Here is a 51,811-nt window from a genome sequence, read left to right as displayed (position 1 = left end):
TAGACATCGATGTGGGAGACAAACCAGTGATGAGTCATACCCAGAGTCTCAGACTGGGAGCACCAAGGCTATCATACCAAGGAAATAGGCTAATTTCAGGGCCTATAACAAGAAGTTTCTCTCATTCCTATGAGAGAAGGGCGATCCAGGAAACACCAGTCCCAGACATGAAGGTCAAATTCAAATGCCCCGAAGGATGGAGACAGGTTTCCACAAGATGTGATACAACAAGCATGGAAAACAAATTTCATTGTAGTATGTTGTATTATTTGGTGAATCCAGGTGACAACCGATACATCGGAACTCTGGAGGTTGGAGGTTTTGAAATCCAAACCGAAGGCCAAGCCGGACAAGAAGCAGATGTCCTAATCTTAGGACGAAATTTCCTTGACAAATATAAACCATGGTCATGGAAATCAGGAGGAATGGAGATCACAATTGGACGCCAAAGAGTGATGATCCAATGACAAGCCCATTCTCGATATACATCTCGGTAGGGATGTTATATGAGAAATACAAAGCAGAATATTTTGCTGCTTATGTGGATTCGGGAGCAGGAATCTGTACAGCAAAACGAGGAGTCTTTCCAGCAGAAGTGGAAGAAGATCTACCTCGAATTGCAGGAAGGGATTTCTCCAAGAAAATTTTACTTCTATCAAAGGGAGTAAAACAAACGGAAATATTGATCGGCGGAGCAGGACAGACACCTTGGTACAAGGTCAAGACTCCACCAATTTATTTCCATGATACCGGAGCAGATATATTATTCGGAAATAATTTTCTGCAAAGCTTCAAGAGGTACATACAGGACAATGAAGCCAGGAGGCTAGTGTTCACAACCAATTGTGATCACAAGATCATTGTGCAAAGGCTCAATGGAGCCTTACATCGCTCAATGCCAATCAAATTCCGCAGCAAGCGTGGTGATGATGGCAAACTCCGGAGACCCCAAATGAAGGATCAAAGGAGATTCGGAGAAGTTTTGCTCAAATGCAGAACTGAGGGATTCCCAAAACTCTCTGAGGAAGAAACTCAAATCCTCAAAGTATCCCTGATATCACACAAAGATATCAAGGAAGAAGAACAGGTGTCCATTGTCGACGTCAAAAGGAGAATCCAGAAGTGTTACCACGAGGATCCTTTGGCATGGTGGGACAAGAACCAGCTTAAAGCAACCTTGAAAGTCAAAACTGGAAAGGAGCATGAGTTCGTAAGGTTCAAACCTATCCTGATGAACCCTCGAGATCAACAAGATATGATGAGTATAATCAAGGAACATCTTGATTTAAAGCTGATCGAACAAGGAAGATCACCCTACAGCAGTCCTGGATTTCTGGTAAGAAATCATGGGGAGATCAAGCGAGGAAAACCAAGATTGGTCATTAATTATAAAGGGATTAATGACATTCTTGAGTTCGATGGATATTTCATCCCAAGCAGAGAACACCTTATCAACTGCATCAGAAGTGCAAGGGTATTCTCAAAGTTCGATTGCAAATCAGGTTTCTACCAGATTCGCATGGAGGAAGGGAGTAAGAAGTTCACAGCCTTCTCAACCCCTCAAGGACATTATGTCTGGAATGTCATGCCAATGGGGCTAGCCAACGCGCCTCAGATATTCCAAAGGAAAATGGATAATCTCTTCAAAGATTATTCTTCGTTTATGTTTGTTTATATTGATGACATTCTTATTGCATCAAAGAACATTCATGAACATGTCAGGCATCTGGAGATCTTTGCGGATGTTTGTCAACAAGAAGGATTAGTGCTGTCCGAAAAGAAGGCAGTCATAGCTACCCAGAAGATGGAGTTTCTGGGGATCGAGATCGATGAATCTGGGATAATTCTGCAAGATCATATTGTGGAAAAAGTCCAGGGATTCCCGGAGGATCTCAAAGAAAAGAAGCAGCTCCAAAGTTTTCTAGGGGTTGTCAATTTTGCAGGGATGTTTATCAAAAACCTTGCAGAACACAGAAAGGTTTTCAGTCCACTACTGAAGAAAGATGTTCCATTCATATGGAAGGAGGAACATCGAGAGGGTATGAAAAAGTTGAAAGAGATTTGCAAAAATCTTCCGAAACTTTCAATACCACAAGACGAGGATGACCTGGTCCTCTACACCGACGCGAGTGATTCATGGTGGGCAGCAGTGCTCACAAAGATCACCCCTTATGGAGAAGAACCTTGCAGATACTGTAGCGGTCTTTTCTCCAACGACGAGGCTGTGCGATGGCACATAAACGAGAAAGAGTTTTTTGCAGTCAGGAAGGCGTTCAAAAAATGGCCGCTATTCTTACTGGCTAAAAAATTTGTTTTGAAAGTAGATAACACTAATGTTAAAGCTTTCTTAACTAAAAAGATTGAATCTAAACCTGAAAAGGCTAGATTAATTAGATGGCAAGCAGAATGCCAATATTATGATTATGATATTGTCGTTTTGAAATCTGATTAGAATGTTCTTGCAGATTTCCTGACAAGGGATGGAGCTCCCTGAAGTGGAGGCCATCGAGGCAATACAAGGGCAGCTCTTTGAAAGTCTAGAGCTGCTACAACAAGAGTGGCACAAGTGTGTGCTACATACCAAACAAGCGGGAAAGATACAAGCGGCTGACGAAGCCAAAGTATCTAGCCAAATCGATGTCTGTTTCATGAAGATGTTCAATCTTCAGGAAGCAACCAACAAGCCGCTCTTGCGCGCTGTCCGTGAAAATCGGGCTAAAGCAATGCTTTCCGTACAGGGCGGATTACCTGTAGCAGGGGATTCAAGTACCCCTAGCACAAGTCCTGAGACAACGGTTTCACAGCCAGACTCTCAAGGAAAAGATGTTGTTAAGGGGTCATACCCTGAATCAACATGTCAACCCTCCACCTCTGGGGTAAAAGAGGGAGAGATCAATCTTAGGCCCATGACAGGCCAAGTTAAGGTTGATACTGACTTTATTGAAATTTCTCCTTCTTGGCAGATGTACCAGGACAGGTGGGAGAAACTTCTCACAAGGAAGGGTATTAATCCGGGAAATTGCCGGGTTGATGTTGCCGGAAAATATCCAAGGGTTTGGACGACTCCAGGAGCCAATCCAAACGATGTCAAAGAATGGTATGAGTTTGGGGCTTTGGCCTCAGTTTATACCACTGCCCCAGCCTTCACCGAAATCAAAGGTCTACCAAAATGGATCCAGAAAACGGTGTTTGACACATGGGAAAACAACGAGTCCCTCAAAAGGGGAGATGTTCTGGAATTGTACTGTTTCAGTGCAGCACCAGAGCCAGTAGGAAAAGGAATCCGTGAAGCTTTCCAATTCATTAAGCTTCGGAGACCTGATACGGGGGCCCTTAACAGGATCAAAGTTCCCGACTTCCAGGCCGCAATCGTCTCAACATTCACGGAGGATCAAATCTCCACTAGACGAGCATGGGGTCTATGGGTCTGTCTTACAGAGATGGACAAAATGAAGTCCAGATTCAAGTTCTATCAAAGCTCGGATCTAGGAACGTTCCTAGTTAATACAATGACAGGAACAACCACTCCTTTTGCCGAAGAATCCTTCGAGAAGAAACGGCAAATGATTTGGAAGAACAGGATTGCGGGGAGCCAGGAGACTCGTCGCAAGTTCTGCAATATGGCTCATTTGGGCCAATGGAACGATAAAATCTGCGATCAATGCTCATCGCAGAAGGAGCCAGAATTCGGCAAGGGATTCTTTCCAAAGCCGGATAAAAGGAGGTTTCGGTCTGATGAACATGACAAGCATCAGACTCCAAAGGGAAGGACACCTCGGGCACCAAAAAAGTAAGGTGGCCGACAAAACTTAGTGAATCATGTGATTCACAGCACGGATCGCACCCACAAAAGAAACGACAAAAGTGGGTGGACGAACAGGAGGACCACTCACCAAAAGCTCCAGGACAAAAGTGAGTGGAAAAGAAAAGTAGCCGGCTCCTACCAGCATTATCACAAAGCGATAAAGCAAGGGGTCCAGCACCATGTGATACCACTAACAAGTGTCGGCAATCAAGGCCGACAAAAGAAGGTGGATGTCATATTCAAACAAGCTGGCCACGAGGATGGAATCCGAGGCCAACAACCAAGCAATTATAGAGGGGATCAAACCTCTATATAAACACAAGTGCTGGAGAGAAGAGATCATCCGAAAATTGGAATACATTCTCACACACCACTTCCTCTCTCTAAAAAAAATTTTTATCCTTGTAATTTATTTTTGTTTTCAAAGTTTTTCAGTTTTTAGTTTTAGTTATTTAAATTTTATGTACACAAGTATTAGCTACTATGAGTAGCTAAACAAGTAGTCTCCTCCCTTGGGGAGTATTTTATGAAATAAATTAAATTTTATATAATTCCTCTATAAACGCTTAAGTTTCTGTCCAACTATTCCGGGTTGAGTAAAAATATTTTCTTTATTTTTCCAACATAATATTTAGTCGGCACTTAGTGAAGGAGAAGGGTTGCAACCATCTCTCGCGAGTGTGTGGTTGGTGCGTGCCGGGTGGGCAGACGAGCCGTAAAACGCAACAAGACCGACTCCTGAAGAAGACCAGTCGACAAAGGTATAATGTTGGTTTAAATTTAAGATTTATTTTGAAGTGTTACGGAAGCATGTTGGGCCTATCTTATGTTTTACTGTTGTTTTAATTATAAGAATACTCATTGGGGTATTTTAATTGAAAAAAGAATAAGTTGTGGGGGTTGCTGCAATATTTTGCATAACTGTGGGGTGATTTTGATATTATCATAAAGTAGGATATGGGAAAAATGGATGACTTTTTTGTTTTATGGTAAAAAATGGAATTTTGAGAAATTATGGGAAAAATGGAATTTTATTATAGTTGATGATATTACATGCAATTATCCCTTTTTTTTTAAATGTTGCTATAATTTTATTATATTACTCATTTTTTGCCATTTTCATCCATCCACAATAATTATCATCTTTTCATTTTAAAATATATATACCCTTATATTTTACCTCATTCACATATAATTTTTACAAAAAATTTATCTCACAAATCATTTATTAATTACCATGTCTTAAATTTTGATGAGTCCCGTTAATTTCTGCTGCACATCCATGAATAGTTTGTCAATCTCATTAAATGTTTTCGGCCAAATTCATCTTAATCCTTTCTTGTTATTTTGGTGTTGTAATCCTTTTTTAATGTGTTGTTATTGGGATTGAGTACCCTTATACTCTTTTTTTCAAATAAATTTCTTTTACCTTTCAAAAAACACCATTAAAAGGAAGCCAATCCAGTTTGAATGCTTTCTTAGAATTCAACAAAGCCGAACTTTCTCCCAAAACCAACAAAATTTATTGGCTAAAACTCCAGAAACGAAACCGCCTTTTCCAACAAAATCGAAATTCCAGAAATACAACTATTTCTCTCTCTTTCTTCATCGTGTCACTCTCTGCACACATCCACGTATTTTCATAGCTTCACCAACAATCTCACCTTCATACTTTTCTATAACACTGCCGCTTCGCCAACCTCTTCCAAAATTCAGTTTACGCCTTTTTCTTTTTTTTTCCTTTCATGAAAATAAATGCTGGAGCATTGAGCATTAATTCATAGCTATAGTCATTTTTATTGACAAGAAATTAAAGAAGATGAGGTTGTACGTGAACTTGCTGGAGGGCAGAGGTGGCGCGGTGAGGAACTCTTACGTGAAGCTGCAAGTCGGGAAACAGAAATCGAAGACGAGAATTTTGAAGAACACTGAAAACCCTGTTTGGAATGAGGAATTCGTTTTCAGAGTGCACGATTTGAACGATGAGCTGGTTGTTTCTGTGTACAAATGCGACGATCACGATCACGGGTTTTTTCATGTTTCCGCCGGAGATCTGGCGGGTCGGGTCAGGATTCCGGTTTGGAGGGTCGCGGAGGAGGAGGAGAATCTGAGCTTGCCGCCGACTTGGTTTGCGGTGGAGAAGGCTAAGAATGGGAAATCAGTTGAGAATGATTGTGGTAAGTGTTTTTTCTTGTTTTGTTGCTTGCTTGGATTATAGTAGTTATTATTGAGAGGAAGGTTTATTAAGTATTTGAATTAATTATAGTTTATGTTTTCAACTTTCAGCGTAATATCTTCAAATCACGTTTTCACTTTAAAAAATCTTGATTTGGAACAAGTTGGATTTATGTTCCGCCTTACAAAAATTTTATTATTCAATACAAAAAATAACTTTAATCTCTAATAGTTCACCTAAGAATCCGACGGCGAGTGACTCGTCATTCTATTGCTGAATTTTACAAAGCGGGACATAATAAAACTTTTCCCAAGTTGAATGTTTTTGAAGTGAAAATATAAGTTGATGGTATGTTTTGAAAAATGCTGAAAATTGGTGACACAAATTATGATTTAACCTAACTATTTTGAATAGTTGTGAAATATGGGATTTATTTGAGTAGTTCAATCACTTAGAATGTGTAGCTGTGGATTGATTTGATGTTGCTACCTTTGTTTATTTTTTTTATGGTTATTAAATGAAAGTGGCAAAAAAGGATTGATTTCAATGATGTTTGGTATTTTGGGATGTGAAGAGGGTATAATACATTTTGGAAATATTTACTTCTTTAGTGGAAGAAGAATGACCTTAGGATTTGCTTAATCTTAAATAGCTTGTAAATATTTTCACCCCTTGTTTCCTAATCATTATGATGTAGTGTGTAAACTAGTATATTAGACGGAATGCTTCACTTGATTGCAGGTGTGGATGCAAAAAAAAAATCTTTCATGGGGCTATGTTTTCTAAATTTTTCTTGAAAATGTATTTTTCAGGAGATTCAATTAATTCATGGGAGATTTTGCATAACAATTTCCATAAAATTGGGATAAATTTGAAAGATATTTTTTCTTAGAAAGATTGGTTTGGTGAGGGCTTAAGCCCCTCCTCACCCCATATGTGTCCGCCAATGCTTGATGATAGCTCAAGCTTTTTTGCTGCAATGGATGCAGATGCCTTAAAATATCAGCTAAATGTAAATAATGCTCTTTAACATGTTTGTAGGTAGAGTTATGCTAAAACACATTATTTATGAACAAGTTTTGCAAGTGATTGCAGCTTTGTCTATTTTGAGATGTGGTAATTGCATGAGTTTGAGAAGCTTTTTTGGTGGCTGCTGCCTATTATACTTCTATGTAGGTAAACTCCTTCTCGCTCTGTCCCTGCATGGCAGATATCAGGAGACCTTGACCGAGAGTAATAATCACTTACAATTGGACGATAGAATCATGTCTACTCATAACGGTCATGCATCTCCTCCTTCACACAGAAAGTCGAATGATGGGAAGCATTTGATGAAGGCACTTGCTGGTCGTTTGGAGAGACTCTTCCATAACAAGGATGAGGCACCACGAGACGAGACTTCCTCTGAACTGTCCACGCAGTCGGATAATGATCAAGACTGCGTGATGGAGACTTCTGATGACTCCAGCTTCGAAGAATCAATCGAACAGCTTCAGCATTCAAGGAATGAGAAGGGGGAAATGCCAGAAGATCTGCAGGGGGGCATCCTTCTCGATCAGACTTACAGAGTGTCCCCAAAGGATCTTAACTCGGTTCTCTTTGGTCCAAATTCTGAGTTCCTGAGGAATTTGGCAGAGATGCAGGGAACAACAGATGTGCAAGAGGAGCCTTGGAGGTGGAGATCGGAGGGAGAGAGATCGTGTTTGAGAAGAGTCGTCGTTTACACGAAAGCAGCAACTAAGCTAGTTAAGGCTGTTAAAGCCACCGAAGAGCAAACCTATGTCAAGGTCGACCGTAATGAATTCGCTGTTCGTGTTAGAGTGAGCACTCCAGATGTTCCATATGGGAACACTTTCAACGTTGAGCTACTGTATAAGATAATGCCTGGTGTCATGTCTTCTTCAGAAAGGGAATCTGCTCGTCTCGTTGTATCTTGGGCTGTGACTTTCAGTCAAACCACGATGATGAAGGGGATGATTGAGAGCGGAGCAAGACAAGGTTTGAAGGACAATTTCGAGCAGTTCTCAACTTTACTATCTCAGAAGTTCGAAGTAGTAAAAGCTGTAGATACTTTAGACAAAGATCTTGTTCTGGCAACTATGGAGACTGAGCACCAGGGGGATTTAGATTTGGGGATCCACTACTTTTGGAATTTCACGGTGGTGTCCATGATTTTCATGTTGTTACATGTCGTGGTTCACATTTTCCTCTGCAAACCAAGCATGCTGCAAGGGTTGGAGTTTGAAGGACTTGATTTACCTGATAGTTTCGGTGAACTTATTACCAGTGGCATATTGATCATTCAATTGGAGCGAGTTTATTACATGGTTTCGCATTTTGTGGAGGCTAGGCTACGGAGAGGTGGTGCTACTGAAATATTTAGTTCGACTATTTTATGTTATGTTTCTTACTCTCATTTAGATGCATTGAAATATTGCAGGAAGTGATCATGGAATCAAAGCACAAGGCGATGGATGGGTTCTTACAGTAGCATTAATCGAGGGGTCAAACTTAGCTTCGCCAAATCCAACCGAGGTTGCAGACCCTTATGTCGTGTTCACTTGTAACGGCAAAACAAGAACTAGCTCTGTGAAGCTTCAAACTCTTGATCCTCAATGGAATGGTATGTCAGTCTATCTGCTTCTTCTCGGTCTATTTTCATAATGCCGTTTTCTTATTTGGACTTCGATATCTTTGCAATTTATTTATACAGAGATGCTTGAGTTTGACGCCATAGAGGAACCCCCGTCTGTGCTAGATGTCGAAGTTTTCAACTTTGAAGGCCCGTTCGACCAATCTTACTCACTTGGGCATGCTGAGATCAATTTCTTGAAGCACACGGCTGCGGAGCTTGCTGATATTTGGGTGCCTCTGGACGGAAAACTCGCTCAGTCTTCTCAATCAAAGCTGCACTTGAGAATTTTCTTGGACAATAATAATGGAGTCGGAACACTTAGAGACTATCTAGCTACTTTGGAGAAGGAGATTGGGAAAAAGGTAAATAATCATGCTGTTCTGTGTTGAATTACACCAGTTAACTAACAGAGTTTTTACGAGTGCTTTACGCATATGTTGTTTCAGTTGAGCCTGCGTTCGCCTCACAGGAATTCGACTTTCCAAAAAATCTTTACATTGCCTCCAGATGAGTTTCTCATCAGCGATTTCTCTTGCTCCTTGAAGAGGAAGTTGCCATTACAGGTAAGAAACTTGGATGAATATTTGTTTTGTTTTGCTTTCTTGAATATGCATGGATAGAGTATTCTGCAATCGTAGTTTGAAAACGATCTAATCCTACAGGGACGACTGTTCCTTTCTGCCAGAATTGTCGGATTCTATGCAAACTTGTTTGGGCACAAGACAAGATTCTTCTTCCTCTGGGAGGACATTGAAGATATTCAGGTGCTGCCTCCGTCTCTTGCAACAGTTGGGAGCCCGACACTTGTAATAATTTTGCACAAGGGTCGAGGTCTCGACTCCAGACATGGAGCCAAGATTTTAGACGAGCAAGGGAGGCTGCATTTTTACTTCCATTCATTCGCTTCTTTTAATGTTGCGAGCAGGTATCCATCCGTACCTGTTTCGATCTTTTATTGCAGCAGTTTCTGTATCTGTAATTGATTATAACTGAAAAGAAATGTTTTGTGTGCTGCAAGAACAGGACCATTATGGCCTTGTGGAGAACAAGAACGCTCGATCCTGATCAGAAGGCAAGAATCGCGGAGGAGCAGCTGCACGACGTTGATGATGATGATGCGAAGCCTTTCCTGCTTGAAGACACGACATCCTATTTGGTAGTCGAAGATGTGAAGATGGCCAAAGTTTATACCGTAGAACTGCCTATGAACGTTAGTACATGACCCGTCACTCAATACTCGTTACCTGCAGTCTCACTTGCATATACCTTGCTCAAAACCAATACTACTACAGGATCTGTTGAGCAAAAGGAAACACAACTAGGAAAATTTCGAGTTTTAGCCTTCTTGAACTGCAATTCAAAGCATTAAAAGCAAAATGCAAAATAAGGATAGGGGAATTAGGTTAGTTCTCAACTATTAGGTACTAATATAAGTTGTGCTATTAATTATAGATAAGTTTCACAAAATTCTTGATTTTTTTTAATTTATTTTTTCCATTTCATTTGCAGCCCAAATCACTAATGGAGATGTTTGATGGAGGAGAGATAGAACACAAAGTGATGAGCAAGTCCGGATGCCTCAACTACGCCACGACAGCGTGGGATCAAGTGGCGGCCGATGTGCAAGAGAGACGCGTCAACTACAGGCTGAGCCGTCGCATCTCAAACTTTGGCGGGGAGGTCACTAGCACGCAGCAGAAGTCACCCTTGCCAGACGACAGCGGATGGGTGGTGAATGAGATCATGACCCTCCATAACGTCCCCCTCAGCGATCACTTCAGAGTAAGCAAAGCAGCGGTAAACTGAAATCTCTTGTAACTTGCACCTGTTTGTTCTACTAATGGCTAGTCTTCCTCGTTCATGCAGGTCCAGTTTCGATACCATATCGAGAGATCTTCGTTCACACATAACTCGTGCAGATGTGATGTTTACATTGGGATCATGTGGCTGAGAAACACCATGTTTGAGTCCAGAATTACTAGGAATATTATCGATAAGTTCACTCATCGTTCAGAGGAATTACTGCAGTTGGTAGAGAGAGAGGCTTTGCTGACTAGTAAGTAGTAATATTGTATATGAACTTCTTGTTTCACTCATATTTTGGCATATATTGTATCTATGTTTACAGCCAAAATCTTGGTTCAAGTTAGTGTACCCTTGTTTTTATTCGAAATAGTCATCTCAAATTCCCCTTCCTATTAAAATCGGTGATTTACGGATTTCATCCAAGGATGTGCGAGTCTTGTGCATATTCGGTGTAGAATTTTGTTTAATCCTTTATTAAGGCGTCCTAATTTAGTTCGTAGTTGACAGGGGCGGGATTCATAGGGTTGGATTTGGGTATCGGATCGCTATTTATTTGGCTACGTCGCAAGTGTATGGTGTAGTTACAATATGTGAAAGTAAGATCATATCTCACGAGAATTAGTGATTTAAACTCTTAACAATTATCCTAATTCATTGAATTAGGGCTATTTAGATTAAGTGATAATGTGAGTGGTTTGGTTATCTAAGTGATTATTTAATATATTAAAAGACGATTAAAATCAAACAGACTTCAAACAAGCAATGTGAATTAATGAAGTGATAAGATGATTTAGGGATTAGACATCAATGGATTAGCAACGACTTAGCAATGAACTTAAATCTAAATTAATATTAATTTTGATATGGTCTATTCATCTAAGGCGATCATATTAATTTTAGTCCCCTTTTGGACGACTAAAACAGTATATTATAGGTCATAATAGTCGATCCCGTTTAATTTCTAACCTATAATTCCCAAGAGCGCAAAAGATTAATAAGTTCTTACTCAAACTCTCAATCTCCTAGTTTATTGAGATGACATGTTTCAAATTCTTAATCTATTGTTAATTATCATCTCCTGATTAAAATCACAAATTAAAAATGCATAAAAGGTGGCCAACTATTTGTACAAGAAATGAATTCAGGGCTTGAAAAGATAATAAGCACAATCAAGATATATATCAAACAAAGATGTCAATCCATATAGAAACCGTCTAGTCTAATCCCCAAATCAAATAGGGATTTTAGCCTAACATAATCACAAACCAAATACTTAAATCAAAAGAAAACATAAATGAAAGAGAGAATAACTGATACATTCTATTTAATGATGCAATCTTCAAGTTTTAATCTTCTCTTTTTCAATGCCTTTCAATCTTGGTGGTTGAGTGTACTAATGGAGGTTAGGGTTTGAATTTTGGAGAGTTGGGAGTGTATTGAATGTATGTGAGTGATGAATGATCCTCAAAATGAAGGTTGAAAGAGGTTTTTCAGTTGAAATTTGCGTCTGGGACCCACAATTAGAGGTTTTACGTCTTCTTTTCAGGGATCACAGTACGTGACCGCAACCAAGAACGCGGCGAAAGGGGGCAGGGGCCCACGGTTGGGCCCGCGACCGTGGCCCGGATTGCGGGGGGAGGGGTCCCTGTATCGAGTGCACATGACCGTGGTCACCACCCGCGACTGCGTGTGGGACCGCGGGCTGGTCCCCTGTGCCATGACCAGTTGTTGCAGTCGTGGGGCCTTGCGCAATCGGTTTGCTCGGCTCCATTATCCCTTGTTCGAGCTCCGATTCAATCGTTGTTTGTGCTCACTTCCTCTCGGAATGTGCTTCAACCTTATGCTTTCACAATTCTACAATTATATTTGATTTTCCCTGAAATCACTCCAAAACTATACCAAAACATCAAATCTTTATAAAACACGATATTATGACACAAACAAGCGTTCAGAAGCAAAACATGTAGAGAAATGACAACAAATCATACGAAATTGAGGTATGAAATTGAAAATCATGTTTGTCAGTAGCCAACTGGAAAAAAATGGATACCTGAACCCGAAATTACCCTAAACCCAATACTCGACTTTGAACATGCGCATGAATTTAAAATTAATTTCAAATTGAAATCGTTGCTTTTTTTAATGTAATTCTGATTAAAGAAAAATACATTAAAAAATTATTTTTTTATGCACAAAATTATTTGCTATTTGCACTTTCTTAAATTCAAATGCAATTGCTCGAGGTATTGCACGATAAAAAGCAGTTTTAGTGCATAGTGTTTTAGATGTTGGATTTGCAATTTTAGTTAAGTTAGTTTAATCAATTTTTAAGTATATACAATACGACATTATTTTTTGAAGAAATTATTAAATTGCCATTAAAATCAATTTTAAATTAATTTTAAAATGAAAATTACCTTTTTGATATATTAAACTAGATTCTAACAAATTTTACTAAATTATAGAATTTTTGTACTTCTTCGTATTCTTTTTTCTTATATTTTTTTTCTTTCGCTTTTTCTAAAATCATGTATTTTTTATAATATAAAATATTTAATATACATATCAAATTAAAAGTCATGGCAAAAAATTTACGCGTAAGTAAATTAATATAATCATATATTCCCTCCGTCTCATTTTTTAGTATCCATTTGAAAGTGACACAAGTTTTAATAAAATGATTGAGTGTGTTGTAAGTGGAATAAGAGTCTCATATTTTATGTGAGTGTTAAAGTTAATTAAAGTGGAGTAAAAGTTCCACCTACTTTTACTAAAAATAGAAATTGATACCAAAATGTGGGACGAACTAAAATGAAAATATAGATACTAAATAATGGGATGGAGGGAGTAGTATTTTACTCCCTCTGTCTCACAAAAACATGAACTTTTTGTCATTTGGGTCGTATCACAAAACCAAAAATATTTCTATTTTTGCACACTATTCCACCACCATTTATTTTTTATCTCTACTTTTCATAAAGTGGGACCCTTTTTTCACTTACAATACACTTTTATCTAACACTTCTGAAGACCCGTGTCATTTACAAATGTTCTGTTTTTTGTGAGACGGGGGGATTATTAGATTTTGTTGATTTTGTTTTATGGCAATTGAATTAAATAGTTTACTCTGTTTGAGGTAAGTTTTTTTATAATATTTATAATTTGCAAATTATCAAAAAGATTGGAAGTTGGAACTTGAAAATGTATCTGAAATATAAAATTATGTTGATAATGGTAGTTATTGTAGCGTCAACTGAGAGGAGTTTTTCAAAATTAAAATTATTGAAAATGTATTTGAGATAGTCAATATCTCAATACAGATTAAATGGTTCGGCAATATTATGTACAGAGAAGATAACATAAATTTGAATGATGTGGTAAATGATTTTACAAGTAAAAATGTTACAAGAAGATTTTTTTTTTAAATAATTGATATTTTTTTATCAATACATTGCATACAATAGTATATTGGGCCCATTTTTATAATTTCGCCCATATCTCATTTTTATCATGACCTACCCTAGTCATAAAATTATATAATTAATACATTATGGCTGCATTTACTTTGATGGATAAATTTATCCATTAAAAATGATTAGGGATGTCAATCGGGCCAGCCCATTGGATTTTCGGGCTAGCCCTATCAGGTTCCGGGTTAATTAGGTGCGGGTTAATCGGGTGCGGGCTAATCGGGCTGGAGATTTTTTCGGGTTGTAAATCTTCAACCCTAACCCTAAACATTCGGGTTTCGGGCTAGCCCATCGGGCTAATCAGGCTAAAGGCGTAAAAATAAAATCATTTGTATTTTATTATTCTTAATGATCTAATGTATAATGTATAAAATATACATAGATATTAAAGATATAAATTACATAGCAAAGCATGAAATGCAAAAATATAAAATATTCAAGATTATATATCATATAAAATAAGTTAATAACAATAAAATGTTCAACTTGTTAAAAAATAAAAATAAAATATTCAACAATAATTTAAAATTAAAGAAACAAAGCATCTCAAAAATAAATATAAAGTCTAAACATTTGAGTAACACTTTTCTTCAACATTGATAATATTTGGTGCTTCAACTTGATTCCCCTATTCACACTAAATTATATAGCAACTAGCAAGCATGATATGCAAAAATATAAAATATTGAAGAAGAAAAAAAAATCAAGGTTACATAACATATAAAATAAGTTGGTAACAATAAAATGTTCAACTTTGTTAAAGAAAAAATAATAAAATATTTAACAATAGTTTGAACTCATAAAATCAAAGCATATCAAAAATACAGAAAAACGAAATTATGAGACTTTATAATATTTTATCATTTTTTAATTTTTATATCTAAATAATTTATGTTATGTATTCGGGTTTTCGGGCTAGCCCATCGGGTTAGCCGGGCCAACCGTATCGAGTGCCGGGTTATTCGGTTACGGGCTAGTCGGGTTACAATTTTTATCGGGTTGAAAATTTTCAACCCTAACCCTCTCGAATTGACGGGTTAATCGGGCCAGCCCACGGGTTTCGGACTGGATTGACATCCCTAAAAATGATAGATAACACAAATTTATGCCTTTAAATGTCTCTTTCATTTTCTAACATTTGACATAAAAAGAGATGCTCACTATTTTTCCTTCCTTATTTTCACTTCAAGAATGGATAATATTATCACACCAAAAATGGAGGGATAGTATTATCCATCCTTGAAGTGAAAATAAGAAAGGAAAAATAGTGAGCATCTCTTTTTATGTCAAATGTTGAAAAATGAAGTAGGCATTTAAAGGCATAAATTTGTGTTATCCATCATTTTCCATGAATAAATTTATCCATTAAAGTAAACGCAGGGTATATATATATACATACATATTACGTAAATTTATCTTTTCCCTAAATTTTGATTGATAAAGAAGATCCAAAACACTGCCATGTGAAATCCAAGCTATTTAAATCAATCGAGTCGAAAAGAATAATATTGGGTTAATTACGCCAAAAACCATGAACTATACCCCAATTTTCAATTTTTCCATGAACTTTTTTTTTATCAAAAATTCCCTGAGCTTAATATGTTGAACAATTTTTTCATAACTTTTAAGAATCCTCAAATTCATAGCTGACATGGCATGTTTTAAGTGACCGGATATATGATATGGCATCGTCGGCGGAGAATTGAAACGACGTCGTTTAACATCAGCCCCCCTTTCTGAGCCCTAATTTCGATAGAGGCGAAGGCGGAAGAAATCGACGGAGGCGAAGGCGGAGGATCGCCGGAGATGCAGTGCAGCGGCGTGCTGGTTTGCAGCAACGATCTCGCACGGTGCTGGTTTGCTATTGCCCGTGCGCCTCCTCTGTGCTTCGATTGGACAACAACCTGACCACTACTGTGCAAACAAAGAGAATACATGTGTAACTGTTTCTGACATGGAGGAGGAGTTCGCCGGACATGGAGGAGGGAAGGCGGTGGGCGGTGGAGAGAGAAGGGGCGGCGGATCTGGTGGGGCGGTGGTGTTCGCCGGACATGGAGGGGGGGAGAAGAGAAAGATAATGGTTTTTTGTTTTTTGTTTTTTTTTTTTCAAGTGTCAATTTTTAGTCCAAATAGACGCCACGTCAGCTCGATATTACCACGTAGGCGACAAGTCAGTCCGGAGCTTCACCGGAGAAAAAAGTATGGAAAAATTGTTCAACGCATTAAGTTCAGGAAATTTTTGATAAAAAAAAAGTTCATGAAAAAGTTGAAAATTGAGGTATAGTTCATGATTTTTGGCGTAATTAACCCAATAATATTGTCTAACTTCACATGACATTTTAAAAAAGAATTAATTTTAATTTTATGTATCATAAAAAAGGAATCTATTCGAAAAATCCTTTTCGGATTCTTTTTTTTGAGAACCAAATAAGCCGGCAGTAGGATGTAATTAACAATTAATCAATAATTAAAGATTTAATCACTTGGTTTACTCCACTATCTCTCTCATTTCAACTTCGCAAACATCCACAAAAAAAATCTCAGCTTCTTTTTCCGCAAATCAACCATGGATCCAAACCCTAAGAATTTCCCGATCCTCTCCTACGTCATGACCAAGCTCCCCACCTTCAAGCGCACCTCATCCACCGCTGCCTCCGCCTCCGCCGCCGCCGATTTCGATATCGAGAACCCGCCGGTGCTGGACTTCTCCCCCGACGAGCCTCACTTCGAGATCACAGAGAGGATGCCGTATCTGAGGAACCGCAAGCTCATAGCCGCCATGCGCCACACCGTCAGCGACGTCGCGCAGACCCGATCCGCGCTGCGGATCCTCGGGACTCGGCCCGATCACGAGGCGGTCGACCGGGCGCGGCTGAGGCTGGCTGAGATCGAGGCGAACACTTCGATGAGTCCGGGGAAGAAGAACGAGGATTACGAGATTTATAAGGCGGTCATTGATCTGGACGAGATGCACGAAAAGTATGGGAAGATGCTCAGCGACGCGGAGCGGAGGTTGGAGAAGATTTATGAGGCGGCGGTGGCGGGGGAGGAGCTAAGTGAGGAGGAAGGCGGCGAGGGGAAGGAATTGGAGGAGGGTGAATTGAATGAGGAAGTGATGGGGATTTTGAAGGATGCGGAGTCGGGGAAAGTGATTCAGAATGTTGAATTGTCAGGAAGAAAGCTGAGGATCTTCCCGGAGGCGTTTTGGAGGTTGAATTCATTGGTTTCGCTGGATTTGTCGAATAACCAGATCGAGGTTAGGCAGATGACATATTTGAATTGTTTGATTTAGTTTGATGCTGTGATTGTTATTAAATTGGCATTTAATTGCTGTTAAATTTAGTTCCTGATCGATGCATTTTAACTGTTTGAATGTGGTGAGAGATGGTAAATTGAGCTGTTAGCTAGAAGTAAGTAGTGTGTATTACTTAAATTGTGATATGTGAAGATTGTGAAAATTTAGTCTACGAAGATTGCAGATAATAATTAGAATGTGAAGATTGTGGATACTTATGTTGCTCTAGATTTGTCTAATTCAATGAACTCTGACATGAACTTTAAAGATTTGATCCTCTGTCGAGTGTGCTCCGCAAGTAGGTTTTCTAGTTTAGTAACTTTTAAGAGGAGCAAGTTACTGAGGCTTTGCAATTTGCTATTCATAAGGGGATTTTAGTACAAATACGTGAATAAGATTAGATGCGAGTAGAGTTTATGTGCTTTCTATTTAAAGATCCGTTATTGGAGTATAAATCTCTTTTTGTACTTTTTAAACATTGAGCCTTTGATCTGAAAAGGAACACGATTTTATGAGTTTAGATAGCAAATAGAGGCAAGAAATTTAGATGTTAACATTTGTATTTGACAAAAACAGGCACTTCCTGATTCGATTGCTGGACTGGAAAATCTTGACACTCTCAACCTTTCAGAAAACCTTTTGGAGTTGTTACCTGATACCATTGGCCTGTTGTTTAAGTTGCGAATCTTGAATGTTTCTAGAAACAAGCTGCATGCCCTGCCCGACAGCATTTCTCACTGCAGGTTCGTTTCTTAAGCATAGAAGATGAAAGCTTACTTCCCATAACATGCTACTGACTTTCCGTACTTTTTGCCAGGTCGTTGGAGGAGTTGGATGCGAGTTTCAACAAACTTACGTACCTACCGACCAATATTGGTTTTGAACTTGTTAATCTCAGACGGCTCTCAGTAAACCTGAACAAGATCCGTTCTCTGCCTACATCTATTGGTGAGATGAAGTCTTTGCAGTTTCTGGACTTGCACTTCAACGAGCTTGGTGGTATTCCTCATACAATTGGGAAACTTACAAATCTTGAGATTCTGAATCTCAGTAGCAACTTCAGTGACCTGACTGAACTTCCTGAGACAATTTCTGACCTTATCAGCCTCAAGGAACTTGATCTGAGCAACAACCAGATTCATGCATTGCCCGACAACTTTGGCCGGCTCATAAATTTGGCTAAGCTTAACGTAGAGCACAACCCTCTCACGATACCTCCAAGGGAGATTGTGTCTGGAGGAGTTGTAGCTATCAAGGCTTATATGGCCAGAAGGTGGGCTGATATACTGCTGGAGGAGCAGCATAAGAGCATGAATCAACTGCAGGAGCAACCACAGGCCAGTTTATTTACTCGAAGCACCTCCTGGTTGAGTGATGTCGTTTCAAATGTTTCGGGATACTTTGTAAGCACGGGAAAATCGAACGAGGACCCTTACCTGAACCAGCAGCTGTAGCTTCATATTCCAGATACGCCGTACGCCTCTAATTTCCATAGTCATAAAGACAGAGAAAAACAGAGCATCCCAACTGCTTTCTTTTTTTTAATTTTGAAGACATTGAAAATACATTTGCTATGCTGGCCTTGTTATTAGACTCTGATCTGTTCAAAAGTTGCCTTTTCCAAGTGATTGGTGGATCGATTGTCCATTTCTCAATGTTTATGTTTGCTTCATAAATCCTTACGATGTGGGGTTTTCTAAGTGATTTGGTGGATCATTTGATGTTTGCTTTATAGATTCTTATAATGTGCGGTTGCGCATACATTGTGTATATTATTCATTACATAAATCATCAGGCCCTAAAATATTAAAGGGCAAAGGTGCAGATTGGTTCTTGAACTCGACCTCATTAGAGCGTTTGTCTTCCCATACTCGGTTAAGGCGCGTTGATCTCCTTGAACTCCTGAGAAAAAGGTACAACTAAACCCACGAACCAAATGGCCGATAAACGTTGTTTCAGCGGCGGCGGCGTTCAAATTTTTTAGCGTTTCGAGTGTGTGACCTCTTCAGCAAGAAATTGAATTTCATGCATGCAAATTTTGGCACCTTAATTCTCTACTCTTTGCCATCACAAATTCTTATGAAAACCCTTTCGCTTTGAAAATCGATTCGAAATTGAAACCTAGAAATTCATCGTTAACAAAAATCGAGAGGAAAAGAAAATTTTTAGAATGAGAGGAGGAATGTATAGAAGTATACTGCAATTGAAGGCGTCGGGCACCTCGATTATGAACTCTATTGCAACATCTCAACTGAGAAGAAAAGCTATGGATTCTTTCTCTGTTGCTCACGACACTTATTCTTCCATAAAGATTTGGCTTTTTATGTATGGAGTGAAAATTGTTGGATTACTTTATTAGGGTTTTTTTTTGCTGATGTTTGATTTTGGGGAGTAGGGGTGTGCAGCGGGTCGGATCCAGACCGACCCGTCGGGTATGTTGGACCGAAAATTTTGAAAGGATGGACCGACCTGGACCGTAAAATGTGTGTGGGCCGACCCGGACCCGGACCCAACCCGAACAACGGGTTCGATTCGGTCTTGGTCCAACCCGCCGAGGCCGGAATTGTTTTTTTTCCTGATTAGATGGCACAACTCTTTTGTACTGCAATGTACAATCCATATGTAAAGAAGAGAGATTTCGAATTCATATTACTACCCCTTTCACCCCAACTCTAAGAAAAAGGCTAACAATCTTTCTATCTAAGCCATATCAAACAAAAATTTAAATATGTTAATCTGTACTTATGTTCAAAATAATGAAATGTGTTCAGTCTCTAGACGTAGGGTAAAACTAATTGCCTAAAGCGTTAGAAATTGTAATTTAAGTTTTTATTAATATTATTATAAATATAAAATATATAAATTAAATATTAAATTTAATAAGTGTACAGGTCGGTTTCGGGTTCGATGGGTTCGACCAGATTTCGACCCGAAAAAAATTCGGTTCTAGAAAATGGATCCGATTCGGACCGAACATATATGGTGGGTCGGTTCGGTTCGGACCGAACCCGTCAGTCCGGATGGGTTCAGCGGGTCCGGGTTGGGTTTGCTCACCCCTATTGGGGGGTTTGTTTTGGTTTTGCTGTTTCAGGATTTATTTGAGGGCATAAGGTGGTGTTTACTGTCTCTACTTCCATTGCATCAGTTTTTACAGCTTGGCCAGAAAAAAACATTGAAGAGCGCCGCCGCTGCTGCAGATCTGCTCCGGTTACGCCGCACATTTGGTTGGGGTGGGGCGCTCGTCGGAAGAGAAATGGCGGTGACAAAATTTTCCCTTTCAACAGATGAATGTCGACGAAAAATTAAAGGAATCCAGCCGGAGCAGATGACCTGAATTTTTTTTTAAAAAAAAATCGTTTAACAGCGTTAAACCGCCGTTAAACGCGAGGGGTAAAATGCACCTTTTTTTTCGGGAGTTCAGGGAGGTCAACGCGCCTTGACCGAGTATGGAGGGGGTAAACGCTCTAGGGGGTTGAGTTCAGGGACCAATCTGCGCATTTGCCAATATTAAATTATAGTGTTTACTTTTGAGAATTAGTCTTTATGGATAAAAATAGTAAATGTTAATTCATTGTTTATTGTAATAATTTGGAATTTTGAAATATCTCAAGACCCTTCATAATTTTTGTTATTTGTGTTAATTTTGTTTGGGTTCATATTTCACTGTAAGAGTGTGATTGAAGAGATCCTAATAACGTGGATAACAATATTCAATATGTATCTTATCAATTATGCATAGTAATATGCATAGTAAACGCCTTCATGTAAGAGTGTGATTGAAAATATCCTAATAATGTGAATAACAATATTGAATATGTATCTTATCAATCATGCATAGTAAACGCCTTCATTTACTTTTCATGATCGATAAGATGCGTAATGTTATCATTAAGATTAGTATTTTTCTAGTTACACCATTTAAATGGAATGTGAATCCATTAAAACTAGTTTAAATGGTAGAAATAATAAAAAAAAATCTTGAAATATTTAAAGTTCCACTCCATTTAAATGAATAAGAGATGAAACTTGTTATTTTTATATTTTAAGCTTAACACTAAAAAATAAACGCCCCATAATGTATTTAATCTCGTGTAGCGTTGTGAATTTTTGTTAATGTGTCATCTATATAATTTATTTTATAAGGGTCGCATGTAACATGCATTTTCTAAATCGTAGAAAATGTTCAATATTCTTATAATGAATTTACTTTTCATAATTGATAATATGCATGAATGATTGAATATCATTATTCCCATTACTAAGATTTTTCCAATCCTACATTTTTAATTGGTATAAATCAAATAAAATTAACTCAAATGATAAAATTATCAAGGATTTTGAAATATGAGATATTTCAAAGTTATAATCTATTTCAACTTAAAAAGGATTAGCAAATACAACTTTTTTTTAAAATCTATTTAGACTAATATTTGAAATGGTTAATTGCACCAAATATCATCAACTTTGCCCGAATTTCATTTTCCCCATAATTTTAAAAAAATCTCATTTTGTATCACAGATTGAATTAGTCGTTCATTTTTTCCACAATTTTTAGCTCTGGTGACCGGAAAGTTGACGTGGCGCTGATGTGGATTTAAATTTACACACAACATTGATGTGGAATATATATTAGTTTAAAATTACTCAAATAACAAAATCGCACAAAAAAGCCCTAATATCACTTGAATTAGAAAAAAAATCCCTAAGAATCGGTTGTCTTCTTCAACAAAAATCGACTATCTTCTTCTCCGCCATCCCAATCTCGCTGGCCGCCACCCATCTCGTTGTCGGGGCATTGTGGGCCGTCGGCACCCACCGCCGTCTGTCTTCCATCGCGCCTCCAGTCATGTATCTTCCATCGCGCCGCCAACTGTTGGTCTTCATTCTCGCCACCCACCCGTTGTGGGACGGCCAACTCTGCCGCCAACGGCTGAAATCGTCGAAGCTCCGCCGTCCTCCGCCCCCAAGCTTGAAAATACAGAACCGAATTGTCCCTGCAAATCATCGCAAACCACCATTCAAATCGCCGAAGCTCTGCCGTCCTCCGCCCCCAAGCCGTTGGTCTTCACCCTCACTGTTCTATTCTCTTTCCTGCATGGGTGAAGAATGAAAAGAAAATGAAAAATTATGGAAAAAATGGAATTCGGACAAATTTCGTGATATTTGGTGTAATAAGAAAACACGATTTTTTCAATCGTTGGAGTGGAACGTGTGTGGCGTGTGCCGGCAAGCCACATTAGCGCCACGTCAACTCTGATCTGAGGGGAAGAAAAATCGTGGGAAAAATGAGCGACTAATTCAATCTGTGATAAAAAAATATTTTTTTTAAATTATGAGAAAAATGAAATTCTGGCAAAGTTGATAATATTTGGTGCAATTAACCCTATTTGAAACTAAAAGTCCCTCAATAAATTACTCGAAAGATATAGAGGGTTTGGGTTGGTAAGTCATAAATATTGGCAATGAATTATTCACTCATTATGTGACAATTATGATACATTATTGTTCACAAAAGGTAGAAATCCAATTATTAGAAGGTTGGTATATCTTATGCCAACCTTGCCTGCACATGGCTTCCAATTCCCTCCCAATCCATAGCTCTCACATTACATAGATACTGAAATAAACTCCTAATTCCAGCACCCCTGCTACTGCCAAAGCAAATGAAACCAATCGCCCAAACATCCAAGACTACTACATGTTTGTTCCTCTTCTTGATTTCCTACTACACTTTTCTCTCGTCAGCCGACAGAGCAACCTATTTGTCCGGCTGTTATACGTCGGTCTTGCCACTTCTGGTGGCGTTTCTTCTGGCGGTTCTGATCATTTTTGCCATCCGCACCACCATTCTTGCATGGATAACAGTGGTGGTGATCCTGGCCTTTGCCGGGAAGCGCCGCCGTGTTTTGGCCAAGAAGGGGAATGAAATCACATGGGAAGTTGCAATTTACTTTGCCAAGGTTGTGATCAAGGAAAGAGGCCTCTTGGCTTTCCTCTGTGCCACTACTATAGGCATGACAACAATAGCTTGGTTAAGAATAGGTGATTAAAATTCTCTGACTTGGTAAACTGTATTTTCTTCTTCTTTTTATTAATCTTTGCTTAGCATTTTCCTTTTTTAACTTTAGGTCTCTGCACGCTTTTTTTTGAACATATAAAATGCATTATTGGCCGAAACAGAAACCTTCAAAGAAATGAAAATCCATAATCGTAACAAATCAAGATCATGATAATAATTTTCATACATCACCAGAAATCATGGCAGGAACAAGATCCATCTTTGAAGTGGTGGAAGCGGCTTCTATCTCTAACAACAATCTCTCTGCTGAAAACTTTAGAGATAACTTTTGCAGCATTGTGACAGTCATTACATATCCTAAGATTCTTGGAAACCCTAATTGTAGTTCCTGGAGACGTCCGAATTAGGCCAAAAGCCATAGCCAACTTCTCACTGTGATGAGAAACAGAAGCCTCCTTGTCACCATCTTCCTCTGCTTCCATCCTCGCCTGCATTGCATCGGGCTCGTAGCCAGCCCTCTTGATCCGCTCCATCACCTCGTGCACTGCCTCATACACCTCACGTGACTGTGGATGCCCCTTATCCTCAGCCAGAAACTCGTGCACAATGCCATCCACCTCAATGTAGCTGCACCCGGGGCTCTTCTTGATTCCCATCCTTTTCATCTCATCTCTCAACTTTGTAGCTTCTTCCAATCTGCCTGCAGACGTGTACGCACTCGAAAGAAGTATGTAATCCCCACTATGCGCGGGCTCCAATCTGACGACCTGCTTTAGCGCCTCCTCTGCAATCTCGGGTATTTTGTGTAACCTGCACGATGCAAGCAGAGTTCTCCATATCACTGCATTTGGCTTGATGGGCATGCTTGTTATGAGCTCGTGTGCATCCTCAACCAACCCTGCCCGGCCAAGCATATCAACCACGCAACCATAATGCTCGATCCTTGGCTCAATCCCAAAGTCTCTGCTCATACCAACCAGGTAGCCTCGCCCTTGATCAACCAAACCGGCATGATTGCAAGCACAAAGCACACCGATGAATGTCACATCATTCGGCTCAACTTTCTCTCGAAGCATTAAGTTGAAGTATCTGAGAGCCATCTCTCCCCGTCCATTACTAGCAAGACCTTGAATCAACGCTGTCCACGTCCACGCGTTCTTACAAGGTGCCCCGTGGAACACCTCGAGTGCTGCATCCACACAACCACATTTTGCATAGAAATCAATCAAGCTGGTTGAGAGATTGACACTAAGCTTCAACTTCTTCCTCTTTATATAAGAATGAACCCATTTTCCAGTTTCAAGAGCTCCAAGAACACCACAAGAGGAAAGCACACTAACCATCGTCACCTCATTTGGTGCAACGTTAGCATTCTGCATATCGTGGAACAGGGCGAGGGCCTCTCTGCATTGATCCGAGTGACTATAACCAGAGATCATCGCGCTCCAAGCAACCACGTCTTTATTAGACATGCTATCAAACAAACGCCTTGCAGTTTCCAAACGACCACACTTTGCATACATATCAACAAGAGAAGTGATCAAACTATCATTTTTCAAGAGCCCATTAGCAGCAGCATACTCATCAATCCATTCCCCCAACCCCAAATCACCCAGCCTCCCACAAGCTTTCAAGACACTAATCAAAGTCACTTCATTGAAACGGATACCTAATTTTCTCATTTTTCTAAACAGTCCCACAACTTCTTGCCACTGGCCGCACCTAGCATAACCCGAAAACATCGAGCTCCACGCAACCGGGCTTCTCTCAGACATTTCATCAAACACTTTGCGCGCAGATTGGAGCAGACCGCAGCTAGCATACATGTAAACCAAAGAATTCTCAACAAATTCCGAACGATCAAGCTTGTCCATTGATTTCAAAACGTGGGCGTGAATTTGCTCGCCTTCCTTTAAAGCCACGAGCTTCGAACACGCTTTTAGAATGCCGGAATAAGTGAACGGATCCGGGCGCACAAAATGTTGGATCAGTTGCCTGAATAGAAGAATGGATTTTTCAAAAGATTGCTCTTTGTTGAAACCCCTTATCATAATGTTGTAAGCTGAGGCGTCGGGGTGTTCGAGTGTGCGGAAAATCGAGAAGGCGTAGTCGATGGTGGAGTCGGGGAGGAGGAGCGCCGCCGCCTCGAGGAGGGGCTCCGCCGCTGCGGGGTGGTGGAGGAGGCGGGTTTTGATGAAGCTGGCGTGCACTTGGTTGAGGTCTTTGGTTGTCTTGCATTTTTCGAGAATCAAGGTTTTCGGATTTTCTGGGAATTTGGGGATGGCGGTTTTTGCCGTTGGAAAATGGGAGGGAAAAGTTGAAAGAGCGAACACCATTTCTTTAAACAAGTGTTTCCACTCCAACTCATTTGTTATAAAGGGAAAATTGCCAAAATTACCATTCTATCCTTATGGAATTAAGTATTTCGATTTAATACTAAAAAATGTTACTCCCTTCCTTCAAGTACTAGTGTCTCACTTTTTTTTTGGGCCGTCCCAATAGTAATGTTTCATTCTCATTTTGACAATATATTTTCTCTTTACTTAATATTTAAATAATTTTCACCTACTCACTTTATCTACTTTTTACACACTCCTTAATCTCCGTGTCCAAAAATAATGGGACACTACTAATGAGACGGAGGGAGTAGTACTTTTCTCGAACTGTACTCCTTAAATAGAGTTTATCAATTCCAGCCTCCAACATTCTCTCTTGTTATGTTTGTGTAGTAGAAGTGTAGAACTGTATTAAGATGAGCTTATAAACTCAAAACTCATTTAAGGTTTAAAGTAGTTAGAACCATAACAAATTTTTAAAATTTGGGTTTATTTGTGCGTGTATTTTAATCATTTTTTTTTTTATTTTTCTTTCCAACTTCTTTTTAAATTCAAATACACGAATTTAATGTTTATTTATTTTTTTTATGAATTTTATTGTTTCTTAAATTATTATTAGCATGTCTGTCAAAGTTATTAACGTGACAAAATCGATCAATGATCAAAACAACACAACTCTTACTACTTCTAAATGTCCGTCGTTTAAAAAAAAAAAAAAATGAAAGTGCAATTATTTCAATTTCATAGAAAACGACGTCGTTTTCTACTTAAAGATACAATAATGTTTTATCTTTAGTCCATAATATTGACATGTGTATATCATGTAGGCAATAATATGCCACGTAGACTATATTATGTCATGTGCATAAAAGCTAAGTCAATTTGAATTTGATCTGATTTGCTTGCAATGGGAAAAATCTAATTAGCACCAAATTCATGTATTTGGATTCAAACAAAAAATTCGTGCAAAAATGCTGAAATTTCTTGTATTTGCAAAATTATTGTTTACTTTTTCTAAATGTTATCACTTCCAAATATATATGATTATATGAAGTGTCAACTCATTTGATTTCGACCTATAACCAAGAAAAGCAGAAAGCAAGATTCAGTCTGTTTTTCACAGCAATACCAACAAGATATATGCCTAAACATGATAACCTTCCTTTCCCCTCTCCCCTCTTAATACTAAATATTTCCATGTGAGTGTCATTCGACTCATTTGTCATCATAAATCATTGATTAAAAAAAGTAAATATTTGAAACTGACTTAAAGAGAAGCATCTGATTCATCATAAACCAAAACTAAATATCTCCAAAGGGAATATATATATCTTTCCACAATACTATAAAAATCACAATCTTTGATCACATCTTGTAATTCCTCAATAAGCCCAAAAAAAAAAAAAAAAACTATGAGTAGTGTCTACTATGGAGGGAACTCCATGTCCTCCATGGATGAGTACTTGGATCTCATGAACAAGATGCACAGAGATCCCAGCACCATGATCATCACTGAGGCGCCCTCATCATATCCGGTGAAACACAAGGAGCATCATCGCGTCAAGATCTTCCATGATGAGGACTATCAACAGCAGCAGCAGCAGCAGGCGCACGAGCTTCACAAGAAAGTTCACTTCACTCAGAATGAAGAGCGCGGCAAGAATCAAGTGTGTGAGGAGAGAACCATTGATATGGAAGCTGATGGATTCATCCAAAAAAGGCACAAGAATTTTGAGTCTTGCAATACCTACAAGGGCTACTAAGTTAAATATTTGAAGAATTGGGATATTTATCTGTGTAATATTTGCTTCTATGTTTAAGCTCTATGCATAAATAAACATGCCCTGTAACTAGTATTGTAGTATTAATTTCCTTCTTATTCAGGTGTTGCTCACAAAAATCCCAAAAGGGCTTCTTCAAATTAATACCATATAAGTCAGTTTCTAATTAAGTACTCTGCTCTTTCATATATGCTGAACTCAATTAACTAGATATTCAATCAAGATGTTTGATCACCATATTTGGATGAGTATATATACTTTGCTTAGCCTATGTACCACTATTTAGTATACTTCGAGGCGTTTACTTTTGAGGATTAGTCTTGATAGATAAAAAATAGTATATGCTAATCCATTATATACTAAGATGAATTGGAACTTTGGAATATCCCAATTAAGGCCCTTGATAATTTTTATCATTTAAGCTAATTAATTTTTTGCTTGATCATTTCCCATTAAAAAAGTGGGATTGAAGATATGCTAGTAATAAGGATAAAAAAAACTCAATCATGCATCTTATTAATCATAAAAAGTAAATATGTCCCATTATAAACTTGTTACTAAGCATGATTCTTGGCTGATTAATGAAACTAATTATACAACCGCTGGAGTTTACTTATCCTAATTGATATGATACAATACACGATTGAGTATTTTTATCCTTTTTAATTATTAGAATTTCTCCAATCCTACTTCCAAATGGGATATAACTCAAATGATAGAAATTATCAAGGACCTTGAAATATCCCAAAATTTTCATCTTAATATATAAACAATAGATTAGCATGTACTATTTTTTATCTATGTAGCTAATCCTCAATTAAAAGTCAAAAGTAAACACCCCTAACTTGTTATTGAGCATGCCAGCTAGCTTCTTGACTGATTAATGAAACTAATCAATGTACTTATTACAAACTTCAGGAAACAACTGTTTGGGAGCTTCAAAATATCCAAGAAAAAAAAGGTAATTAAATATCGGTGTTTTAAAACGCACGAGATTCCTTGATGAGATGATGTTGATCAAGGCAGATAGGGGAATCATTCTTTTCGATCTGCAGCATATATATATATGCTGAATAATATACCAAACCCAAATTGCTCAGTGCTCATGTGATATAAACATGTATATATAGAATCCAACTCAAACTAATCTATATATATTTAGAGCCATCCAAAAATGTATACAAATTAAGCTATGATAATTTGAAGATGTATTGATGAGTGAATTGAAGTAATTAAGTAAATCTTGTTGACGACGACATCTTGTTGAACAAATTCCTCAAGCTGTTGTTGCTCTCCTTTCTGGTGGGCGGGTCGGAAAATGGATGTTCCAAGAGCATCCCGGCCTCCAGCTTCTTGGAAACTGATATAATCTCATAAGAATCCCACAACGACTGCGCGAAATCCCAACACTCATCTCTTTTAGTTGCTCTGCGCATTGCTTCCAGCTTGAACCTGCTCGGCTTGCCCTTGAAATACATCCTGCGCGTCTCGAATTCCGACGTGTCCGCCGCCGCCTTTGAGCTGCCGGAGTGGGCGTGCCATGCCTGCGCCACGGCCTTCAGGATCTCACTCTCGTCACGCTTCTCATTCCTCTTCATTTTTATTGGATTAAGGAGGTCTGTGGTTGGGGCCATGTTTATTTTGTTGGGCTGAATTTGAGCCTCATGTTGAGTTTGTGATGATGGAATTCTAAGATTTTGGGAACTCTTTATCTAATTTCTTTCAAAATGTGTCTTTTTTGTTTTTGTTTTTTTATTGCAGGAAGTGTTGTGATTCAAGATGAGTGGCTCATGTCATGGGATAGGGAGGGAATATGGAGAAATAATGGATGGCTTTATCTGTCTCTTTTTTCTTTTTTTTTTCGAAAACTTAATATGTTACATCACATGTTGCACAGTATTATAATGATTCAAAATATTTAGGCATACTAGAAAAATGATTCCCTGTAATACTTTATTCATCTTTTTAAAATGAATGTTCATTTATTTTTTACTTCCTTCATCTCAATATAAATGTCTCACTTTCCATAATGAGTCTCAATATAAATATTCATGCATTCTTTTTTTGGCAATATATTATCTCTATATACTTAATATTCAAATAAACAGAAGATCCGTTCCCCAACAAACAATAAAGATTCAACAATAAGCTTTGGGGACCGGGACCAGCTGTTTGATACCAGCTGTTGAGTGTATTAACTATAAATAAATGTAAATTATAAGGATAAAATATTCAATTTTATGCGGAGTAGTGTTCAAAAATAGAAAATGCATGTATTTGTGAGACTTACCGAAAAAGAAATAAAATTTTAGGGGACAGGGGGAGTATTTGTAAAAGTTCGGGCCATTTTTGGATTTAAAAAACATAAAAAAATTGGGTCTTTCCTAGGCCTGAGCATCGGTCGGTTCGGCCGGCCGGCCGACCAAAAAACCACAAACCGACTGACCGACGGTTTGGAATGTTCATGGGCCGAACCGGCCGAAATTTGAAGACCCAGCTGACCGCACACCGACCCGTCGAAATAGTCGGTTTTCAACCGACCGAACTGAGCCGAACTAATGGAGGTTAGAGGCGGCGTCGCACTCTGAGAGAAGATGGAGGAGAAGGCCGGTGGTGGCAGCAGTATGTTGTAGAAGGGCGGTGGGGCTGTTGCAGGAGGGCGGCGCGGTTGCAGGAGGGGTGGTTGGAGCGAGTGAGGTCTGTTGAAGGAGGGATGGAGATCTGGACAAGGCGATGCAGCAGCAGGGCTTCACCTATTGCGGGCTGCTGCGACTCTGGACGGGGGTGTGGCCGGCTGGAGGTCGTCTGAACGGCGAGGTCAATTGAGGGGAGGGGAGGATTGAAGGCGACGACAAGAAATGGAAGGAGGTGACGCCTTTCTCTTCAGATTTGGGAGATAAAACTTAGGCGGCTGACTAAAGATTTGGGAATAAATATAACTTTGGTGGCTGACATTAGTTTAGGGTTAGGGTTAGGAAAAAAAAAATACTAATAATAAATATAATCGGTCGGTTCGGTTTTCGACCGACTCGGGAAAACCGAACCGGCCGACCAAACCGAAATTTCTGCAAAAATCTGGCCGAACCGACCGCCCAGTACAAAAAAACCGACCGAAAACCGATCGGTTCGGCCATTTTTCGGTCGGTTTTTTCGGTCGGCTCGGTTTTTGCTCACCCCTAGTCTTTCCCCCCACTCACACACTTTGCCTTTAGGCAAGGGGTGCGAGAAAGGGGATTACCCAAAACATCACACAAACAACGCTCAGCCCCCTTGACGAACCCGTCGTTTAGCTTCGCGAGAATAAAAGTGATATACCCACAGCTATACTAGCTAACAGTAAGTTGAGGGTTGAATCCACAGGGAACTGAGTGTAATCTCCTCTGCATGGGTGTCACTAAAAAGGGTTTTGGTTTCCGGTTATCTTGGTCTCAACACTCTTGTGGGCAAAACGTGAAAATAAACTAAATTGAAATAACAAAGTAACTTGATCAAATGAGAACACAAATCTAACTTGGACATGACTCCAAAGTTCAAATAATTTTTACAAATGACCCTAAAGTTTAAGTCATTTTTTCATACTCTCTCTGTCCGCGATATCGTTTCCACATTTGCCATTTCGGTCCGTCAACGATATCGTTTCCACTTCCATTTATAGAAGTAGGGTCCACAAACTTCCACTCACAATAATAGTGGGACCCAAACTCCACTCACTACAATATCCACCACTTTCCACTATTACCCATCATTTTTCCTAAAATTTGCGCCGTCCACAATGTGGAAACGATATTGCGGATGGAGGGAGTATTTTTTTTTAATTCAAATTATTTTTACAAATAACTTCAAAAGTTAAATTATCTTGTTATACTTTTTAAAATTTGGATTTTTTTTAATTTATAAATAATTCCAAAGTTCGCACATAATCGTAGGGGTGAGAAAAATACTCGAAATTCGAATATTTGATTCGAACCAAATCGAAATTTGAAATTTGATTCAAATTTTTTGAATTTTCTGATATGTTCGGATTGAATTTTAAGCAAATTTTGAATTTTCGGATGCAGATTGGATTAATAGTTTTTAAATCCCAAAAAAATCCAAAAATACAAATTACTCCCTCCGTCCACGAATCATCTTCCTGTTTGCCTCTAAAATTTTGTCCACCAATTAACTTCCTACTCTGCTTTTTGGACATATGTACCCTCCCTTACTTTTTAAATTACTACACTTTACCAATTGGACCCACCACACTTTACCATTACTTGTCTAATTAATCCAATTTTGAAGTTAATTAAATGGAGTAGGATATTTCGAATTTTTCAGTTTATTTATTTATTTTCTGAATTTTAAATTTATTTATTTTCTGAAAATTTTATTTCCAGTTTATTTATTTATTTATTTTTGAATTTTCAGTTTATTTATTTCCAGTTTATTTATTTATTTATTTATTTCCAGTTTATTTATTTATTTATTTATTTTCGAATTTTCAGTTTAATTATTTTCCAGATTATTTATTTCCAGTTTATTTATTTATTTATTTTCTGAATTTTCAGTTTATTTATTTATTTATTTTCTGAATTTCAAGTTTATTTATTTATTTATTTTTGTATTTTCGGTTTATTTATTTCCAGTTTGTTTATTTATTTATTTATTTCCAGTTTATTTATTTATTTTCCTGATTTCCAGTTTATTTATTTATTTATTTTTGAATTTTTAGTTTATTTATTTAATTATTTCCAGTTAATTTATTTATTTTCTGAATTTTCAGTTTATTTATTTATTTATTTATTTTCGAATTTTCAGTTTATTTATTTTCTGAAAAATTTATTTCCAGTTAAATTATTTATTTATTTTCTGAATTTTCAGTTTATTTATTTATTTATTTTCTGAATTTCAAGTTTATTTATTTATTTATTTATTTTTGTATTTTCAGTTTATTTATTTCCAGTTTGTTTATTTATTTATTTATTTCCAGTTTATTTATTTATTTTCCTGATTTCCAGTTTATTTATTTATTTATTTATTTATTTATTTATTTATTTTCTGAATTTTCAGTTTATTTATTTATTTATTTATTTTCGAATTTCCTGATTTCCAGTTTATTTATTTATTTATTTATTTATTTTGAATTTTCAGTTTATTTATTTCCAGTTTATTTATTTATTTAATTATTTCCAGTTAATTTATTTATTTTCTGAATTTTCAGTTATTTATTTATTTATTTATTTTCGAATTTCCTGATTTCCAGTTTATTTATTTATTTATTTATTTATTTATTTATTTTGAATTTTCAGTTTATTTATTTCCAGTTTATTTATTTATTTAATTATTTCCAGTTAATTTATTTATTTTCTTAATTTTCAGTTTATTTATTTATTTATTTTCGAATTTTTAGTTTATTTATTTTCTGAAAAAATTATTTCCAGTTTATTTATTTATTTATTTTCTGAATTTTCAGTTTATTTATTTATTTATTTTCTGAATTTCAAGTTTATTTATTTTTGAATTTTCAGTTTATTTATTTCCAATTTATTTATTTCCAGTTCTGTCAACCTTGGTCCTTGACGAGTACTCTTTTTCCTCTTCTGTTATGAGGTTTTAACGAGGCTCGGCCCTTAGTCTGCAGCTTTGTGCTTTCAAGGGTTTTCGGTTTTCCGTTGTTGTTTCTTTTTTTCTTTTTAATAAAATCTTATTTCAGCATTATTTCCAGTTTATTTATTTATTTTCCGAATTTCAAGTTTATTTATTTATTTATTTTTGAATTTTCAGTTTATTTATTTTCCAGTTTATTTATTTCCAGTTTGTTTACTTATTTATTTATTTATTTATTTCCAGTTTATTTATTTATTTTCTCAATTTTCAGTTTATTTATTTATTTATTTTCGAATTTTCAGTTTATTTATTTTTTGAAAATTTTGTTTCTAATTTATTTATTTTCCAGTTTATTTATGTATTTATTTATTTATTTTCTGAATTTTCAGTTTATTTATTTATTTATTTTCAGAATTTCAAGTTTATTTATTTTTTGAAAAATATATTTCTAATTTATTCATTTAAATGCTTTCATTTAATTCACCTAATAAAATAATGCCAAATAGTTAGTGCAAGATTAGTAAAAGTAACCACAATACATTAACACTACCCTTTTAGTCTTTTACACCACCTTTACACCACCTTTTTCAGCTTTCTTAAAACCCGTGCCGAACACCAAATAGGAAGATGATTCGTGGACGGAGGGAGTATATTTATAATATAAATAATATTATACTCCCTCCGTCCCTAAAATAACTTCCTCTTTTTCCATTTTGGGACGTCCCCCAAATAACTTCCTCTTTCTTTCTTTTCATTTTTGGAAATCTACCCCACCACTAATAATACTTTATTTATTCTTACTTTTCACTTTTCACCACTCCCAATACTAATTATAACACTTTTCACAACTTTCAATAATAATTATATCACTTTTTCTCCATTATCAATACACTTTACAACTTTTTATTAAAACTCGTGCCGTCCCCAAATAGGAAGCCATTTCAGGGACGGAGGGAGTATATATATATATATATATATATATATATATATATTAGTTCTTAAATAGTTAAATATTTCTAAATTCTAACCCTACACTCTCATCTTGGTTTATTATAATTAATGATTTGTTAATTAAGACCTTAATTCGATCGCAATTATCTAATTGGTTAACAATACATCCACGTGACCATTTTGAAGAAGGAAATACAAATTTTGGTTACTGATTTGAAAAACATAAAATCTTGCATTTTTTTACGTTTAGGACTGTTTTGCCCTTAATTAGAGCGGATTCGGATTTGCACCCGGGTTAAGTACTTAGTGCCAAAAGTACCAACAGAAAAAAAAATTAAGTAAATTAATACACTTGTCACTATTAGTGCCAATAGTGTCATGCACGAATGGTACTAGTGACCATATTAGTGTCAATAGTGTCTGTTGGGAACCTTGTGGAATATCTTAATCATTGTTTTGATGACACCAAAATTCATAAGTCTTCATTGTAATAGACTAGAACAGTTTTGAACTCAAGTGTTAGAGTTCGTTTCTAGTTTAGCTTGCGGTTCTGAAGACTGAAGACTGAAGGACGAAGGACTGAAGACTGAAGACTGCAGATACCAACTGAAGTATCAGTTGAAGAATCAGTTTGGAACTGATTACTTAATTCGTGCCACAGACTGATACTAAAGTCAAGTATCTGTTGAACATACTTCCTCGGACTGATCTTCCAACGTTCAAAGGAAGCCACGTACTCACAAAAGTACAGCCGCATTAAATGCAGAGATCTCAGGATCTTATCTCTGCAGAGGTCATTCCTATTTGGTGGCTACTTTATCAGAGACGTCAAATCTCCTGTCCATCAAGAGAGCCGTTTCCACCAAACAAGGAACCTCGAAGATTGAAGCCTCAGCCCAAATTCGAATTGCTCTCCAACGGAAGAAATCTTGAGGACGTTCTACGCCAACGGATCTATTAAAGAGTTCTCCTACAAATAGCGCTCGAGGATCACTTCAATCTTCACCGATTCAACGACATAAGCTGAAGCTCTGCCAAAATCGCTACTCAGCCTAAAGCTTAACCTCCCCAAAGCTTGAATCGAAGAAGAGAATGCCAAAGCCGAATAAGAGAATTCCAAAGCTAAAATCAGTCATTGCTGATTACATACATTCTCTTAGACCTTAGGCAAACCTCTGTTTACCCAGAAACCAAGGTCAAACTTGCTACAAAGAACTTGTTCTTTGCAGTATAGTTGGCACCCGTTCAAACCTCCTTTCAGACAGAAAGATTTGAGTGTTTGAGTGATTCGGAGTTCAAGAAGGTACTATGACTCTGAGAGTCTTAGCGCGGGTTGTGCTAAGCAAGAGAAATCCGACACGAGTGAAGTGTGGGTACTGAAGAAGAGTTTTCTTCAGTGGTACGGTTGTGTGCACCCGGCAAGCACACGGTTTGGTTTGCAGTGCACCTGTTAAGCACTTGCGGAGTGGATTGTTGGTCTGATCAACCAACTGTGGATGTAGGAAAGGGTTTTTCCGAACCACGTAAAAGTCTTTGTGTTGATTACAACTTTCAGTTTTACTTTCCTATTTGTGTTGTTTCAATTGATAAACTGAATACTGAATAACTGCACAGAGAAACCTAAGACCAACAACGTGCTCAACCGAGGCTATTGCGAAACTAAGTTTAAATTTCCGCTGCGTATGATATCAGTCTGACTGATCTATCTTCTGATAGTCAGGAAGAGTGTTATCATCTCTGTTTTAGCAAACTCGACTGAAGCCCATAAGTGCATTAGTTAAGTTCCAGCAACTTAACTGATAACTCCTTACTGAAGAGCGTTCAGTATCAGTCGTCAACCCTGTTTGGTCAAAACTGTTTTCAGTTAACAGGCGTCACTGTTTGCGTGTAAAGTTTCGTTTAGATCTCTATCTGGAGATCCCTCACTTTGAGGAGATTTAAAAATAGCTCATAGGTGTATTCCCCCCCCATACACCTATTCGAAACCCCCCGGGACCTAACAGTGTCATATACTTGTGCTGATACGCTGTCTTGTCTTATATAGATGAGTGCAATTATATGACCATTTTGAACACTTCACCGTAAGATTTAGATTCTCCATTTAGTGTTTAGATTCTCCATTCAGGGTTTAGATTGCTCATTTAGGATTTAAATTATCCATTTATGGTTTACATTCATCATTTAGAGTTTAATTATCGAATGATACTTTTAGCACTAATATTACAATTTGTGTCAAAAGTACCAATTTACTTTATTTTTTTAATTTCTGTTGGTACTTGATATTAATATTGTCATTTGTGTCAAAAGTATCAATTTTTTTTTCCTGTTGGTACTTTTGGCACTAATAGTGCCAATTGTACCTAATCTGCGCGTAAACCCGAATTTGATCTGCTCTAATTAAGGGCAAAATAGTCTCAAAACGTAAACATGACCAAAATTTGTGTTTTCTTAGATGGGTGGTCAAATATTATGTTTTACTGTTAGGACTCTAGGTTGTATATATTTCATATTTCTGATTATTTTACATTTCTGACTTTTCAGTTCAAATCGAATTTTATATTTTAATAAAAAATCGAATTTTCAAATCGGATTGAATTGGGCAAGTATTCAATCCAAAATCCAAATAGTCACCCCTACATAATCCTATTTATTTGTGTATGCAATCAGCTTCAGTTTGACTGAATGGTTTCCTCGTTCCCGCGCACAATTTCAAATTGAAAATCCCCAATCAACCTAGGGTTTGGGCAATCGCTAATTCTCTGATCAAATTCGCCGATCTTAGTGATGTCATGTCTGCTACCGAAATGAGTGCTCCTATGGATATTTCCATGCCTAATATCACTGAATGCAATGTCCCCGAGCAGGAAGCTGCCATTTTTGAGCCACCTGCTGCTGCGTCTGCTCCGCCGCCACCACCGCCTTTAATCAACGAAGGGAAAGTCCTCGTTTCAGGTAAATGCGTGGATATGTGAGTTACGAAAATGCCAAATTTCTTAGTTTGTTTAACTAGAAACCGCTTTCTGGTAATGGAAGCTTTAATTTGTTCCTATATCCGAGTACACTGTTGTATCTTGTGTAATTTTATCCGAACTTGTTTCCGCAGTTGAGGTTTTACTGAAACCATCTAGCACAGCTCGGGCTGAAGATGTCCGTGTAGCAGTGGAGAGGTAAAATTAAGATACCGCGAGTATGGGCTTTGTGTTTGTTGCAGTGTTAATTGGATACAAGTGCGTGTATCTTTTACTTCTGGTATTTTGTATCTTCTTTTTCTAATTGACGAGTATGTTGTGGTTTGTGATTCCGACATAGAATGCTGGAAAAGAGAAGCATGAGCTATGCAGATGGTCCGATCCCAGTTCCACTGGATGATACATTTCTTGTGGACAATGTACAGCGAATATGTATATGCGATTCAGGTCTTCTATTTATGTATATGCGAGGCCTTGAAAAGTATCATCGTAATAAAACTCAAGTCTTTTCCTACAATTAAATTCCTAATATACTGTAAATTTTTAATGTACTGTACAGATGTTTGGTTGGAAAAGCAGGATATTCTTTTATTCTGGCAAGTGAAGCCTGTTGTGCATGTTTTCCAGGTCAGTTGTCTCTACTGACAGTGGTTGTCAATTTCTGCTTTCTCATCTGTAACATTAAATCCTCATCTGATCAGAGGTGACAAATATTTGTTGGAGGTTTGGCAATGGGAATAGTTGAAGGTGACAAATCAAATCTTTGTTTCTGATGTAAGATATTTTTGTTTTTTCAGCTCAGTGAGGAAGGACCATGTGAAGAATTAAGCAGTGATGGTCAACTTGCGAGCTTTCATGAATGGATTCTTCCTGCGAAAGAATTTGATGGCATGTGGGAAAGGTTTGTTTAACAATACCCAGTTTTGCCATGGGTGAAAGTAGAAACTCTAAATCATGCTTTTTATTCTTCTCTGCAGCTTAATTTATGATTCTGGTCTCAAACAGAGATTACTACGATATGCAGCAAGTGCTTTGCTTTTCACTGAGAAGGGTGTCAATCATGTCCTTGTTTCTTGGAATCGGTGAGTTCTGCTGAACCCAGAAAACTTGACTTTCTCATCCTTTTCTGAACGCCTAATGGATTCACAAACATTACATGAGTTTTCAGTTTGCAGGATTACTAACTTGATGATATGGATTATACTAAATCTGTGTACTTTCTCTAAATATTCTTTCTAGCAATGTTAAGACCATTCATTGATAATATACACGCTTTACTCAGTGACTTCTGAGCTGCATCTCAATGACTTGCTGATCCATCTATGAATGTTTTGCAGAATTGTTCTTCTTCATGGACCCCCAGGCACTGGCAAGACGTCTTTATGCAAGGCATTGGCTCAAAAACTTTCAATACGCTTCAGCTCAAGGTTGAATCGAGTCGCTCTTGTTTCTCCATGTATATATTATATGTATATCATATCATTTGCATGACATTTGTTGTACCCAAACCAGATACCCTCAGTGCCAGTTGATTGAGGTTAATGCGCATTCCTTGTTCAGTAAATGGTTTTCTGAAAGTGGCAAGCTGGTAAGTTTTCGTAATCTATGTTATGCAAAGAAAAATATTTCCTTTTTCAAATTATTTTCTACTTACACAGGACCATCTTAAGTTGACATTACATTTATTGCGATAAGTACCCTGGGTTTCACACCAACATTATACCCTCTGAGGATTGAATATCTTGCATCTTTCTGAATCATACGAACTATGTTTCTTGTTGGATATGTGTGCATACATGTTCAGATCTGATTTTTTAAAGATATAATTCAGTTCAAGAACTACAACTATTTCATTTGCTTTCTTCACAACTAGTTGTATGCTAATCTTTCTTTAAGTTCACATTCTTTGCTGAGCACTTATTTTCTTCAATCTTCGCCCCAAATCAATGTGATTTTGATTTGTACTTGCAATATCAGGTTGCAAAGCTTTTCTCCAAAATACAAGAAATGGTAGAGGAAGAAAACAATCTGGTTTTTGTGTTGATTGGTGAGAATTTCGATAACAGATATTTCCAATCCGCAATCAAATAATTATATACATTCAGACATTATACTTCTCAAACAAATCATGTAGATGAAGTTGAAAGCCTCGCTGCTGCCAGGAAAGCTGCTTTATCTGGGTCCGAGCCTTCAGATTCTATAAGGGTATCTTTCTTGCTCTAAATAGAATAAATTAAATTCATTGAATATATCTGCATCTCCCTTGAGAGAAATCAAATGTGTCTCCCAGGTTGTGAATGCCCTGCTGACCCAGATGGACAAGTTGAAATCGTCGCCTAATGTAATAATTCTTACTACATCGAACATAACTGCTGCTATTGGTAAGATAAGATACGAGTTCCTAGTAATTTAAAGTTTGATGTTCCAGAAAACACAACTCAGTTTGCTGCTATTTGCTGTCTTTCACATTCTAAATTCAAGCATCGGATTTCCATTTATAATGTCCTCTTTCTCTTTGTGCTTGCTTCATAACCCTCCCTCTTACTAACATAATTTGAATTATTGCCTTAACATCAATCCTATTTGCAGACATAGCGTTTGTTGATCGAGCTGATATTAAGGCATACGTGGGGCCTCCGACTCTCCAAGCACGCTATGAAATTCTAAGATCCTGCTTGGAAGAGCTTTTGAGGACTGAAATACTATCAAATTCGGAGTTTCAGGTCTTAATTCAAATTATTATGTAGGCTACAAGAGTAAAATAACTGAATACATTTATCAGAATCTGCAACTAACATGGAATCTAACGCAGGATGGTAATCACTTCTTTATTCCAAGTTTTACTAGTCTGAGAGAGCAACTCAATTCAACTGTAAGCCCAGACACGGCATATCCATTTCATCTTTCTAAGCAACTGCTTGCAGCTGCGGAAGCATGTGAGGTAATATTGATGCTTCTTCTTTCAGATTCTGTGAAACCATCAACACATTCATTCCACCACTTAAATGCTTTTAGCTTCTTACATTCTCACTACTGCAAACACACAAATAGAGAGAGGTCTGAGAAGTCTTCTTTACTCAACTGTTCTCTTTCTTCTTCAGGGATTGAGTGGCCGGGCGCTCAGGAAGCTTCCATTTTTGACACACGCAGCTCTTGCGAATCCCTACGGTTGTGAAGCGGGAAAATTCTTGCACAAGATGATTGAAACATCGAGAAGAGAATGTTCTGAGATGCCTGAGTGAACTGATCTTCGTTTCTCTTCAATGATATGCGGTCAATGTAGCATTTTGTGCAATGATATACTAGTAATAGGGATTTACTCAATCCTATGGTTTGATCTCATCACTGGAATTACTTCAGTATGTAACTTTAGCCGCAGCTTATGATAAAAAAAAATGGTCTTTTGTTACAAGAAAACAATCCAGAAACACAAGAAAGGAAAACTAATGTAGAAATGTAAAACAAAACTGAGCACAATAAACGTAATGCCACTAAGTAGCAGAACCAAAAAGACTACAAATTGCAGGATGTTTACGAATATGATGAGGGCACTTAAACAGCAAATCTTTGGCCTCGGAATGTCTACCTTCATTAAAGAAGGATTTGAAGACATGCTGGTAAGCTGATACAGTTGGATGCTCTTTCACACTCAGCGCCGTCAAGAACTCATAGGCATCCTCAACTGACCCGAATTTAGAAATATGCTCAACAAATGGCTCTGGAAAAGGTGGGTAATTGTGTTTCTTCATCAGCCGAAGAAGCTCCATGGCTTCTTCGAGCTTACTCTCCGCCAGAAGCTTCTGAATCAGATTCTTGAAAGTCGCTTGCCAAGGTCTCACACGAGCTCTATGCACCAACTCCATCAGCAGTTTGTAGGCACCTACAGTGTGTGACTGACCCACGAACCCGCCTATCAAAACATCCAAGAGGTCAGCATCGGCATCAAAGCCCTTCTCTGTCATCTTTGTGAAACAAGCCAATGCTTTGCCAATCTCGTTGGCTGCACAATGCCCTTTGATTAGAATCGTCCATGTCTTGATATCAGGAGCACAGCCTCGTTCTTCCATCATATCTAGAACCTCAGCAGCTTCATCAAATCTTCTTGCTTTACAAAGGCCAAATACTAATTGACTGTAGGTGATGTTATCAGGCTCATAACCGGCATTCTTCATCTTCTCCACGATTTCCTCAGCTTCATCAAACTTCCCTAGACTAGTAAGAGACCTATGAATCCCATCATATATATGTTTAGAGAAAGAATGCCCCGATGCCTCATATTTGTTCACAACCCTATACAACAAATCAATATTTGGAGCATTAGACGTTGCAATTGCCCGCAAAAGCAAGCTGCATTCGCTATCCGAGGGCTTGAAGGAACTATCCATCATGTGCTCATAGAGATTCACACCATCCCCCAACATTTTGTTCTTCTGTAGCTGCCTCGAAACCTTTATGTACGTATCGATATCCAACTCAAAACCCGCGCCCTTCATCTCCTCCAGCACGCTCCAGAACTCAAGAATCGATTCTTCCCAACAAAGCACCCTCAGCATGCCATTATAAGTAACACCATTATGCTTGAAACCTAAACTCCTCTCAGCCCACTTGAAAAACTTATGAGCTCTCAAAGGGTAGCCTTTTCCCCTAAGCTCCTTAAACACCCTCAACATGAAATTATCCGAAACTTTAATCTCCATCTCCTCCAATTTACTCTCAACCTCCTCTCCCCATTTGCAACTTTTGATCACATCAACTACCTCTTTCACCCTATCTTCCATAACATTTTCTTGAATCAACCTCTCATAAAAATGCCTCAAAGCGGTGGCCTCATTCTCCATCTTCAAGCCACGAAACGTCGAGCAAATAGTCCTGTAAGTTTCCTCATCAAGGTAATACCCCTTAATCTTCATTTCCTTAACAGTCACCCAAAACTCCTTCATCAACTCCTTATTCGCATAAATTCTTAAAATCAAACTATAAATCGACGAATTTGGCTCGAACCCCTTCTCCCCTACAGCCCATTTCAAGAATCTCGATGCATTTTTAGGGGTTTTACTGAGTTTCTTCAACACGTAGACTACAGTTTCATGGGTTAGCGCTAAATTCGAATCCTTTAGCTCTTTCTCCAATTTATTAGGCCAATCATCGGAGGAAAATATCTCAAGAAATGATTCGGGTTTTGATGAAAAGAAGAGCCTTTTATTGTAGGAGTTGAAATTAATTAAAGATCGGGTTTTTACCTGTAATGAAGTAGAGAAATGAGGCAGATGGATCACCTGTTTCTGAATGGAACGAGCTGTGGAGGGGTGAGTTGAGTAGAGCGCGTTAGCGAGTCGGTGGTGAGTCAGGATTCTCTTAGCATTATTCATGGCTGCTCTCTGTATTGGATTTCTGAGGTTTAGCAAGGGTTTAGAATCTTTAGATTTCTGGGAGTTTCAATATACGGGTCTGCGGGTTAGTCTACTAGACCCGCACCCGTTTACCCGTTCCTACCTTTGCATCTAGATATATCTTACGTGTGTGTTGACCAAAAAAATCTCCCTAAAATCCTAATTTTCTATTTGTATAAATAGAGACATTTGGCCCTCATATTGAACACGTTCAATACATACTCTTCTCTATTATCTTGTTTCTCTCTAGTTTATAACACGTTATCAGCACGAGCCTCTAGTCCTAAAAATTTTATGTGAATTATATAAGAGTGTAGTTAATTAAATAACTTCATCTCTATTTGATTTCACGAAATTCTCACATTTCAAACCAATTGATTTCGATTGAAGGTATGCCATCAGAAAGAATCGTGTCTTTTCAACAAGGCAATTCATATTAAATTATAAGTGTGTTATTTGAATTGTTAATTTGAAATTGTGAAAATTGATTGAAAAATAAAATAAAATAAAAGGAGATCCGAATCAATAGCATATTGAGAGCAATTGTAATTGTGTATGTGCTTTTAGTTTAAATTTCTTGTGTTCGTTGGATTAAGCCTACGCTTCAATATTGTGAAATAGTTAAGTTTTAGGTTAAAATTTGATCAAATATAGCATGCTTCAAAACTGCAAATTCACACCGCTTGTATTCAAATTGCTACTTTAGAAATTGATGAAAATTATTGCGTTACGAATCAAATTGCTTGATGTTGGAAAAAGAAAGATATATTCAACTCTTGTGTTTTGATGATACCAAAATTATTAGAAGATATTTTCTAGCTAGAGGATATCTTTCTGGACTTAAATGTTTTAGTCCCTTTAAGTAGCTAGATCAAAGACTGAAGTATTGAAGACTGAAGACGACAACTCAAGATATTTTCTAGCTAGAGGATATCTTTCTGGACTTAAATGTTTTAGTTCCTTTAAGTAGCTAGATCAAAGACTGAAGTATTGAAGACTGAAGACGACAACTCAACTGAAGAACAATTCGATTGAAAGCCTCTTACAAGTCCGGAATGCTTCAGGGTTGCAGACCCGACTGATGGAATTCACACTGGAAACACCTGAAGAATCATCGAGTCATAGCAAGCAGTTCAACTGAAGACAAGTATAGTCACACTAATGACTATGACAAACTAAAGAAAAAAATGATGTCTTCTGGACACGCAGACAGAGTCCAAGACACGCCACATTTAATGCTCGAAGTCAATGCATTAATTGCAAAAGGGCAGAGTTCTCTTTTGAGTATAAAAATCTGCAACATCTCTTTAGGAGGACAGGAAGACCATATCTCCATTCATCAAAAAGAGAATGAAGACAAAAAAACCTGAGGTGACTTGGACTACATCTCACAACGGTAGGATTTGAAGAAGGGATCTCCACCAACGGATATATTCTTTAGAGCTGCCTATAAATAGCTCAGGAGCACACCCCAAGCAAAGTGGGGGTGAGGAGGAAGAGAGAGAAAATTCGATTCAATCATCAATGTGAAAACTACATCGAAAGATCAATTTGAGCTTAACTTTCACAAGCATTGAATCGAGGAAGAGAGCAGACAAAGATTACATAATCAATGTAACTGATTATAAGAACTCTCTTAGAACATCTAGGCAATTAAACAGATATACCTTTAACCTAGTTAATGATTACTTAAGAGAATGTTCTCAGTAATCCTAGTTGGTTACTTACATAACTTTTTCTTTCTATTGAGAAGAGCGATTGTAATCGAGTTCGAGACTGAGACTGAACTTTGTGGTTGTTTAGTACCAAGAAACTAAACAGATCGGTTCCTTGGCACCCGTAAGCCAAGAGGAAGTTCAGACCAGGGTTCTGACTCCAGAGATCTTAGCGAAGCGCTGATAGGGCACGAGTGTGTCCAAACGTGCTAAGAGTGAGCGAGAAATCCAACCCATGGTGTTGGTAGGTTTGCTGTCACCTATATGCATTAGCCCAGAGTGTTTGTTAGACTAATCATCTGGCCGTGGAGTAGGAATATTGTTTTCGAACCACGTAAAAATCTTTGTGTTCTTGATCTGCTTTCAGTTATTCCTTTATATGTTCTAAATATGTTTTCAACTGAAGTGAATTAACTGAAAAGTGTAACTAAGGATTTTACAAGTGACAAACTTTTCTAAAGGCTATTCGCATTAAGTTTAAATTCCACTGCTGAGTTATTAGTCTGACTGATCATTCAACTAATAGTCATTGAGATCAATAACTCTACTCTGTTTACAAACTCTAGACTGAAGCTTTTCTTAGATGTCAGTCAAGCTCAATGCTCGACTGATGTCAAATTACTGAAGTCAATTTAGTCTCAATTTTGGACCAATTTTCTAATTGAAATTTGGTTAGTTTTTTTTTTTTTTTTTTTTTTTTTTTTTTTTTTTTGCAAAAAATAGCCTACAGGTGTATTCTTCCCCCCCTACACACCTGTCCAGTCAACCCTCCAGGACCCCAACACTTGATATTTGCAATCAAAATTATTAATTTTCTATTGTAGTTCGATTGCTTCAATTTTTTTATTAGATCTATAATTTTACATCTATGATATAATTTTACAAGGTCTCAATTCTTTCACGCATAAATTGGTTCGGAGACTTTGGACTCCCTTCAACCCCATTCATATTTTAAGTGTGGATTGCCTACGTGAAACCATTGTGTAATGGATATGTTGCCCTCAATTGTAACTTTAATGATGTATTCAATCAATAAGTGTAATTGTTTTTATACATGAACTGTCAATTGCTTTTCTATATCAGATGCTCAATTTCTTGTTAATATTTTTGACAACAGAGAAGTACTACGACTTATTGCGTTTGATTTATTAGGCCATTGTGATTGGTATATGTATTGGTCTTCTGTTGTGATTAATTAATATTGGGCTATATTTCTTTAAGCGCTTGTATATTCATTAGATTTGTCGTGAGATATAGAATCAATCTATATGTTAAACTTTGTGCAATTTCCACTTATATTTGTTTTTCGATTTAGAGATTTGATGTTAATATGTTATATGGCATTTGATATATTTGTTTATTACGAACAATATAATTATCATTGTTTTTAAAGAAACACGAATAATCTTAAAGATTATTTTGATGCTATCAAAATAGTACAAATAGTATTTTTGAAAAATATTCCATTCAAAATCTTAAATTGATGCTATTAAAGTAGCACAAATAATATTCCTGAAGAATATTACATGCTCTAAGAGCAATTCAATTAAACATTTGGATAACATATCCTTGATTATGTATCTATTTGATTCATATTGTTGCTACCGAAGTAGCACAATCAAAATCAATATTCATGAAGAATATACTCTTGAAGAGCAATTCATATTACATGCTCTCGAAAATTAGACCGTGAAGGTCAAACGGCCCTAAAGGCCGAATGGTTGTACTCTTTTTTTCTTACTAAGTTTTTTCCTACGAGGTTTTCTTAGTTAAGGTTTTTAACGAGGCAACTAGTGTAATATATGAGTAAATATATATGTCTTGTATACTTTTCCTCTACCAAATTTTTCCCATAGGATTTTGCGGAGAGATTTTTAACAAGGCATGAACATCTATACACTAACATCATATGAAATCTTGTGATGTTTGTCTTGGTGATAGTGCCTCTACACATATTATTCTTCAAAAGAAGAAGTTCCTTAAGTTGACATTAGCTGAGGATAATGTTAACACAATATTAGGTGCATCAAACATCATTGAAGGCTCCAGAAGAGCTTGTATCATTTTGCCAAATGATACTAAATTAGATATTGAAAATGCCCTGAACTCTAGTAAGTTTAAAAGAAACATACTAAGTTTCAAGGATATCCGCAATAATGGATACCACATCGAGACAATTGCGAAAGGTAGCAATGAATATCTTTACATAAATTCTTTTGTTTCAGGCTATAAGCTGACAAAAGAAAAATTAGCAATACTACCTTGTGGAATGTATTACACATTCATAAAAGCAATTGAGACAAACCATGTCATGAACGTGAATTTAAATGACATAAAAAGCTTTAGGCTTTGGCATGATTGGTTTGGACATCCTGGAGCAACTATGATGCGCCGAATAATCAATAATTCATATGGGCATAACATAAAGAATCAAAAGGTTCTTTCTACAAATGAATTCACATGTGATGCTTGTGCGCAAGACAATTTAGTCATTAGACCTTCATATACGAAGGTTAATACTGAATCTCCATCTTTCTTAGAAAGAATTCAAGGAGACATTTGTGGACCTATACATCCACCTTGTGGACCTTTTCGATACTTTATGGTATTGATTGATGCTTCTTCTAGATGGTCACATGTATACTTGCTTTCTATTAGAAATGCAACATTTGCTAGACTACTTGCTCAAATAACAAAATTAAGAGTTCAATTCCCAGACAATTCAATTAAAAGAATTCGTCTTGATAATGCTAGTGAGTTTACATCTCAAGCATTTGAAAACTATTGAATGGCTATTGGAATTGAGATTGAACATCCATTCGCTCATGTCCATACTCAAAATGGTTTAGCGGAATCGTTTATTAAACGCCTTCAAATTATTGCTAGACCATTACTTATGAAATTAAAACTCCCAACTACTGCTTGGGGTCATGCCATATTAAATGCTGCAACATTAGTTCGACTAAGGCCATCAACCAACTATGAATACTCCCCAATGCAAATTATTTTTGACTGAGAACCTGATGTTTCTCACTTACGAACTTTTGGTTGCGCGGTTCAAGTCCCAATTGCACCCCCACAACGAACAAAATGGGTCCCCAATGAAGACTTGAGATATATGTTGGATTTGATTCACCATCGATTATAAGGTATCTAGAACCTTTAACGGGTGATTTATTTACTGCATGTTTTGCAGATTGTCATTTTGATGAAATGACATTTCCAAATTGCTTGATGACCAAATCTACATCCAGAAAAGCACAAAGAAATATCTTGGAATGAGAAAAACTTATCACATTTTGATTCTAGAACAAATCAATGTGAACAAGAAATTGAAAAGATCATTCATTTGTAAAATATTGCAAATCAAATTTCTAACGCTTTTGTAGATACAAGAAAAGTGACACAATCTCACATACATTCTGCAAATACTCCAGCGAAAATTTATGTCCTTGGAGGACAAATAGGTTTGGCAGCAAATGAGTCTAAAATTCGTCAAGAATGTGGTCGACCAGTTGCTTCCAAAGATTCTATGCCTAGAAAAAGAAAAGGGCAAGATGAAAACCAAACAATGACGAAAATGACTAATCAACCAAATGAAAGTGATGTAATTCATAAAGAATTACAAGTATCTGAAAATCATGAGATCTCAATAAATTATTTACATCAGATACTAGCTAGAGAGAGAAAATATCATTGTTGATGATATATTTGCCTTTGATATAGCTCTTCATGTTTTAAATGAGGATCATCAACTAAAATCTGTTGCAGAATGCAAACAGAGACTTGATTGGCCAAAGTGAAAAGAAGCTATAGAAAGGGAATTAAATTCCTGTGATAACCGGAAAGTATTTGGACCTGTAGCCTTAACACCGGAATCCAAAATCCCTGTTGGATACAGATAGATCTTTGTTAGAAAGATAAACAAGAAAAATGAAGCTACGAGATATAGAACAAGACTCGTAGTACAAGGTTTCTCTAAAAAATCAGGAATTGATTATGAGGAAACATACTCTCTCGTAATGAACGCTATTACTTTCATATTTTGATTAGTCTGGCTGTGTCACAAAGGCTTGATATGCGCCTTATGGATGTAGTAACTGCTTATCTATATGGGTCATTAAACAATGACATATATATGAAAATTCCTGAAGGATTGCAGTCAAAATCCAAAAGCGTGTATTCAATTAAATTGCAAAAATCGTTGTATGGGTTGAAACAGTCTGGTCGTATGTGGTACAATAGACTGAACGAGTATCTTTTGAAAGAAGGATACAAGAATAAAGATCTTTGTCCTTGTGTTTTCATTAAGAAAACCGAAAGTGAATTTGCAATCATAGCAGTTTATGTTGATGATTTAAATTTAATTGGGACTCCTGAAGAGCTCAATAAAACTGCTGAATATTTGAAGAAAGAATTTGAGATGAAAGATTTGGGAAAGACAAAGTTTTGTCTTGGTTTGCAAATGGAACGTATCCGTGGATGAACGTTTATCCATCAATCAACATATACAGAAATAGTGTTAAAACGCTTTTACATGGATAATGCACATCCATTAGCATCTCCAATGGTCGTTAGATCTCTTGATACTAAGTAAGATCCATTTCGACCGGTTGAAGAGGGTGAAATGATACTTGGTCCTGAAGTACCATATCTAAGTGCAATTGGAGCGTTGACTTAGCTGGCTAATAATACTAGACCGAATATAGCTTGTTCTGTCAATCTTCTAGCAGGATTTAGCGATGCACCTACTTTGAGACATTGGAATGGTGTTAAGCACATTCTACGTTATCTAAAGGGTACCATTGACCTTGGATTATATTATCAAGAAAATCTGATAATACTCTAGTGGGGTATTCAGATGCAGAATTTTTATCTGATCCACATGAAGCTAAGTCACAAACTGGATACGTTTTCACGAGAACTACTATATCATGGAAGTTTGTGAAACAAACCTTGACTGCAACATCCTCAAATCATTGCAATCCATGAAACAAGTCGAGAATGTGTATGTTTGAGAAATGTGACGAGTCATATCCAAGAGTCGTGCGGATTAGCTTCATCAAAGCCAAAACCAACTATTTTATATGAAGACAATGCTGCTTGCATCGCGCAACTCAAGGAAGAATACATCAAAGGCGATAGTACAAAGCATATTTCTCCCAAACTCTTCTACACACACGACCTTCAAAAGGATGGCAATATCGACATTCAACAAATTCGCTCAAGTGATAATTTGGCAGACTTATTTACCAAGGCATTACCAACATCGACATTCAGAAAGTTGGTACACGAGATTAGCATGCGTCGACTCAAAGATCTTCAATGATCTCAAGTTCAGGGAAAGCAGTTGCACTCTTTTTCCTTCGACTAGGTTTTATCCCATTGGGTTTTTCCTAGCAAGGTTTTAATGAGGCAACATTTTTGTTTTAGGGATTGGTCAATCAAGGGGAAGTGTTGTAAATATATCATCTAGATATATCTTATGTGTGTTGATCAAGAAATCTCTCTAAAACCCTAACTTCTTACTTGTATAAATAGAGGCCTTTGGCCCTCATATTGAACACGCTCAATACATATTCTCTTCTCTATTCTCTCGTTTATATCTAGTTTATAATATTTTTGTGTTTTTTTTGGGGCAATTTTTTTTTCTTTTTATGTTAGTAGTATAGTACTAGTACTACTACTTTTTAATGGGTTGCCGGTTAAATGAGATATTCGGTCTTATTTTAGTGTTTTATTTTCAATTTGTTATACTCCTACCCTCCATAAAAAAAAATCTTAAAAGAGGATGATATATATTTTAATAAAAATATTTAATATATTATAAGTGAAGAAAATATCTCACTTAAAATAATGTTAATAATGATACTCCCTCCGTCCTATAATTCAAGACCTAAGAGGCAAAACACGGGTTTTAAGAAAATTGTATTTTTATTAGTTGAGTGGAGAAAGACCACATTTTATTAAAAGTCAAAGCAATTAGGGAATTGATTAAATTCTTGATTTCTCTCTCCTGTAATAAGGCAACCATTTTTTTAAAGCAAAGGGTCCCACCATTTACAATAAACTAATGTTGAATCACACAATTTAAAAAGCGGCAGATTTCATTAGAATTACAGAAAATTTATGGAGGAAAGGCCAAAAAATTTCGGCTCCCTCCAAATTCTGAAATTCAGTACCTATTTAAACACAATTACAGCACTATTACAACACTATTCCAGCCTACAATCGAAAAAGAAAATTTACACAAATGGAGTTCATCAGCAAAAGAAAAATCCTAAATTCAGAAGAGCAAAATGCTTTTGCTCATTGGCTTCTCTCAAATAGCAGCAATGGGAGATGCAATGATGGAGCACAAAAGGAGGCAGCTTCTACGTTTGGAATAGGGCGCTGAACGGTACGCCGTTTCTGGAGCAAAACAAAATAGAAGCTTCAGTCAGGTCCACTTGTAATATTCACATCAAGTCGCAAAGGTGTGATACATAAAGATAGGAAGCAGCTAGATGTTGAGAAGGTTAAATCATTGTCTATTCTAGAGAGGTCTACCATACGTAAAATGGCTGTCAAGCTTCAAGTTAGCAAGAGCTTACTTGGGCAGTGGATAAAACGAAAGAAACTACGACCACATACAAATGCAATCAAACCACTCTTGACTGATGTGAACAAGATAGCAAGGATGAAGTATTGCTTAAGCAATGTTGTGTATGATGCAACTAGGGCTGGGAATCGGGTATGGATCGGGTACCCGGATCCGATTAAGGCGGAAAATCGATACCCGGTCCCGAACCCGAAAAAATCGGGTACCCTAATACCCGACTCGGGTACCCAAGTCGGGTATTCGGGTACCCTAAATTACCCGATCAAAATTGCATGTTTCAGGTCAAACTGTGAAAATCGAGTATTTCATTTAAACAAAATTTCAAAAATGTAACCCCTAATTTCATGCTTTGAGTCATAAAAAAAAGGAAGATGAAGATTAGAAGAAGAAGAAGAACTGTACCTGGGAGTGGGGACGGCTGGCGGCGTGTCTGCTATTGCTCGGAGGTGGCGCAGCTGTTGGGACGACGGAGGCGGCGAGGCTGGGTCGACGGGTCCCGGGCGGAACAGTGGGAGTTGGCTGTTGGGAGGCGGGCCGCGGGCGAAATAGAGGGAGTTGGGCGCCTGGCGGACAGCGGACTGGGCGATGGTCGTGGCGGGCGGCGGGTGGGGCGACGAAGGCCGGCGCCGGCGCCATTGGGTCGACGAGCGAACGGAACAGAGGGAATTGAGAGGGATTGAGGGCTGGGGGCGCGACGGGAGTCAGGGAGGGAGTAGGGTTACAGTTTGTGAGTTTGATTTGAAATTAAAGAATTAAAATTTAATTAAATAATTTAATATATATTTAATAAAAATCGAGTATTTCGGGTATACCCGATACCCGATTTTTTCCCACCCTAAATACCCGATCCCGAACCCGGTCCCTAATTTTTCGGGTATAGGGTACCCGATACCCGATTTTTTTGGGTTGGGTAATCGGGTACCCTATACCCGAACCCTATCTTCTCACCCCTAGATGCAGCAATCGCAATGTACAATTATCAAAGCATGCACAACGTTGTTCATATAGACGAGAAATGGTTCTATATGACCAAGACGTCAGACAAATATTACCTACTCCCTGATGAGACAGACCTATATAGAGCAACAAAGTCTAAACGTTTCATCACAAAAGTGATGTTTATGTGTGCTGTCACTAGGCCACAATTTTCAGTAGATGGGCAAGAGTTATTCGATGGAAAGATTGGGATCTTTCCATTTACTACAGTCGAGCCAACCAAGAGAAAATTGAAAAACAGAGCAAATGAGGTCTTAGAAGTCAAACCAATTCAGTCAAT

The 51,811-nt window shown here is 37.4% G+C and overlaps 6 protein-coding genes across 8 annotated transcripts; 3 read left to right on the top strand and 3 right to left on the bottom strand.

The window, feature by feature from the left end:
• Nucleotides 1–5,283: 5,283 nt before the first annotated feature.
• On the top strand, nucleotides 5,284–10,840 carry LOC131019700 (C2 and GRAM domain-containing protein At5g50170). 3 transcript variants are annotated; one of them, XR_009100387.1, is made up of 9 exons: nucleotides 5,284–5,982; nucleotides 7,158–8,342; nucleotides 8,422–8,604; nucleotides 8,695–8,978; nucleotides 9,063–9,179; nucleotides 9,279–9,541; nucleotides 9,640–9,826; nucleotides 9,909–10,018; nucleotides 10,126–10,264. XR_009100387.1 is itself a non-coding variant. In XM_057948290.1 (9 exons), exons 1-9 carry the CDS (start codon nucleotides 5,625–5,627, stop codon nucleotides 10,678–10,680), a joined length of 3,048 nt encoding a protein of 1,015 aa, XP_057804273.1. In that variant the 5' UTR covers nucleotides 5,286–5,624; the 3' UTR covers nucleotides 10,681–10,840. The 3 variants fall into 3 exon arrangements, 2 of the variants coding, with proteins under 2 accessions (XP_057804273.1, XP_057804274.1); XM_057948290.1 differs by lacking the exon at nucleotides 9,909–10,018 and adding an exon at nucleotides 10,483–10,840 and having other exon boundaries at nucleotides 5,286–5,982; nucleotides 10,126–10,398; XM_057948291.1 differs by lacking the exon at nucleotides 9,909–10,018 and adding an exon at nucleotides 10,483–10,840 and having other exon boundaries at nucleotides 5,842–5,982; nucleotides 7,192–8,342; nucleotides 10,126–10,398.
• Nucleotides 10,841–16,275: 5,435 nt separating this feature from the next.
• LOC131019699 (plant intracellular Ras-group-related LRR protein 3-like) lies at nucleotides 16,276–18,811 on the top strand. The gene is made up of 3 exons (XM_057948289.1): nucleotides 16,276–17,148; nucleotides 17,764–17,930; nucleotides 18,005–18,811. Exons 1-3 carry the CDS (start codon nucleotides 16,459–16,461, stop codon nucleotides 18,639–18,641), a joined length of 1,494 nt encoding a protein of 497 aa, XP_057804272.1. The 5' UTR covers nucleotides 16,276–16,458; the 3' UTR covers nucleotides 18,642–18,811.
• A 4,561-nt stretch (nucleotides 18,812–23,372) lies between these two features.
• On the bottom strand, nucleotides 23,373–25,547 carry LOC131019698 (pentatricopeptide repeat-containing protein At1g08070, chloroplastic-like). The gene has a single exon (XM_057948287.1). It carries the CDS (start codon nucleotides 25,540–25,542, stop codon nucleotides 23,434–23,436), a length of 2,109 nt encoding a protein of 702 aa, XP_057804270.1. The 5' UTR covers nucleotides 25,543–25,547; the 3' UTR covers nucleotides 23,373–23,433.
• A 2,817-nt stretch (nucleotides 25,548–28,364) lies between these two features.
• LOC131019697 (uncharacterized) lies at nucleotides 28,365–29,176 on the bottom strand. The gene has a single exon (XM_057948286.1). The coding sequence runs from the start codon at nucleotides 28,955–28,957 to the stop codon at nucleotides 28,556–28,558; it is 402 nt and encodes a 133-aa protein (XP_057804269.1). The 5' UTR covers nucleotides 28,958–29,176; the 3' UTR covers nucleotides 28,365–28,555.
• A 7,257-nt stretch (nucleotides 29,177–36,433) lies between these two features.
• Nucleotides 36,434–40,246, top strand: LOC131019696 (pachytene checkpoint protein 2 homolog). The gene is made up of 14 exons (XM_057948285.1): nucleotides 36,434–36,812; nucleotides 36,964–37,027; nucleotides 37,170–37,276; nucleotides 37,389–37,456; nucleotides 37,627–37,730; nucleotides 37,807–37,911; nucleotides 38,167–38,256; nucleotides 38,342–38,417; nucleotides 38,807–38,876; nucleotides 38,964–39,034; nucleotides 39,120–39,210; nucleotides 39,419–39,552; nucleotides 39,642–39,770; nucleotides 39,931–40,246. The coding sequence occupies exons 1-14, from the start codon at nucleotides 36,650–36,652 to the stop codon at nucleotides 40,069–40,071; spliced, it is 1,413 nt and encodes a 470-aa protein (XP_057804268.1). The 5' UTR covers nucleotides 36,434–36,649; the 3' UTR covers nucleotides 40,072–40,246.
• LOC131019694 (pentatricopeptide repeat-containing protein At3g48250, chloroplastic) lies at nucleotides 40,185–42,297 on the bottom strand. Its single transcript, XM_057948284.1, has one exon. The coding sequence runs from the start codon at nucleotides 42,196–42,198 to the stop codon at nucleotides 40,321–40,323; it is 1,878 nt and encodes a 625-aa protein (XP_057804267.1). The 5' UTR covers nucleotides 42,199–42,297; the 3' UTR covers nucleotides 40,185–40,320.
• Between the last annotated feature and the right edge of the window lie 9,514 nt (nucleotides 42,298–51,811).

The sequence above is a fragment of the Salvia miltiorrhiza genome, chromosome 4 (genome assembly GCF_028751815.1).
Source record: "Salvia miltiorrhiza cultivar Shanhuang (shh) chromosome 4, IMPLAD_Smil_shh, whole genome shotgun sequence".
Taxonomy (NCBI): Eukaryota; Viridiplantae; Streptophyta; class Magnoliopsida; order Lamiales; family Lamiaceae; genus Salvia; species Salvia miltiorrhiza.
The sequence above is the reverse complement of the archived record's forward strand: the minus strand, read 5'-3'. Positions and strand labels throughout refer to the sequence as shown.

Bases quoted from the DNA above. Each gene is read 5' to 3' on its own strand.
- LOC131019699 (XM_057948289.1), top strand. From the start codon at position 16,459: ATGGATCCAAACCCTAAGAATTTCCCGATCCTCTCCTACGTCATGACC. The intron at 17,149-17,763 runs GTTAGGCAGATG...TGACAAAAACAG, and splicing joins TGTCGAATAACCAGATCGAG to GCACTTCCTGATTCGATTGC. The intron at 17,931-18,004 runs GTTCGTTTCTTA...ACTTTTTGCCAG, and splicing joins GACAGCATTTCTCACTGCAG to GTCGTTGGAGGAGTTGGATG.
- LOC131019700 (XM_057948290.1), top strand. From the start codon at position 5,625: ATGAGGTTGTACGTGAACTTGCTGGAGGGCAGAGGTGGCGCGGTGAGG. The intron at 8,343-8,421 runs GTGGTGCTACTG...GAAATATTGCAG, and splicing joins GGAGGCTAGGCTACGGAGAG to GAAGTGATCATGGAATCAAA. The intron at 9,180-9,278 runs GTAAGAAACTTG...CTAATCCTACAG, and splicing joins AGAGGAAGTTGCCATTACAG to GGACGACTGTTCCTTTCTGC.
- LOC131019697 (XM_057948286.1), bottom strand. From the start codon at position 28,957: ATGGCCCCAACCACAGACCTCCTTAATCCAATAAAAATGAAGAGGAAT.
- LOC131019694 (XM_057948284.1), bottom strand. From the start codon at position 42,198: ATGAATAATGCTAAGAGAATCCTGACTCACCACCGACTCGCTAACGCG.
- LOC131019698 (XM_057948287.1), bottom strand. From the start codon at position 25,542: ATGGTGTTCGCTCTTTCAACTTTTCCCTCCCATTTTCCAACGGCAAAA.
- LOC131019696 (XM_057948285.1), top strand. From the start codon at position 36,650: ATGTCTGCTACCGAAATGAGTGCTCCTATGGATATTTCCATGCCTAAT. The intron at 36,813-36,963 runs GTAAATGCGTGG...TTGTTTCCGCAG, and splicing joins AGGGAAAGTCCTCGTTTCAG to TTGAGGTTTTACTGAAACCA. The intron at 37,277-37,388 runs GTCTTCTATTTA...TGTACTGTACAG, and splicing joins AATATGTATATGCGATTCAG to ATGTTTGGTTGGAAAAGCAG.